The following is a 62,758-nucleotide window of genomic DNA, read 5'->3' as shown; positions in this document are numbered from 1 at the left end:
GTTGAAGCGAACAACATTGAAGCCTTGCAATGATTGGATGGAGCTTCGCAATGATATAGCCGAGAAAACTTGGAACTCCGGAAAAAAGTAAGATGCAACAATTGAAATCGAGAATTTTTATGAACCTCCGGAATAAGGAATAGAATTTACTCGATGAAACAAGAATAAGAATTAAATTATGCTTATCCTTCATCAATTAAATTGATGACCCACAATGGATTTGGCATACCACTCATTCTCATTGAAAAGGATTAAGGAGAGATACAACGCAACTTGGTAAGGTCTTCAACTAACCACCGGTAGGACTTGAAAAGAAATAAATGAATTGATACTAACACAAGGGAAGAGAAATCTTGAACGAACCACCATAAGAATTGAAAATTAATGTAACAAAGGCACAATTCACTTGGAAGAATTAGAAAACGAATAAAGATATTTGATAGAATTTAGATACGTGAGAATGAAGAGATCACGAGATAACTAGAGAATACTTGAACGATGCACCAGAACAATTGGGGAATGAGAGCTGAACATTGAGAACGAATAAATCTGAAACGATGGCCTTCGTCGGAATAAAATGGAAAGAACTCATGAAATGCTTCGGATGGGTATGAAAAGAATTCTCACGATTGGAAATGATTTGAGAGGATGGCATGAAGCTAGAACCACGAATCCTGAAGAGAACGGACAAGGATTTAAGAGAAACTCTCCTTCAGTCTTCAACATTGAGAATCACGACAAGAAACACCACCAAAATTATTGAGACACTCCGGAACAATGAAAAATATTAATGTTGAACCAAAGATGAAAAGACTTTGAAAGCGATCTCGGAGAAGGCATTTGACTCATGAAGATTCATTCTTATGTCAAACTATGAAAAGAATTTGAGAATAGCTCCGGGAAAAAAATTAGAAGAGTCAGGTAAGATCCTAGGAAAGACCTGTGGGTTAGGGCCCACTCAAAGACACACCGTTGAACGATTTTTAATGAGAGGCTGCACCGGTTGAATTAAATAGCCTGAATGAGATAACAACCATGAAATGGAACAAGCGGATCACGTATCTTCTGAGATGTCTTAAGCACTCCAGTTACAAGTATCACGCGGCTGTAGTCGGTCTTTGAGTGTATTTGCATGATGTATGAATTCTTTATGTATTGTGTGAAGTGGCGATTCTAAGCCAACTCTTTATCCCTTCCTTATTCAGTACATGGGATTGTGTGAAGATTACCCCTCTTACGACAAAACTACCATGCGGCTATGCCTCTAACTCGTGCCCCGGCATGTGGGTGTTGCAAGTTGGTATCAGAGCCATCCCCAACTTAGGAGCCCCCTGCTTGATCGAATCGCTGACGTTGTTGACTCTAGAACAAAATGTTTTGAGTCTTAGGATTATATATATCGGAGAGTAGGACTCTTTTTACTCCTCAGTCCCTTCCTTGCTCTGGTGAGGCCTCCTGACGTAGAAGTTTTGACTTCCCTCTCCTCAAATTTCACAATTTTTTTAGGATCACGCGGGTATCTTGGAATCGTTCCGATAGTTTTGTGATGAGAAAATTGTTCTTGGTGCCTCCTAACATTTAGGGGTTGTGGCAGTGTCCCGGGGAGTTAAGCTCCGAGGTGTTGTCATCGCAATTTTATCACTGCAGTTCTGGAATACCTGAGTTCGCCGACATCGAAAATCTCTTTTATGCAGTTGTTGGTGAGATAACCTCGACGCCACCCAGTACTGGGGTGGGAGTTCGGGAGTATTGCCATAACTCGTATAACGGATGCTTTTCGAAGGTTGAGGTACATGGTTTCCGAAGGTTTCTTGGTTATGTGTTGAAGGATGGATACAACTGGATGTAGGAATTGTTAGTTTGGGTGAGATATTAAGCTTCCCCTGTATCCCCAACACCTGATTGCATAAGCAGAAAGTTTCGGGAGTTTTATAGGTGGGAATTCAAGTAGCTCTAGTATTTCTTCCCGTATATATTTGGTTTGTGATTGGGTAATCCTTACCACTTATTTTTTCATATCCGTACCTTGTTGCTTTATTCATCTACCTTTATCTAAGTAGCTTCTCAACTTAATGGACGTGTGATGATTTACTTTGGAATCCATTCGTTCATCCTTGTTCGAATGTTTATTGTGAAGACTGTATGTTGCAATTCCTATCCATTGATTCAGCTTGAATATCTGTCTTTCAAAAATTCTAACGGATATGACCCAATTCAGGATGGCTCCTCCAACGCGTTAGAATCTGGACCGCAATGATGGGGACCAGTCGAACCCTTCGCCACCACCTCCACCTTCGGAGGCATGGCAAGCTGTCAACGCCAACACTCAGATGCTTTTGAAACTCTTGCAAGAGCGCAACCAAGGTCAAGGCAACCAAGGAAATCAAGGCCAAGGCAACAATCAATCTCAGTTTGCTACCCTCAACCAGTTCCTAACAAACCAGCCGAAGTCTTTCAGCAAATGTGTCGAGGCCACAGACGCCGACAATTGGCTCATGGACATTTGCAAGCATTTTGAATGTAGCAATGTCAGACCTGAGGACTTTGTCAAGTTTGCTTCGTTTCAACTCAAGGACCAAGCTGCTGAGTGGTTTCAACAATACAGATATTCCAAAGGAGGTCGTGTGATTACTTGGGATGATTTCCGCCGACACTTCAAATATCATCACATCCCACCAAGTGTTGCTGAGAGCAAGCGTGAGGAGTTCCGTAATCTCAAGCAAGGCAGCATGTCCATGTATCAATACAATATCCAGTTTTAGAAACTTGCTCGCTTTGCTAAACAAGACGTTTCTGATGAGAAGATTATGATCTATCAATTCAGAGGTGGCCTCAGAGAAGACCTGCAGTTACCTCTCGTTCTTCTTGAGCCGACTAAGTTCGATCAATTCTATAACATGGCACTAAAGCAAGAAGTTGCTCCGCTCAAGTGTGAGGCTTCTAAGAAGAGAGTCGGGGACGCAGTTCAGTCTTCTTCTTGCTCACAAGTGGAAGCTAAGAAACAGAAGTTCAGTCTTCTGCTTGATACGTCTCCAACGTATATATAATTTTTGATTGTTCCATGGTATTATATTATCTGTTTTGGATGTCAATGGGCTTTATTTTACACTTTTATATTATTTTTGGGACAAACCTATTAACCCAAGGCCCCGTGCAAATTGCTGTTTTTTGCCTATTTCAGTGTTCCGCAGAAAAGGAATATCAAACGGAGTCCAAACGGAATGAAACCTTCGGGAGCGTGATTTTTGGAACAAAATGATCCAGAGGACTTGGAGTGGACGTCAAGAAACGAACAAGGTGTCCACGAGGCAGGGGGCGCGCCTACCCCCTGGGTGCGCCCTCCCCCCTCGTGGGCCCCTCGTGGCTCAACTGACCTACTTATTCCTCCTATATATGTTCACATACCCCGAAAACATCCAGGAGCACCACGAAACCCTATTTCCACCGCTGCAACATTCTGTACCCAAGAGATCCCATCTTGGGGCCTTTTCCAGAGATCCACCGAAGGGGGTATCGATCACGGTGGGCCTCTACATCAAATCCATGGCCCCGCCGATGATGTGTGAGTAGTTTACTTCAGACCTTTGGGTCCATAGTTATTAGCTAGATGGCTTCTTCTCTCTCTTTAAATCTCAATACAAAGTTCCCCTCGATCTTCTTGGAGATCTATTCGATGTAACTCTTTTTGCGGTGTGTTTGTCGAGATCCGATGAATTGTGGGTGTATGATCATGTCTATCTATGGAAGGTTAATTAGAGAAATATTCAACAGAACTCACCACAAAAACCCAAAATGTCAATGTCCACCACCGTGTTGCATAGCTATTGTTCTTTTGGGATCATCATTGCATACTTTTAGAGCACCGTTGAAGAGGACATGACTACCTTTGGTACGACCAAAAATATTGCATACATGTATATTTGTGAGGTGATTTCTAATGCAAACTATGCAATAATTTATTTATGTCATCCAGGACAAAAATACTTCACAGACTTTTGTGCCATGTCTAATTACAGGTGTATGGGACATTTATGCATCCACATATGAAGATAAGACAAAAAGAGAAGTTTATGTGTTGTTCAAAAGGTCCTCTCACGTCACATTTGAGCCAAGAGAAGATAGAGTCCAAGTCTCTCACGTTCTGGATTCAGATTCGTACTACACAGACATACCTAACTTCAAACGTCAATAACTCTTTCATACGGACTTCGAATTGGGTGATTCTTTTTTTTGTTGGAAAGTAGATTTCGTGCACTTTCCAACACAATTGGATTCACCTTCAAATTCGTCCGAAGTATTGAGTTATGGACAAAACAATCTGACATTGCAGCAGAATCCAAGTCAAACTACAAGTCCAAAGGTCACCTTCACTTGGGCCCATGAGACTTGTACGACCTAGAGTTGATTTTAGGATGCCTTGGGACGTCCTCCCACATCCTTGGCCATCACCCCTTGCTCCTATATAAGTAGATCCATCTAGTAGCTTTTTCCTAGGGTTTTGTTTAGATTAAAAGTTCGGCATAGCTGCAACTTCGCGTACTTCGTTTGTGTTCAACGACCGAACAAAGGCGTCACAGTACCTCACCTTCATTAATAAAGCTTTCCTCTTTTGTTCGCAATACCCAAATTGCAATCTCAGTTTCTTGCTTGTTCTTCGTTTGCTCGCAAGAAACAGACCCTCGTGGTCAGGTTGATCATGCTCCGGCGTGGTCAATAACCCCTCGAAAGTTGATTTAGCGATTGCTAAGGCGCGACGTCTCGCACGTTCATAGTCGGATCATCAAGGTCGACTCCCACAGAAAACGATAGCCACCATCTCATCGAAACATCGACTGCCTCGCACCGCCCACATAAGTCACCATTGCCAATTGCAGATGGCGTTCCAGGTCTTCCATCCCCGCCGAACGCGGCAGAATGCAAACATCCGCCCGCGCCAACGAGGGCAGACCGGTGGACACCATGGGAGGGAAGCCGGGTGCAACTGGCAAGGACAGCGCCGGAGGCGTGTCCTGCCTAGGCTCCATCAGCCTCCTCCCCATGGCCGGCGCCGGTGGCGGTGCCGGCAAGGTCCGGCGGGTCTTGGACACCCTGTCGATCACAACCCAAGGCAACTCCTCCACCAAGATCGAATTGCGTGGCACCGTGCACTAGGAGGACACATGTCCCAAGAAACCACAACGGATGCAGAGCGACTCGTTCATGCAATCACGACGCCAGTACCCTTCCTAAAAGCACCTAAAGCAGAGGTCGTACAAATCCGGCAAAATCAGACGCCTTTCCAAGGAGGAAGACGACACGCGGCTCCTCTACCTCCTGCTGGCGCTGCCAGAGCACAACGGCGCCTCCAACAGGCCTTGCGGGTCGGACCTAGCCTACGCCACCCTGCCGCCTGCGCCAGGGCCTCCATCTCGGCCTAGACTGCACCAGCCGACAACGAGTAAGCCGACCCGGGCGAGCCGGACAGCCCGAGCCCCGAGACCACCAGCCTCTCATGCTGGAAGGCGAACGACACCGAAGGGGTGGACGCCGGAGCCAGAGTGGCTGACAGCGGTGGGAGCTGAACACCGGCGCCAGAGTGGCGGAGGGCTCTAGGCGAGGGCTCTCCTTAGGAAAATAATAATCAGCTTGTGGAGGTGGAGTCAGAGTGCAGGCCAACACCAACCCGATTACAAATAACATACCCTCTAAGAAGAAATGGGGGCTTTATATCCCTTAAACACAGAGTGGTTGAAAAGCAAAACAAACTTAGTCAAAAGTATCAGACAAATAGCAGTGACCCGGGAACGAAGGCCGTTCCATGGATGATGGATGACGAAGAGAGTTCCCCTACAAGCGAAACGTTATCTTCAACCGTGTGCTTTTAGATGGACAATGTGCCTTTAGATGGACTATCGACGTCTCAGAGCGCATCCAAAACACGAGAACAGGGGAAACACAGCCAACTGTAGTTATCTTCAGTATAAAGAGCCTGAGGGGGCTATGAACATGATGCCATGTTTTTTTAGTCAAATCATTACCTTAAATGTTATCTCACGTTATATCAAAACTTTTCTGGACATATGTGATAAGTACAGGTCAAGGGGCAGACTGAACAGAAGTGAATTAATCTACAGAACAGGCCTACAAAACTGGAAGTCAAATGTTTTCGAATAAGCAATTTTTTTCCAACGGATAGGAGCAGCCTGCTCTGGAGTTAAAAATGAACCTGCAGTAATATGTGACCTATCTTGCCTTCATGTCATCCCTTTTCATGGTTGATCTATTGTCCGACCTCAAAATTCAGGCCCAAGGTGGATGGTCCTCTTCCCTATTCTGTGGGGGGTGTGGCTTCCAACCTGGTTTATCATCCCAGTACATGTCATAGTATATGTGCCCAATTTCACGGAACTCGACACAACACCATATGCCTGTATACCTCTTCACACGATTCCGAAACTGCGTCTCCACAGCCTGGTTTTTCGGAATTAGAGAAAAATTAAGAGTGCAAGCTTCCATCCAGAAATTTAATCAAAACTGAGGTAAATGATCAGCAGCTTACCGCATCAGCAAAACCTCTGAAGGCATCAACCATAGACGAGAAATGTATGATCTTGATATTCTTATACGATGAAAAGACATCCAAAAGCTGCAAAAAAAGAGGGAGGGAGGGGGGGGGGGGTCCTTCAGCATAAAGCTCTTAATCAAACCCTGTAATAGATTTTGTTCATTATATATCTTAGGACTCCCAGTTTGTATCTACAGGAATGTTGTTAGGTGTATCAATCTCTGTACACCTTTATATTTACTTCTTTCCAAAAATATGTATGCCACTTTCCTCACTGATGGACTGATAGTGAAACAGAAAACCCATATCGGCACACCTTCAAATTATAGCAGTAATCGCGAGTTAGCAGGAAATGCATTAATTTATTTGCTTCAATTTTATATTAGTTTTTTCCTTGTTTTCATATATTTGATGACTGATCTATGCATATGCATACGAATGCATAACTCTCCTAGAAAGGAAAATAACAATTCGTAAAGGAGTTGATTGGGAGCAACTAATCAAACAAGATTAAAAGAAACATACAGGACATTTTACAATGTGACAAGTGTGACCAAGTGAATGATGTGTTGCGCTGAACTGAAAGCAGACACAACAGTAGGTTCCTCATAATTTACCATTTGTTCGGTGCTATTCCTTGGCAATAGAAGGGCTCTGTGTTTATTGGATCCATTGGCTGTGGAGCATCTGGTGCTATGCTCATTGCAGAGCCGCACCTCAAGAAACGACTCTTTCACCTGAATCAATACTCCAAACAGAAACTATTAGGGGACAAGCCATCTTGTTTCCGGGATAAAGGTGAAATGCCTGCAAACAGCATAGTGTTACCTGTTTAGGCAATGATGGATTCTCAAGAAATGTATATTCTCTGAAATCAATACGTGGCCCAAATTCCTCCTCAGGCAAGTCCTTCAGCATAACATGTACCTATACATGTAAATCACTGAGCTGAAGTAGGAAAATGTTGCTTCATGGTTGATGTACAAAAATAAGTTAGATACCCCCTCCATTCCAAATTAATATAAGTTCTAGGTTTATCCAAACTTAAACTTACTGAAGTTTGACCAAGTCTATATTAACATCTACAACACCAAATTAGTTTCATTAGATTCTTTATAAAATAAAGATTTGTATTATAAATATTTAATGTTGTAGTTCTTAGCAGATTTTTCATAGATTTGGTCAAACTTTAAAAGTTTGACTTTGGACAATCTTAGAATTTTAATTAATTTGGAACAGAGGGAGTACCATATAGAAGCAACTCTAGCAAATTTCCTAAACTCCCCCACCCTTAAAAAACTGCCAATATGAAGGTTAGAGGGCAAAAAAAAAACTGTAGTCGATCAGTTCGGACTTTTGGTTGCGTTGGCTAGTGCATGAAGCTTAACATGGTATCAGAGCTACGGTCTTGAGTTCAAGTCCTGGTTTGCGCAATTTATTTAAAAATTGCTGATAGCCCCCCTTTGTATCCACGTAGAGGCCTCTTGAGTCATATGTGAGTTTTTCACGCCGTCGCTCTCTTCCGGTTGCACGTGTTGACTTGTCTTCCCCGTCACACGTGAGAGGGGGTGTTACAGTATATGTGGATTGTACTAGCCCTTACCATCAGTTCGGGCTTTTGGTTGCGTTGGCTAGTGCATGAAGCTTAACAGCAGGTTCCGCTTAGTCACGGCCAGCATGACCACACCGTGTGGTGATGCCCAACGTCCGTGTGTATGCCGACACCTCGGTCCCACACATCCCCGACCCGACTCCAGACCTCTCCCACCAATTCTCACCCCCCCCCCCCCCCCCCCCCCCCCCCCCCCCCCCCCCCCCCCCCCCGCGCGAAACTATCACGATCTCTGAGACATCTCGACACTCTCGAAGACGTCCCAGATGTCGTGGCGCCATCTGCGGAGACGTCCCAGATCTCGCTGCACTCTCGAAGACGATGCAGCATGGAGGTGCTTGAGAGCTCGCACATCCACCTCGTGTGTGCTTGCGAGTCACGCGGATAGCTTGGATCGAGCCACGCGGATGGCCTAGATCTTGCCATCCCGAAGCCTGCAAAGGCCGTTAGGGGGGAAGCTGAGGGGCACGTACTTGCCGCGGAGTCTGTAGGCGGAGCAGTCATAGGCCTGGGCGGCCATCTCCGGCAACAGGGAGTTCAGGCCTGGGATGCCACCCTGAACTCTGGCGGTCAGATGCCGAGCCACACGCACACCCAGTTCTAGGGAGCCGAATCTCTGCAACCCACTTGCCCCACTGCCGCTATCACACAATGTGGTACATCTTCGGCGCCCCCCCCTCCCCCCACCGTGCCCCGCCGCGCCGGGAGGAAGAGACAGACCTGATGAGGAACCAACGGTGTGGTGGTGGCTCTGCAAGCTTCATGGCGGTGAAGCTGCTAGGGACGTTGCTTTGGCGGTAGTACACGCTGGAACCGAGTGGCGGGATGGTGACAAGGGGCACCAGATGGGAGTACACAGTATTGAGCGCATTGGCGTTACCGGGGGAGCGCAGTTGGGACAACACCGTTGAGCGCACCTCCCGGGGAAGCTGACCGGAGACGGTGTGCAGAGGCTGGCGTAGATGGATGCCAGAGTTTAGGGTGGGCTGTTCTGGGTTTTCACGGGCGGGGTAGGAAGCTCATCATCGAAGGACATCGTATCACCCTTGCTCAGCATTCTCAAGGAAGGACATGACATCATGGTGTGCACGCTTGGGCTGCAACGCTGAGAGTGTCGAGGAGCTCATGCAGGCCGGGATTTGCTCAGCCTTCACCACCGCGCTCAAGGAGCTGCTCACCCAGAGGGGATGCCTGCAGGCCCGTGTGCAGGAGTTTACGATGTGCAGATTCAATGGCGGAGCGGAGGTTACAAAGGGGGAAATGCCAGCCCCAGTGACAAATGGGTCCAGCATGGCAGAAGCAATATAAAGGCTATTTTCTTAGGGTGTCTGAGTTTGCGTGATTGCACGGCAGCCTTAATAAAAATTTAAAGGGTGCTTGGTTTTAAAGGCTCTAAATTTAGGGAATCTGATAGAGTTGCTCTAATTCAACTCACAAGCAAGGCTAGTGTATGAGTATATTTCTTCTCCAAAGTTCAAACTGAAGAGACATGTCCCCAGATATATCAACTGTTACAAACCACTTTATAGACATCCTGTAGTGCTCACTGCACTTGTCTGCCCTATCTATCATGTGAAGTACGACCAACTTTATTTCACTCTATTGTCAACTGGTTTGGTTGAAAGCACTATGTTCTATCAACAGTTTCTCTGTTCAACAATATTTAGCATGCCTCCAAAGAATATGTTGCACTTCCACATTTGTAGGCATAATAATCAAAGGCTTTTTACAATGATAGACCCTCGATGATAACTGATCGAAAGATTAAAATAGTATCTTCGGATTGGGTTCAACAAAAAATGGTGCGAAATTCTGTAGTGTGAAGACACAAACTTATGTACTCCCTCCATAAAGAAATATAAGAGCGTTTAGATCACTACTTTAGTGATCTACACGCTCTTATATTTCTTTACAGAGGGAGTATTTGTAAAATGAGAAGTAGAAACCAATTGAGCAGCTACCGTGAAAGCTGTTATATTCTTGCCTGATAGTCATACAATTTTGTTTGCGGCAAAGTGTGAAGGATAATCCAGGTCATTTGACCGCCAGAGGCAGCCATATATGAGTAGTTTACCAGATCACAAAAGAAGGCATTCCTAAAATCAAGTTCTCCAAATCCAGAAGACAGGATTGTAGAACTATCCTTTTGCTTTTGGGCAAATACTTTTGAGCGATCTTCTACATCATCTATACCGAACTGTCATGTCATCACATGATACAACTTCACTTAAAGCTATATTTTTTTACTCTTTTAATTACTCAGTTGAGTTGACCAACAGATGAACCTATTTGTGACAAGCTGTCTGAAACTGTAACTCTTACAGCAACTAGTTACATAAGGGTAGTTAAATATAGCATACAAAATGATAAAGGGCAATAGGTACCTTCCTGACAGCATACATACTAGTATAAATAAAATCATGAGAAACGATTTTTGCTCCTCGAGTAATTACCTCAAATACATGATCCATTGGACAGAGAAAAGGTTGTCTAGTCATTGTGCCTTCCATAACTCCAGGATGCCCAAACCACATCCTATCAAGCCTGCACCATAATGGAGGCATTACCTAGAAGTACCAAAAGTGGTCAGAAAAGGATGATTCACATGCTTGCACAAAGCTCAACAAACAAGATAATGTTATAAAAGGTTCACACTATAACCCCTGAACTATTCGGTTTTGTTCAATCAAACCTGAGTAGCATCAAAAGGAAACTTCACTGACCAGGGTCCGCTTTAACAAGGAAGCCATAGCCAATGCCGTTCTTATTTGCTTCATCTGAAGAGTTTCAAGCAAGTGACTCCTCAGATAGTAAACACACAACTTTTAACAATAGAAGTGCACCCATAGAATTGGTGAAATATAGATATGGCAGAAGATACCTGGTAATTGACCAACGCAAAATGAGATTCAATGGTATGGGCACCATCTAACAGCATTCGTTTGGGAATATTAGGCCTAAATGATAGGAAACCTCCTGCAACATGAGACCACATAATACATGGGCATGATAAAATTGGAATGAGGTAAAAAAATATTATCTATGCAGTGGGAAATGCACCATCCACTGAAGCCTAACAATAATAATAAAAGCGAAAGTGATGTTTGAGGACTGAATCGTGATCTATGAATGATAATTGTCAGGGAAATAGCAACTTGTATTTCCATGAGGCCATAGGATGATATATATATACCCGTACAGGTGTGGTAAATATGCAAATAAAGACCTTGTATGCCGGTTGTAGAAAGCCACGGTGCATATCACCATGGTGCAGCATCGCCCGAACCGGAGGCCAACTAGTCAGCGTCAACAATGAAGTCACGGCTGAAGTCTGGCATGTGCAAAATTATGTTGTACACAACGTCATCTTGAGGGCTTAAAAGGCAGTGTCGGCCTTCATGGACCAGCAGTAACCCTCCTTGAGGAGCTTTCTGAGGGGTGTCGCGGTGGTGCCCAAGTTTTGGATGAATATCCTGTGGTACCCCGAGAAGCCAAGGAAGCCAAGAAGTGCCCGCACCGGCTTGGGTATTGGCCAGTCCACCACCGCTTGCCCTTGCTACAGTCCATCGCAACATTGGCGGCTGACATGACGTGGCACAGGTATGCAACAGATGTTGCACCGTATGTGCACTTGGACTATTTGAGCAAGAGCTCGTGCTGCTGTAGAAGTTGCAACACTGAGCGAACATGTCGAAAATGATCAGCCCAAGATGAACTAAATATCAAAATATCATTGACAAAGACAAGCACAAAGTGGCGTAAGAAGGCCACAGCACTTCGTTTATGAGAGCTTGGAATGTCAACGATGCGTTCATCAAGCCAAAAGCATGACAAGGAACTCAAACAAGCGTTCATGTGTGTGAAATTGGGGACATCATCCAGATGCATGCGGACTTGGTGGTAGCCTGAGCAAAGGTCAAGCTTGGTGAAGAACTTGGCGCCACGGAGCTCGTCCATCACCAGAATTGGGAATTTAATTTTTTGCGGTATGTTCGTTGAGGGCACAGTAGTCCACGCAGAAACGGTACAACTTGTCGGGCTTCCATACCAAGAGCATGGACGAGAACTCAGAGTGGCTATGGCAGATCAGTCAAGGGCTCAAACATCTCCGCGCACTGGCACTCAATCTCATACTTTTGGATGATGGGGTAGCGATATGGACGGACAATGACCAAGCCAGGGCCAGGTTGCAAGTGGATGGGGTGATCACTGTTAGGAAAGCAACTTATCTTTATTGAAGGCCCAAGAGGCATATATATATTACACATGACTTGAGGTGCAAGGAAACTAAACATAGACTAATAAGGACTCCTAGACCAATACTAATACTCCTTAACACCCCCCCCCCTCAAATGCAAAGCGTATGCAATAGCATTGCATTTGAAGAAGTGTAATACTAAAAAAAAAATGATAATCCAAATCCGTGTCTTGAGAGTGTCGTCGTAGCATGAAGAGTCTTCAAAATCTGTCGAGTCGCCAAAGGGGATAATGAAGAGATGGCACATCAGAGGAAGACACCGCACCGATAGAAGATACAAAAGAAGTATCAAGAGAAGATGGGTTGTCGAAAGAAGATGGTCCATCGAGAGAATAAAGCATTGCTTAAAGAATCATGGCCCATGAAAACCAACGGCGAAAGAAGCTCGGCGGCAAGGGAATGGGCTTAGATCAACAATGCAAAGAGAGGCCACAGAAATCCTATAGAGAGGACAATGACCAGAAAAAGGCTGACAGACATAGGTATGGTGGACTCACATGACATGAGAAAACACAAAATATCAACGAATTTGGTGGACGCAGCGAAAAATATAGAAAAAGCACATGCCAGACTAATGCAATGACTAAAAGATCAGCAGCGGCAGCTAGCAAATAGGCTAGCAGGAACGCATCAACTAGCAAGTAGGCTAGCAGAACGCATCAGCTGAGTAGAGCAGCAAAGGGCAGCGGAACAACAGCAGCACGCAGATGGACGTGCGGGAGCAGAGCAGCAGCCAGCCAGCAGGGGCACACGCGGTCGACAGGAAGCAGCAGCGTTGGCCAAGATGAGATCCAGCTGCAGGCAAACGTGTGCGGACAGAAGCCTGCAGCTGCAGGAGAGCAACACGCAGGCTGCTGGAGCTGTACGGGCGGGCCTGCACGTGGAGCGGAGCCTTCCTGGAGCCTGGAGGTGCTTCCAGCCGAGCGCCCCAGCCGAGCGCACAGGAGGCGATGGTCCCGATCTGAGGCAGCCGCCATCGATCCAGGGGCAGGTAGCGGCCCACGAGGTGCCCACGCCGAAGCAGCTGGGCGAGCAGTCAAGGCGCCAGGCGGATCGCGGGGCTGGTGGTGCCATGGAAGACGAGATCGATCCAGAGAAAAACAGATCGATCGAGAAAAAAAATAGTGGATCGCAAGGACGAGTTGCGGCGTCCAGAGACCTAAACCTAGGCTCTAATACCATGTTAGGAAAGCAACTTATCTTTATTGAAGGCCCAAGAGGCATATATATATATTACACATGACTTGAGGTGCAAGGAAACTAAACATAGACTAATAAGGACTCCTAGACCAATACTAATACTCCTTAACAATCACATGGTCAAGCTGGAGGTAGACCATGTGGTTCCGCGTGCAGCATGCTCTACTAGTAGTGCCGCCAAGAGGTTGGAGCTAGCGCGCACAGCAAGTTGGGTTTGGCGTTTTGAGGCATTGGACACCAAGAACAATGTTGAACCCACCAAAGGCGAGTGGTTCGGAGCACCCCATGGACATCACCATGGATCTTACACCAACACCTGCACCTCCAAGTGGACCTTTGACAAGGGCTTGTGCACATGCCATTGAAAGCAAGGTGAACTCACTCCTCTTCGAGCTCCATATACATTTAGATGAGACTTGGCTACTACTCCCTCCGTCCCACAATATAAGACCGTTTTTTGTTAGCTTGAAAACGATCTTATATTATGGGACAGAGGGAGTACCTCACAAAGAGACCCTATGTGGCATTAGGTAAATTGATGAACATCACGAAGAAGCGAGGAAGGAACACCAAGTCCATGAAGAGAGCAAGAAGAACGCACGGAAGACAGTGCCCAGCAGCTGGAGGAGAAGATCAGCTCTCTGGACATCCCGTGCACATGGGGTCGAGGCCCCAGACCCCATGTGCACGGGGCATCCAAAAACTCTCTGGACACCCGTTACCACAGGGTCTTGGACATCGTGCGCACGGAACACCGCTACAGCTCCTGGACACCCCGAACGTTTTTTTGGGAGTCGCACGGGGCTTGTATCGTGCACAAAACCCCCGTGCGCACGGCCCCCTTACACCGTGTGCACGGGCCTTTGCCTGCATGCAAAGATAGGAAATGCCCCTTGTACCCCCTAGCTCATCGCTTACCTCCAGCCACCTATACATTTCATACCTCTCTCATTTGTTAGGGTTAGCAAAGTATAATAGACCAAAGTAGAGAGGGCTTTACTCATCTATCACTCCTCTGAAGTCCAAGGCCTCCTTTGGAAAAGATCCTCTTGGATTCATAACCTCATCTTCCTCTTGTGGATTTGGAGAAGACTACCCTATCAAGACCTCATCTCCCTAGTGGATTTGGGAAAAACTTACCCTAGCTACTTGTTCCTCTAGTTGTTTATGGATCTTATGTGTCTTGTGTGGATTTGTGGAGAGAGCACATGCGTGATTAGATCTTGTCTTTGGGTGTTTGTTCTTGTGGTTCCGTTTGTTCCTCTTGATCCATCTCCAAGTTGTGAAAGATTTGGCAACCTAGGGCTTGGCCCTACATCACCCTGGTATCATGAGCTTTGGTTGTCACAATTTGGGGCCCTCCCTTTCACCTTTCTAGCCTAATTTTGTTTGTTCTTACCTAAATTCGAAAATTCCCCACAAAGAATAGCCATACCAATTTCTTGCAATTTGTGGTTCCTTGTGAGTTTTTGTTGATTTCAATGCATGGATTTGGTGTTTCGCAAGTGGATCTTGCCTCCTTTGTGTTGCTTTGGCCGAACCATCTTGAATTTGTACAGCCGCCGAGCCCCTATGCCGACGGCCTTGTACCGTGCGCACTACCCCCCCCCCCCCTCCCTCCCATGCACACAAGCCCTAGAGACCCCGTGCGCACGGCCCCCTAAAGAGTCGGCGCCTTCACCTTCTGTGTGGCATATTTGCAGCGGCATCTTCGCCAACGTACTGGAAACCGTGTACCACTACATCGACCATTTCCATCCTTTTAACACCAACACCGGAAGCAAGGCCAGTTACCCTTCAACCTTGACGAAGGTATACATTCTGTTAACCACTATCTTCCCATGCCATTGAACTTGATAGCCCACTATTCTAGTGATAACTACCTATTTGAGACTAGCTATTTCAGAATTGTCGGGCCTCATACTTGTGCACCATAGTGATAGTACATCATCTTCTATGTTCTAAGTTACTCCGTGCATATTTTAAATATTTGTCGAGCATATTTGCTCGAGCATCAAGGGAAGTGGTAAACAACGAAATATCAAAGAGAGAGAGAGAGCTTTTAACCCATTAGCACGGAGAAATGGTATAGAAAAATGTTGCATTGTTCTTGTAGGTCGGTGCACAAGTGCAAATCTAGACCACGAGAGCAATCAAGCTAGCGTCTCTCCTTGTGTTTGTGCAGCAAGAGCTAGTCTTCGCTAGGCCCAATTTTATATGCCCATTTCTTGTTGCACAAGCCCCATTATCCCGCCATGTGCATTCCTATTGATCATCTCCTATACATTTATGATCTATTGCTTGGCATTTTGAGTCCTTTGAATTGATTTCAACTTTTACAATATCTTGGACCTCAATTTGCATGATTTTGTGCCACTAATCCTCACCAAAGTACTCTACAAGCCTTGTTGTGTAGGTGTAAGATTGACAAGATTCGGTACCAATTGCACTCTCTTCGCATTCCATAGTGAGAGATCACTTAATCCATTCTCAACTTTTGGAAGAGGTAACTTTAGTATTGTTCTTTTCAATCCCTACTTACTCCGGTCTTTGATGACCACGAAGACGCCAATCAACTCGTCACCAAGTCACACCACTTCGGACTCAACGAGCAATGAATAACGCCAATGCAATCTTGCATGAGCGCATTCATAGTCTTCGATGCCAAGGTGTGGAAACTCACGGAAATGTTCACCAACTACAAGTCTTCCTCATCTTCATCGTCAAAAAGGCGTTCAAGTCAACATTCATCCGAGCTACAATCCAGCACAAGTACACCACGACACCGTCATCATCTACGTGACTACTGTGAAGACCCTCAAGCTCCAAATCCTTTCCATGGCAATGGGTTACAAGGGCACATTCTTGAGCGTGACCGACGTTGTTGCGAAGAGCAAGAGAATCAAGATGCCTTCAATCGCCAATCGCGTGAAGATGATGAAAGACGTCGACAAGAAGAAACCCGCTTTCGTAAAGATTTAGAATGTCAGGCACACCGGCAAGAACGCCGTGTGGAGCAAGCTAATCTAGCACGCCAAGCTCTCCGTGACGCTACCTACAACCTCCAAGAGCGCAACCGGAGAGCACGAGAAGAGCACCAAGATGAAGAGGTTCGCATCGAGGAACGCCATGAAATGAGGTGTATGGCGAACGCACCTCATTTCCCACATCAAGCACATCATGAGGAGAGTGAAGACTCCTCCCCCGTGTCAAGAGCAACGCCAACTGCACAACAATCAAGAAGGGTGGAGAACAATTTGGCAAGTTCAAGTTCAATATGCGAAGTTCCCTGAAGGCAGAGACCAAGTACCTCTCATGGGCAGTTGAAGTGGACAAAATCTTTCGCCTCCACAACTTTGACGAAACGAAGAAGATAGCAATGGCTTCGCTCGAGTTTGATGAGTATGTCCTCATTTGGTGGGAGCAAGTCACTAAACGATGACAAGAACAAGGCGAACCTCCTATCACCACTTGGGATGCCATGAAGCAAGTTATTGAGAGCGAGATTTGTGCCTACACATTACACGCGGGATGTCTACAAGAAGTTGCAAGATCTCAAGCAATGCACAAAGTCCATAGAAGAATACTACAAGGAAATGGAGATTGCAATGATACGAGCCAATGTGAAGGAAGACGAGGAGCAAACTATGGCAAGATTCCTCAATGGTCGCAACTATCCAATAAAGAAGATTGTGGACTTCTAACCATACTCCAACCTTCTCGAGCTCGTATATCAAGCATCAAAAGCAAAACAACAAGTGCAAGATGATATCAAGTACTCCAAGTTCTCCGCCTATCCTTGAAGAAACTTTGGTACCAACAATACTCAAGCTTTTCCAAGTGCGGCACCATACACTCGAGCTACACCCACTAGTGGTGTGACGCCAAATTCAAGGCCACTGGCGACTAATTCAAGTCGTCCACCTACTACAGCAAGCTCCTTCAAGGCCCGCGCTTCATCAACTACAATTACTCCAACGGACTCCACCGACAAAACAAGTTGCATATAATGCTTCACATGCGAGGCTCTTACTCGAAGTCGCCACAAAACATTCAAGTGCCCTACAAGAAGAACAATGATCCTCAACACGAATGGCGGATACGACTATAAGCGAAGATGAATTAGAAGAAGATGAATTAGAAGCACTGGATCATGTGGCTATGCACCACCAAGTAAATGATGCGGAAGATGGTCAAGTCCTTTGTGACAATGATTCGAGCCCGGCTCTTGTTGTCTCAAAGACTTTGACACTTCAAGAAAACTAAGATGACCAACGATGCCATATCTTCCATACCAAAGCGAGCATACAAGGAAGATCAATCAAAGTCATAATCGATAGAGGAAGTTGCCTTAGTTTGGCTAGTGAAGAGCTTTGTTCCAAATTGCATCTTATCAAGAAGAAGCACCCGCGCCCTATACAAGGTTCAATGGTTGAGCGACTTCGACACCATACAAGTGGAGCACACCGTGGAAGTATCTTTCAAGATCGGCGCCTATGAAGACACATTGGAATGTGACGTAGTTCCCATGTCTGTATTTCATCTTCTTTTCGGACATCCATGGCAATATGACCACTGAGCAAGTCATAATGGACGCACAAACCATCATAGTTTCAAGTGGAAGGGCAAAGAGTGTGCTTCGACCTATGACCCCAAGTCTAGTCGCAACGGACAGACACCAATCTTCAAACCATCATAAAGAAGATTAGGAACCACCATAAAGTGAGCAAGTGTCACAAGCGGAAAATGGGTACCTCCATGATGAGTGGTCAAAAAGATGTAGTTCTCTTTGCCACCAAGATTTGAGGGAAGTGAGTGAGCGCCCATCACATGTTATTCACTTTGTACTCCTGTACAAAGATGAGGTCATTATGACTAACAACTCACAACATCTTCCTAGTGCTTTCTCAAATGTTTTGCAGGAATTCGAGGATGTGTTTCCCTTTGAGCACCACCGAGACTACCTCCTCTACAAGGGATCGAACACCGCATTGACCTCATCCCCGATGCACCCTACCAAACCCCGAGGAGACCAAAGAAATACAATGGCAAGTTCAACACCTCAAGAACGGAGACATCTTGCATACACATGGAGTGCCAAAGACAAATCGTCTCCGACAGCGACGTCAAGTTCTGGAGTTACTTTTGGAAGACCCTTTGCGCCAAGTTAGGAATCAAGCTCTTGTTCTCTTCGGCGTATCATCCTCAAACCGATGGCCAAATGGCAGTGGTCAACCGCACGCTATCTACCCTACTTTGTGTATTCATCAAGGAGTGGGAAGAGTGTTTGCCCATCACCGAGTTCGCCTACAGCCACGCAAGACACTCGACGATGATGAAGTCCCCTTTGAGGTTGCTTATGGCTTAAATCCTTTGTCGCCATTGGACATCCGCTTCCACTACAAGAGCGCACCAATATGGACGCAAGTGCTCGGGCAAACTTCATGAAGAAGATGCATGAAGACACAAGGCTCACCATCGAGCATCAAGTGCAAAAGCATACATCCAAGATCAACACCAACAAGAAGCCCATGGTGTTCAACCCCGGAAATACTTCGAAAGGACCATTTCCCGGAACAACGCAAGTCCAAGCTTCTACCCTGAGCCAATGGTTGTCACGCCTGCAGATCAATCTACAGCGGACTGAATGAACTTGCAACAACGACCTGGTCAGCAGGACCGGGCTAGGCCCACTGTCAGGGGGATGCGTGTGTGTGCCAGTTGTGGCTTGGCTTACTTGTATGCGTGTGTGTGGACGCTGAGGGCATCGAGAATTGAATGAACCCATTTCCTTCCTGTCGTCTATCTCTCTCTCGCTCGCTCTCACCTACCGTCGTCCTTCCTCCTAATAGATCCCCTCTCCCCCTCCTGATCTAGCGATCGGATCATGACAATCTGGTATTCATAGCCCTAAATTTTTTCCTCATCGCTGCCGTCTGCTCACGATCGGTCGGTAACATCCACCGGGTTAGGTGTGAACCGCTCCGGTGAGCTCGCCCGAAATCCTGCCCGAGCTTTGATCCAATCCAACACGAGACCATGGCATCATCATCCAAGCCCTCGGCACAGACTCGTCGCATGCTCGACACCATGTCGGAGACCACGGACAAGCTGCAGAGCTTGCTCGAGACCGTCATCCGCCGCCTCAACGCGAATCAAAAAACCACCGACGAGCGCCACCAAGCATAGATCTCCTACACCGATCAGGTCTCCACCGAGCTCAAGCTGCTCTCCAAGCAGATCGACCTCACACAAGCATATGTGGACGAGGCTCGCAAGTCTGCCCCGACGGTCGATCCCGCGGCGACCACTCCTGGCGTCACATCCCCATCGGGCGTCACGGCAACCGCGGACTCCTCCGTGCACCAACCACCGCCCCCGCATCCACCCCCGCGGATCCGTCCTCCGTCGCTGTCGCTCTACACGGATGGCGCGGCACAGCTGTCGTTCGCCCGACTCGCCAACCACGGACCACCGCTGCTCACCGTGCGGTAACCCACGCCCACGGAGATCGATCACCACGGCGACCACTACATCAACCCGCCCAAGCATGATTTCCCAAGGTTTGACGGCGACGCCCCGCGCATCTGGTTGGATCGCTGCACCACTTATTTTGATTTGTATCGAGTGCCACGGCATAGCTAGGACCACCACGGCGCTATACATGGATGGTCTGGCTGTGATGTGGCTCCACGCCTATCGACAGACACACCCAGGGGTCACTTGGCAAACATTCAGAGCAGCAGTGCAAGAGGAGTTTGGTCCTGAAGAGTTCGAAGTTCAGATGCATCACTTTGTTCAGTTGCGACAGACAGACAGTGTCCAATAATATCGACAGCAATTCAAGACAGCAATGTACCACTTGCTTGCCCTTGACCCAACTCTGAGCTCCAAATTCTTCATATCCCAGTTCCTGATCAGCTCAAGGACGAATTGAGATTGGGGGTTCGACTGCAGGCACCAACCAGCATCACTCGCGCCGCCGTGTTCCCCTTGTCCAGGAGGAAGAGATTGAGAAGCAGCGCACCGCGCGTCCGCGCATCGCACCAGTGGGGAGGCCACCACCACCTGTACCACCAGCGTCCACCGTACCAACTAGCGCAACAGCAGCGCCGCGGCAAGGGGGCGATGACTATGCACGAGAGCTGGGGATCGACTGGCTATCAGCTCACAGCCCCATGAATTGCCACTGGCAGCAGAAAACCATTTCATTTGAAATCAAGGGCAAACAAGTGCATCTGCAAGGGGTTCGTACCTCTGATCTACCCCCCCCCCCCCCCCCCCCGCCCCCCCCCGCAGAGTTGGATGCGTATGAGTTGCACCGGATGGAAATAGCTAATGACATCTGGACCGCGGCTTTGGTTACGGTGGAGCGAGCTGACAAGCCTGAACCTGCACCTCCCAATATTTAGACTTTTGTCCGAATATGAAGATGTGTTCTTGCCACCAAAACGGCAGTATGATCACGCAATCAACCTGGAGCCGGGCACAGCACCTATCAACACCAGGCCCTACCACTACTCACCAGCCCAAAAGGACGAAATCAAAAAGCAAGTGCAGGACATGCTGCAATCTGGGGTCATCGCGCACAGCCTGAGCCTGTACGCCGCGCCGGTCCTGTTGGTCAAGAAGAAGGACGACACTTGGCGCTTTTGTGTCGATTTCCGGCGTCTTAACACAGCCACGGTCAAAAACAAATTTCCATTGCCGGTGGTGGACGAACTGCTCGACGAGCTCAGCGGAGCAGCATATTTCTCCAAGATGGACCTAACCGGCTATCATCAGATCCGCATGCGCGAGGAGGACGAAGAGAAGACGGCCTTCAAAACACACCATGGCCATTACCACTTCAGGGTGATGCCGTTCGGCCTCTGCAATGCGCCGGCCACATTCCAGTGTCTAATGAACTCGGTGTTCGGTCGCCACGTCCACAAATTCATCATCTTCCTCGATGACATTCTGGTCTTCAATGTTGATTTACAGGAACATGAAGAACACCTGCGCACTGTCCTCAACCTCCTGCGGGCGCACCAGCTGTACGCCAAGGCCTCCAAATGCTCGTTCGCCTAGCAGAAGATCGAATAATTGGGACATGTCATCTCCAAGGACGGCTTCGCCACCGACTCGAGCAAGACCAACGCCATAAGTGCCTGGCCCGTGCCCACGACGCCCACGGAACTCCGCGGCTTCCTCAGCCTTACGGGCTATTACCGCAAGTTTGTGCCACACTATGGCATTATCGCAAAGCCCCTGACGCACCTGCTCACGAAGAAAGGATTCCTCTGGCACGACAAGGCCCAGACCATGTTCGAGATGCTCAAGAAGGCGATGGTGAGCACGCCCGTGCTAGCGCTCCCGGACTTCAAGCGCCCGTTTGCCATCGAGACCGACGCGTGCGACACTGGCGTGGGCGCGGTGCTAGTTCAGGACGGCCACCCCGTCGCGTACCTAAGCAAGGCATTGGGCGTGTGGAACCAAAAGCTCTCTGCGTACGAGGAGTTTCTCGCCATGATGATGGCGATCAACAAGTGGCGTCCCTACCTCCAGCGCGCACCGTTCGAGATCGTCACCGACCACAAGAGCTTGTGTTCCTTGGGCGACCAGCAGCTCGTCACAGATCTTCAGCGCAAGGCCATGTCCAAGATGGTGGGCCTGCAGTTCACGTTCCGCTACAAGAAGGGTGCGGACAACGGCGCAGCCAACGCGCTCTCCAGGGTGGGGCACCTACTGTCGCTGGACGCGCTCTCTATGTGCCAGCCCCAATGGCTGCAGGAGGTTGCCAATTCGTACGAGACGGATGCGGACGCGCAGGAGCTCCTCGCCAAGCTAGCTCTCTGCGACACTGACGACCAAGGCTGCACGCTGCAGCAAGGGGTGATCCGACAACGGGGGCGATTGTGGATCGGCGCCAACACAGCGCTCCAAACCAAGTTGATCGCCGCGCTGCACCACAGCGCGGTGGGAGGACACTCGGGCGCCATCGCCACCTACTAGCGCGTGTGCAAGCTCTTCGGCTGGCTGGGCTCGAAGCACGCCGTCAAGGATTTCGTCAAGCAGTGCAGCATTTGCCAGCACGCGAAGCACGAGCAAACACACCCCGCGGGCAAGCTCCAACCGCTTTCGATTCCTCAAGAACCGTGGCAGGACATCACCATGGATTTTGTAGAAGGGCTACCCAAGTCGGACGGCCATGTCGCGATCATGGTTGTCGTCGATCGCCTCACCAAGTAAGCTCATTTCGTACCTCTCCGACACCCTTTCAATGCCGCTCAAGTTGCACGTGCCTTCTAGGACAACATCATCAGACTCCACGGCGTACCGCACTCCATCGTCTCCGACCGCGACAAGGTGTTCACCAGTGTGATGTGGTGGGAAATTCTTGTCGCCGCAGGCACCAAGTTGCCATACTCCACGGCGTACCACCCCCAAACCGACGGCCAGACGAAGCGTGTGAATCAATGCTTGGAGATGTACCTCCGGAGCGACGTCCACGACACACCCAATCAATGGCGCCGGTGGCTCTCCGCGGCAGAGTTCTGGTACAACTCCTCACACCACGCCTCGCTCAATGGCTCCCCATTCAAGGCTCTGTACGGCCGAGAACCCAACTTGGGTGGTCTTCCCGCGGTCAGCACCACCATTCCTGCGGACGCGCCCCTCGACGAGATCGACTAGGCGACCCACACCAAGCTGCTTCGCGCCCAGGCACGTTTCAAGAAGCAGGCCGATCGTCAACGTGTCGAGCGCGCCTTCGACGTGGGCGAGCAGGTCCTCAAGCTTCAACCCTACGCGCAATCCTCCGTCGCCAACCACCCGTGCCGCAAGCTGGCATACAAGTTCTTCGGCCTGTTCACTGTGGCGAAGCGCGTTGGCAACCTGGCGTGCCACCTGCACCTACCTCCAAACAACCGCATCCATCTAGTCTTCCACGTCTCCCAGCTCAAGTCGTTCCTCCCCGACTACACACCCGTCTTCACGGAGCTGCCCAAGATACCGGACCTCACCTCCACCGAGCGTGTTCCGGTGGCCATCCTGGACCGCCGCATGATGAAGAAGGGGAACACTCCAGTGGTGCAAATACAAGTGCAATGGAGCTCCATGCCACCATCAACTACTACCTGGGAAGACTACACCGTCCTTCGACAACGCTACCCCGACGCGCAGCTCTGGGAAGACGAAGAAGCTGCTGCTCAAGAGGGGGCAAGTGTCACACCTGCAAATCAATCTACAACGGACTGAAGAAATGCAAGTTCATAGTTCTGAATTGCAACAACGACCTGGTCAGCGGGACCAGGCTAGGCCCACTGTCAGGGGGATGCGTGTGTGTGCCAGCTGTGGCTTGGCTTGTATGCGTGTGTGTGGACGCTGAGGGCATCGAGAATTGAATGAACCCGTTTCCTTCCTGTCGTCTATCTCTCTCTCGCTCGCTCTCACCTACCCTCGTCTTTCCTCCTCTTCGATCCCCTCTCCCCCTCCTGATCCAACGATCAGGTTGTGACAATGGCCCCTTCAAGGTGCTAGAAAGGATAAACAACAACGCCCATAAGATCGACAAGTACTCCTTGAGTGACATGTTCAACGTCACCGACTTAGCCCCTTACCATGGTGATGTCATTTTTTATCCGAGAGCAGGTCTTCCACAAGAGGAGGGAGGGAGATGGTGCGAAGCACCCCATGGACATCACCATGGATCCTACACCAACACCTGCACCGTCAAGTGGACCTTTGGCAAGAGCTCATGCACGTGCCATTAAAAGCAAGGTGAACTCGCTCCTCTTCGAGCTCCATATGCATTTAGATGAGACTTGTCTACTGCCTCATAAAGAGACCCTATGTGTCATTAGGTACATTGATGAACATCACGAAGGAGTGAGGAAGGAACACCACGTCCATGAAGAGGAGCAAGAAGAACGCACGGAAGACAGTGCTCGGCAATTGGAGGAGAAGATCAGCTCTATGGGCACCCCGTGCCCACGGGCCTTGCCTGCATGCAGCTCTTCCCTTACCTCCAGCCACCTATATATTGCATACCTCTCTCAGTCCATGGCATCCTCCAAGGTGGCCGGGAATTTTAGCCAAACGTCCATGCGTAGGGCCTTCTTCTGGGCTCTCTCGTTCATGATAAGTGTGCGCTCAGTCCATGGCATCATCCAAGGTGGCCGGGTATTTCAGCAAGATGGCAAAGGCTGCAAAGCGAGCTGTGAGTGAACCAAGGGGTCGGGCGTATGAGGACCTCTACCAGCGATTAGACGCGAAGGCGAAAGGGACATCTATAAGATGGCCAAGATCCGAGAGAGGAAGACAAGGGATGTAGACCAAGTCAAATGCATCAAGGACGAAGCAAACCAACTCCTGGTGAAGGAATAAGAGATTAAGCATAGATGGCGGGAGTACTTCGACAAGTTGTTCAATGGGGAGAATGAGAGCTCTGCCATTGAACTGTACGACTCCTTTGATGATACTAGCAGGCATTTTGTGCGGCGAATCCAGGAGTCGGGGGTCAAGGAGGCTTTAAAAAGGATGAAAGGAGGCAAGGCGATGGGCCTTGATTGTATCCCCATTGAGGTGTGGAGAGGCCTCAGAGACATAGCTATAGTATGGCTAACTAAGCTTTTCAACCTCATTTTTCAGGCAAACAAGATGCCAGAAGAATGGAGACGGAGTATATTAGTACCAATCTTCAAGAACAAGGGGGATGTTCAGAGTCATACTAATTACCGTGGAATTAAGCTGATGAGCCATATAATGAAGCAATGGGAGAGAGTCATTGAGCACCGCTTAAGAAGTATGACATGCGTGACCAAAAATCAGTTTGGTTTCATGCCTGGGAGGTCAACAATGGAAGCCATTTTCTTGATACGACAACTCATGGAGAGATACAGGGAGGAAAAGGACATGCATATGGTATTCATTGACTTAGAGAAGGCCTACGATAAGATACCGCGAAATGTCATGTGGTGGTCCTTGGAGAAACACAAAGTTCCAGCAAAGTACATTACCCTCATCAAGGACATGTACGATAATGTTGTGACAAGTGTTCGGACAACTGATGGCGACACTAATGACTTCCCGATTAAAATAGGACTGCACCAAGGGTCAACTTTGAGCCCTTATCTTTTCGCTCTAGTGATGAATGAGGTCATAAGGGATATACAGGGAGATACCCCATGGTGTATGCTCTTTGCTGATGATGTGGTGCTAGTCGATGATAGTCGAACGGGGGTCAATAGGAAGTTAAGAGTTACGAATGTTTTAGACTTGTACAACTAAAACCGAGTACATGAGGTGCGGTTTCAGTACTAGGCATGAGGAGGAGGTTAGCCTTGATGGGCAGGTGGTGCCTCAGAAGGACACCTTGAGATAATTGGGGTCTATGCTGCAGAAGGATGAGGATATCGATGAAGATGTGAATCATCAAATCAAAGTCGAATGGATGAAATGGTGCCAAGCTTCCAGCATTCATTGTGACAAGAGAGTGCCACAAAAGCTAAAAGGTAAGTTCTATAGGACGGCAGTTCGATCTGCAATGTTGTATGGCACTGAGTGTTGGCAGACTAAACAGCGACATGTTCAACAGTTAGGTGTGGCGGAGATGCGCATGTTGAGATGGATGTGTGGCCACACAAGGAAGGACCGAGTCTGGAATGATGATATACGAGATAGAGTTGGGGTAGCGCCGATTGAAGAGAAGCTTGTCCAACGTCGTCTGAGATGGTTTGGGCATATTCAGCGCAGGCCCCCAAAAGCGCCAGTGCATAGCGGATAACTAAAGCGTGCCGATAATGTCAAGAGAGGTCGGGGTAGACCGAACTTGACATGGGAGGAGTCCATAAAGAGGGATCTGAAGGACCGGAGTACCACCAGAGAACTAGCCATGGACAGGGGTGCGTGGAAGCTTGCTATCCATGTGCCAGAACCATGAGTTGGTTGCGAGATCTTATGGGTTTCACCTCTAGCCTACCCCAACTTGTTTGGGACTAAAGGCTTTGTGTTGTGCGTGTGTGTGTGTTGTGTATCCGTCCGGAGGGGATTGTGGAGGCCAGCCACGAACAACTCCACCTTGTGCTGCTCAACGAGTCCTTCGCACTACACATGAGGGTGAGAAATTTTTCTTCATACTCATCTGCCGTATCGGTCTGCTGCAGGTTCTTGATTGTGCCAAGTTGCGTGTTTCGGATTTTAGGTTCAAAACGGTGAGTGATGCGTTCAGCGAACACAGACCAGGACGGGGCGTTGTGGGAGATTTTGCAGTTGTGGTACCACAGCACCGTGTGACCAGCCAACTGATATGAGGCCAGCCACACCTTACCCTGCTCAGGTGTGCCCTGCCCTTCGAAAAATTGGTCCACACGGGTTAGCCATGGGAACACATTTTCCGAACCATCGAAGGTCAAAATTTTCAGCTTCTGGAACTTGGGAGCACCTTGCCAAGCATCATCACCAATGTTGTACCGCTTGCTGTCACTAGTCAGCAGCTCGCTCGCCTTCATCGCGCTCGGCCCACCTTGTGTTTGGAACAATTTGGTCACGTCTGCCATCAGCTTGCGGAGATCGGTCTTGAGCTCAAGAGTGTCGGTAGACAAGGCAGTAACTTGGTCAACAAGGCCGGCAAACTTGCTTTTGACAATGCCCTCCACATCATCCCGGACAGCGGACAGCAGTGATCCCACCTTCCTGCACACGCGTGGCCTAGTAACTAGGAACGAGAGCATATCCGTGCAGATCCTTGTGCGGTGTAGGCGCGGGGATGTTAGGGTTTGGGGATAACTAGAGGCAAGCCTCATCTTTTCTTCTTTATTGATTCTCTGATGCCCACGTACTAGGCCTAGGTCCCTTCATATATAAGGCCGGGCCGGCTGATACAAATTCAACTTAATTTTCCAATTAAACCAATCATTATCTATGGAAATAATTAACTAACTTGGCATACAATCAAATTAAAGATAATGCCTCTCGCTAAGCAGATTTGAGACCCTCCTTGTTCATGCACTGGAAGTGCTGGTCCCACATGACACATATACAGAAGAAGCATACAAACACTAGGACACACGACCAAGAACTGCTAGCCTGAACTTTATTTCCGAAGGTCGACTATTGTAATATTTATGATGGGAGTGAACAAACCTGGTGAGTCATAATAAGATGGTTGATCAAAGAAATGCATTGCCTCCCGTAATCTGTGGCGCTTTCCTTCAGTACCTGCATACTGGAAAGTAGTGTGCACGGCATATGGTTCTAGCCGAAGCTGCTGATGCATGCCCTGTCAATTAAACAAGAGTATACAGAGCAGTTAGATATCAATAGCACTATGAGTTCTAAGTACAAAATGGTGGAACAAAAGAGTAATACCCAAGAATGGAATAACATAAATGGTAACAAAAAATGATTCTTAGTCACCAACCTCAAACAAAAAATGCTCCTACCTGCACAAAGTAGGTATGGCCGCTGCAGAATATACTTGCTGGTAGGACTCCAAGCTTCAATTTTCCATCATATGAGTAGACAAGTTCATCTTCTCCTTGAACAGGTTGTCCAAAAACTTTGTGTACGAGATCATTAAAAGCATTCTGGTCCCATATCTTATCATCAGATATGACAAGGTCTTTCCAATCTTTTGCCAGCCTTTTAGCAGGTTCAGTGGGTCGCCAATGGAAAATACCAATATTATATGCCCCAGTTACTGTGGATAAGGACACGAACAAATAGCAATGAATTGTATCCTTAAGTTACAAGTGTCAAACTTTTTATAACTAGGAAACATCAAGATACCTCATGTCAAACTGAAACAAATTGCTGGTAACTGATGCTAAACAAAAAAAGAAGGTACTGTAATCTTATTAAGGTGAATCGCAGTAGATTTCCGTAATGATATGAGAAACCCTGTAATGAAAGTACTATTGTAATTTGTGTCCTTGTTCTCTGAGGATTTGATGATATATGTTGGCAGGCACGAATATCTTCAGCAATGGTATTACACGAACTAGACCAATATAGTGTAAAAAGGTATTCGCTGACATTTTCCAATAAGCTGGCTAAGTGAGTTCCTCCTTTCTTTCACCGACAAAATCTTGTTTAATCAAATGTTTGGGTTACAAACACTGAAATATTAGTTTCGTGGTTGAACTAAATTCATTTGAATTTCAAGGGCGAGGGGTAACAAGAGATGATAGATCCCACATATTTGGCAACGAGTATAGTTTTACAGCATTTAATTTAATAGTCTGAAAAGCGCAAGGAGACACTTCTCAGTAATGCTCAGTTTTGATAGTACTAGCGGGTGGTATACAACACCTTTGACAGATTGCTATCAGCTTATCATCGGATGAAAATCAAAAACCAATGTCTCTTCACGACATTCATTCTTAAATGTAATTGCAACATGTTTTTTAGAATAACAGAGAGAGCTCCCCGGCTCCGTTTTCATAGAAAAGAAGCCTGATAAAACAGGTTCACATCACCATTATTACAGCAGCCCTAAGTCTGGGACACAAAACAGTTTTAGCTAGGAAAGAGTTAGAAGCTCAAATATAATTGCAACATGTCAGCGTGCGGGTAGATTACCTTCCCTCCAGTTCTCCAGGCTGTCGTCGGTGACTGTGGGTATGACCTGGTCGCTGGAGGTGAGGAGATCCGCACTGGGGTAGCGGGCGAGATATGGCAACGGGTTCTTGAGCCACACCATGTCCGTGTCGCACATGAGCAGTTCGTACCCGAAGGGCAGGAGCTCGTTGATGAGCAGCACCTTCTCCCTGCCCATCTTGTGGAAGGTGGGGGACCCCCAGCCAACATCCTCCGTGACCATCCTGCTGCCCATGTCGAAGACGGGCACGCCCGTGAGGTAGAGTTGCCGGAGTAACTTGGTGTCCATGGCGCCGACAAGGAGATTGTCTACCCCGAGGCCTGTGAGGTGGCGCACCCAGGTGAGGATAAAGTCCATGAAGGCGTAGTTGCCAAAGGTGACGACGATGACCCCATCGCGGGCGCGGGCGCGCACCATGTCGCGGGTGAGGCGGAACGCGCGCGGCGAAGGCATCCGCGACCCCCGAGCCGGGGGTTTCCAGATAGGGCGGTTGTACATGGTCTCCGGCTGGGCGGTGGTGGAGAGAGCAGAGAGGTTGGTGGTGGTGGTGACGACGACCGGGAAGGGGAGCGCGGGGGCGGTGATAGAGGAGAAAGAAAGGAGGAAGAAAACGGCAGAGACGGCGAATCCGCCGACGATGGCGCCGAAGATCCCGATGAAGGCCGGCTTGGTAGATTCGGCAGGGCAACACGACGGCATTTCGCCGCCCGGGGGAGGAGGGCGGGGGATCGGGGTCGCCGGAGCAGAGGGGGTCAACTGGCGGTGGGGACGGGTGCTCCAGTCATATCGCGTGGGGCAGCCGCGGAGGGGCGTCCGTTGGACCCATTGGACTGTGGGTTTTCCTTCAACGCCAATATCCGGGGAACGTTCGCTCGGACCGTTTTTTCAGCGAACAGTTAAATTGTCACGCGGTTTCAACCAAAGTAGCGCAAAATATGTCAGCGATTTAAGAAAAATGTCATGTGCGTGATCTTCCAAGAAACGTTCATTTAACTTTGACGGCTACTACAAGTCAGCCCGATGATTTTTCTAGAAAATCATCCGGCTAACTAGCCGTCCGATCTGACACTGGTGACCGTTTGATCTCACCAATACAACTTGCACGATGTAGGGTAGAAATCCTAGGGACGATCTTTCATGATTTGGAGGTGATCCTACGACAAACACGAAGAACACAAGGGAAAACACTTAAATCAACGGAAACGTTCACACATGTGCTAGATCCTCAAACATAAAGAGTGATACAAGATCCACGATCAACAAAGGACGATACAAGTAGCAAGTTCTTCTTCGTGAGAAGGTCTTGAGGGGTCTTCCCGTGAGGGGTCTTGAATCCACTTAATTTCCAAAAAAAAAATTAACAATGGTCATTTTTATCTCGGATATACCTTTTTTCATATATTTCTGATTCTTAAAAACACAAAATGAATCAAAAAAGGTTAAGTTTCATATTTAAAATTATTAGCAATGACCTCTTTTTTACGTTACTAGAAAAAAAGTCCATGCGTTGCAACGGGATAAAAAGTATTCCTACATCATCCTGTTAAAAAGAAGAGCCTCAGTCATGGTTAATGATAATATCTTCTCCGTAGAGGTTGTGAACTCCGATGAAGAAGTAATCAAGTGGATGAGCAAAGCTCTATCTCTCAAATGAGCTATCACTTTGCTAACCTTAGAAAGAGGGGGGAGGAGGAGTATATATATCCTATGTGGGTGAAGGGGTACATGGGCTTCGGCCCAACACGCGTGCACTCACAGGTGTCAGACGTCCGACAGTTACCAGTCGTCCGGTGTCTCGCGGAGGAGCGGACGTCCGGTAAGTGTCGGACTTCCGGCGTTTTGGCTTTGTTGGGGTCCTGTCGGACGTTCGGTCGTGGTCGGCCCCGGTGGGTCTCGGACTTCTGATGTTTTGTCTCTGTTCCGGAGGTGGAGGATTTCCGGAGGGTGTCGGTCATCCGGTGGCTGGGGGACGTCGGTCGTCCGGTACTTGTCGGTCGTCCGGTCGCTGGAGTCTTTGCTGGCTGGTGTTTGGGCTGACCGGTAGACGCTCCAGGCATCGGATGTCTGACGAGGACCGGTCGTCCGGTGGCTGTCAACTTTAGGGAGTTTCTTCTCTTGGTCCTTGTACTTGGTGTCCTCGTCGTCTTGTCCGTTGGGTGTAGCTGATCCGTGGCCTTCCTCCAAACACATGATCACACATAGGGTTTCCGTTTGATGTAGTAACCATGTCTCATATGTAGGAGGTGGTAGTTCGGAGAGGAGCGAGTTCACCTTATCTTTGATAGCCTTTGCTCGAGCCCTTGTCATTGGTCCAAGTGGTGTCGTGGGAGCTGTAGGTAGGTCCATGGGGATGACCTTGGGATGCTCCGCATCAACCCCCCCCCCTTGGGAAAGATCCGACATCGGATCAAAAGCCTCATCACCATGGTTGGTAGAAAGATCTTTGACGTTGAAGATGTCGCTAACGGAGTACTTGTCGCAGAATGTCGATCTTGTAGGCCTTGTTGTTGTAGCATTCAAGCACCTTGAAGGGTCCGTCGGCTCGAGGTAGAAGTTTGGATTTGCGTTCGTTGGGGAAGCGGTCCTTGCGAAGGTGTAGCCACACAAGATCTCCAATGTTGAATATCATGGGTTGCTTGTTGATGTTGAGCTTGGTCGCAAGTCGTTGTACTTCGCGCTGGATGGTGTGCCTTGTATCTTCATGCATCTTCTTGAGATAGTTCACTCGTGCACTTGCGTCCATATTGCTGCTCTCCTGTAGTGGTAGAGGGAGAATGTCCAATGGGACAACGGGCTGAAGCCGTAGACGACCTCGAAGGGGGACTTGCCGGTAGTCAAGTGTCTTGCGCGGTTGTAGGCGTACTCGGCGATAGATAGGCACTCCTCCCACTCCTTGATGTTCTTCTTGATCAACACGCGTAGTGGAGTCGAGAGTGTCCGGTTCGTGACCTCCGTTTGGCCGTCGGTTTGAGGATGGTTTGCCGAAGAGAACAAAAGCTTGATTCCAAGCTTGGTGCATAAGGTCTTCCAAAAGTAGCTTAGAAACTTGACGTCACGGTCCGAGACAGTCGTCTTTGGCACTCCGTATAGGCGCAAGATTTCCCTACAAAAAAGATTTGCAACATGTGAAGCATCGTCTATCTTGTTGCATGGGATGAAATGAGCCATTTTAGATAATCGGTCCACAACAACAAACACGGAATCTTTGTCATTTCTAGTTCTAGGCAAACCAAGCACAAAATACATACTAATATCTTCCCATGGGTGATATGGAATAGGAAGTGGCATATAGAGACCATGGAATTGAGCTTTAGACTTAGCTTTGCGGCATGTAGAGCATCGGTTGGTGAAGTGTGAGACGTCGCGGAACATCTTGGGCCAAAAGTAGTTCTTGGAGAGCGTAGCGAATGTCTTGTCACGTTCAAAGTGTCCCCTTAGTCCTCCTCCATGAGCTTCTTGCAAAAGTAATAAACAAACAGAAGACTCAGGGATACATAGTTTGTTAGCTCCCATAAGATAATCATCCTTGATGTAATATTGTTACCAAGACGTATGCGTCAAACGTTTGGCATAAGGGATAGCAAAAGTAGGATCATGCGCATATAAGTCTTTTATGTGCTCAAAGCCAATGACATTCAATTTAAGTTGGGTAACAAGCATGCATCTATCGGAAAGTGCATCCGCCACAACATTTTCCTTACCTTTGATGTATTTGATGACATAGGGAAGTGACTCAATGAATTCATTCCACTTAGCATGACGCTTATTCAACTTAGTTTGACTCTTGAGGTACTTAAGTGTTTCATGATTCGTGTGAAGAATGAACTCATGAGGTGTCGGGGAAAATATACAGGGGTATGCATTTTCCCCTGACTCGTGCACGGACAAGCCAAGACCATGCCAGAGCACAAGGAGTCAAAAGATTCGGAGGACCAGCATGCAGCTCAGAGAGACCAAGGCCAAGCCTAAGAAGCGAGATATCGCCAAGAGAAGGCCCTCCCTTGCCGGACAGGCGAGCCCGGCAAGGGGCAAGGCCACCCCCCAGAAGCAGACGACCAAGGCACCCCGGCAGGGCCCTGCCGGGGGCTCGCGGAGGCAAAACCACCTCACCAACCACTCCAGCACGACCCACTTCGTCCATCAGTGCGGTGTCAAGCCGCAAGATGATTAAGTGGCATCCATTCGCCACATGACAACCATTTCCTACAGAAGAAACCCACAGGTGACACCCATCCTGCTGTCAATAGAACAGGTGCGGGGCTGGCAAGATAGCCCGACAAGCATTGTCGGGCGACCAGTGATGTGACACTAAGCAATGCATTTAATGCGCCTTGTCAGCCCGCAGAGTTAGGTATGATGGCACTGTTTGCTATCATATCAATGCATAATGACTACTTTGCCATTGTGGTGACCGCTTAATCTATAAAAGGAGGCCCGTGGCAACCATAGAAAGGGTTGAAAAGTTGATGAACCCACACCCCCATACGCGCGTAGTTGCTACTGCCCTTAGGCAACCCCTGCCGGGCAAGTGTACTGCGCTTCACCACCTCCATTCCACCATAAATTGTAACACCCACGATGCGGCTATATCTCCCACGTGTCGGAGCACGACTTAGAGGCATAGCCGCATAGTAGGCACGTCGCAAGAGGGGTAATCTTTACACATCCCATGTACTGAATAAGAAAGAGATAAAGAGTTGGCTTACAATCGCCACTTCACACAAGACATAAATATAGCATTACATCATCCAGAATACAGTCAAGGTCCGACTACGGAACCAAAATAAAGACAACCCCAAATGCATAGGCCCCCGATCGCCCCGACTGGGCTCCACTACTGATCAACTGGAAATGAAACAACACAATCGAACACGATCTTCATAGAGCTCCCTCTTGAGCTCAGTTGCGTCATCTGCACGTGCATCATCGGCACCTGCAACTATTTTGGAAGTATCTATGAGTCACGGGGACTCAGCAATCTCACACCCTCGCGATCAAGACTATTTAAGCTTAAGGTAGGAAAAGGTAGTGAGGTGGAGCTGCAGCAAGAACTAGCATATATGATGGCTAACTTACGCAAATGAGAGCGAGAAGAGAAGCAAAGCACGGTCGAGAAGCTATAAAGATCAAGAAGTGATCCTGAAACTACTTACATTCAAGCATAACACGAAACCGTGTTCTCTTCCCGGACTCCGCCGAAAAGAGACCATCATGGCTACACACGCGGTTGATTCATTTTAATTAAGTTAAGTGTCAGGTTTTCTACAACCGGATATTAACAAATTCCCATCTGCCCATAACCGCGGGCACAGCTTTCGAAAGTTCAAAACCCTGCAGGGATGTCCCAACTTAGCCCATCACAAGCTCTCATGGTCAACGAAGGATATTCCTTCTCCCAGGACGGCCCGATCAGACTCGGAATCCCAGTTACAAGACATCTCGACAATGGTAAAACAAGACCAGCAAAGCCACCCGAATGTGCCAACAAATCCCAATAGGATCTGCACATATCTCGTTCTCAGGGCACACCGGATTGTCCAAGATTCCGGTAGGCCAACCCAGAGTTGCCCCTGGTGGCCACCGGCTCCTGACAGGTTGGACCAACACTCAGAGGAGCACTGGCCCGGGGGTTTAAAATAAAGATGACCCTTGAGTCCGCGAAACCCAAGGGAAAAAGGCTTAGGTGGCAAATGGTAAAACCACAGTTGGGCCTTGCTGGAGGAGTTTTATTCAAGGCGAACTGTCAAGGTGTTCCCATTATAACCCAACGCGTAAGGAACGTAAAATCAAGGAACATAACACCGGTATGACAGAAACTAGGGCGGCAAGAGTGGAACAAAACACCAGGCATAAGGCCGAGCCTTCCCCCCTTTACCAAGTATATAGGTGCGTTAATTAAATAAGAGATATTGTGATATCCCAACAATAATCATGTTCCAACAAGGAACAAACTCCATCTTCACCTGCAACTAACAACACTATAAGAGGGGCTGAGCAAAGCGGTAACATAGTCAAACAACGGTTTGCTAGGACAAGGTGGGTTAGAGGCTTGACATGGCAATAATGGGAGGCATGATATAGCAAGTGGTAGGTATCGCAGCATGGCAAAAGAGCGAACAACTAGCAACCAAAGATAGAAGTGATTTCGAGGGTATGGTCATCTTGCCTGCAAAGTTCTCCGAGTTGACGAAAGCTTGATCCTCGTAAGCGTACTCAACGGGTTCCTTGATCATGTACTCGTCTCCTGGCTCTACCCAAGGCAAGAACACAAGCAAAGGAGACAACAATCAACCATGGTGCAATGCGCAAGCAACATGATGCAAAACATGGCATGATATGCGGGATGTGATATGCAATGCATATGCATGCTCCAGAAGGAAAGATTGAATCAGGCCTCAACTTGGCAAACCAAGAGTGCCGCTGGAAAGATGAGTTGATTTTGATCGAAATCAATATAAAGATCACCGGAATCGGATGCACGGTTTGCAAATGGCAAGCAAAACAAGAATGGCACAATTCTGCAGTTAACAGCATGATGCCATCTAGAATGCAACAAGAAACTAAGCTACTGCACTCCAACATAACAACAAAGCACATGGCAGTGATCTACTCAAGATTCTTGACAAAATATGAACACTGAGCTACGGCTAAATCACACAAGATCAGTTTCAAACAATCATGGCAAAAGTGCAAAAGATATCAGCTTCTCAGACTTAGAGAAAATAACATGTCAGGAATTAACATCAGGAAGCAAAGTTCAGAGCAAGATAACAACATTCTACAGGATCAGAACATAGCAAACAAATGCATGACATGAATCTACTCAAAGCATATAACAAAAGTCCCTTACTGACCATAAGCCAAAAAGGAACATAAAATATGATGGCACCCACGTAAACATAGCAAGTTTCGTTAACAGATTCAGCCTTAGCAGAAAACTGGACATGGCATAAACAGAATTATGAAGGCATGTTTGCGAGCTTGATGCACTCACCACAAGGCATTGCATGACAAGCTAAGCATACTACCAGCAAGAAGACATGTTCATGAAGCTAACCATGGCAAAAACAATCTCATAGCATGCATGGTTCAACTACAACAATCTTGGTAAAATTGATTAACACGTAAACAATCTGCCAGGAACATTTTATAGCAAAAGTAGAGCAAGATTGAGTCATGCTAGGGCACTCCATAAATGCAAACAGGGGCATGGAGGGATAGAGCACAACCATATTCCCAAATCATCCTTACTGAACATACTCAAAAGAGGCATGGATCTCTTTGTAGCAACATGAATACATGGCATAAAAATAACAGCAAAGCAAAGACTTAGTGAAATTCTAAGTCCCTGAAATCAGCAACATCACGAGAGCTACTTTGCATGCTTGTGCTAGTCACCGCATTGATCACAAAAATACATGGCATACACCCCTGTAAAGATGGCATGGCATATCCCAAAACACATGTAGAGATCATGCTCATATGCATCACACATTAATCATGGCAAAAATGACAAATGCTCATAATCTGATAAGAATTAGGAACTAACATTTTATAACACTCTTGCAACAACAATTTGGGCATCAAGATGGACTCAAACAAGCATGGTGCAATGGAACAAAATGAAGAGGACATCATGATGAACATTTTGATATATGGCACGCTCAAACGGAGCTACGGGTGCAGAGTTATGGCATGATGAAAAATGCTACAGGATGCAAAAATAAAAGACTTAGTGGAAAAAAGGAAGTCAACCCTAGGGTTTTGTAACACCCCGGATGTAACTTTCCCAATTTGTACTCCAACTCTTGCCGTTTCAGGCGTTAAGTTATTTTATTTTCTCGGGTTCGGGTTTTTGTCTCCGTGTGTTGTTATCATTGTCATGCATCTCATATCATGTCATCATGTGCATTGCATTTGCATACGTGTTCATCTCATGCATTCGAGCATTTTCCCCGTTGTCCGTTTTGCATTCCGGCGCTTCGTTCTCCTCCGGTGGTCATTTCTATCTTTCTTTCGTGTGTGGGGATTAAACATTTCCGGATTGGACCGAGACTTGCCAAGCGGCCTTGGTTTACTACCGGTAGACCGCCTGTTAAGTTTCGTATCATTTGGACTTCGTTTGATACTCCAACGGTTAACCGAGGGACCAAAAAGGCCTCATGTGTGTTGCAGCCCAACACCCCTCCAATTTGGCCCAAAACCCACCTAAACCTGCTCCATCATCTAGAGCGTTCGATCACGATCGTGTGGCCGAAAACCGCACCTCATTTGGACTCTCCTAGCTCCCTCTATGCCTATAAATAGGTCCTCCTCGAAAATCTCGGATCCCCCTCTCTCGAAACCCTAGATCTCGCCCTCCACGCGCCGGACATTGTCCGAACCGCGCCGGACATCGTCACCGCCGCCAACCGCCGCCTGCCATGTCACCGCCGCCAACCCGCCATCGCCCGAGGCCCGCGAAGCCCACGTCGGGCCCCCGCAAGCCCGAGGCCGCCGCCGCCCGCGCCCTTCGTCCCGCCGCCGCCTTCAACCGCTCTGGCCACCGCACTCCCCCGCGCCGCCGCCTTCCACCGGAGCCGGCCGCGCCCGGCGCCACCGGAGCTCGCCGGCGCCTGCTGCCCGCGCCCGCCGCGAGGCCCGCCGCCGCACCTCCGCCGTCCCCGACCTCGTCTCTGGCCGCGGGAGAGCCGGATCCGCCGCCGCCGGCCCCGACCGCCGCCGTCCTCGTCTTCCCTGGCGAGCAGCGCCGCCGCCTCGGTTCGCGCGCCGTGAACAGTAAACCCTAGATCCGGAGGTGTTTTTTTCTACTAAGTCCCAAAGATTCCAGATCCAAGTGCTCCTGTTCATAGCCTCATAACTTTGCGCCCGTAGCTCCGATTCATGCATATAGCATATCAAAATGTTCATCTCAGAGAGTACATCATTTCATTCCATTGCATAATTTTCATTTGAGTTCATCTTGATGCCCGAAATGCTGTTGGAAGAGGGCTACTTGAGTTAATCGTCAGATCTGCTACTCCATTTAGACTTTTGTCATTTTTGCCATGATTATTGTGTGCATGATATGCCCTGATGCTCTACATATGTTTTGTTAAGGGGTTTGTCATCTTTCCAGAGGTGCAACCCATGTATTTTTGTGATGTGTGTGGTGACTAGTGCAATCTTGCAAAGTGAGTCACTTGGTAATTCTGTTTTCAGGGACTTAGCATTTCCACTAAGTCCTTGACCTGTTTAGCTCATGTTGTCATATGTTCATGTTGTTTCCGAGTGATCCGTGCCTCTTTTGAGGATGATCAGTAAGGATGTTTTATTAATATTGTTGTTCTCTATCCATCCATGTCTTTGTTTGCAATTATGGAGCATGCTATCTTGAGTCAATCGAGCTCTACTTTTGCTACTTTGCGAATCTGGGCAAATTGTCAACTTGTTTGCAATTTTGCCGATGATGTTGTAGTTGATCCGTGCATGCTATGCTATTGTTATTGCCATGTCTAGTTTGAATTTTGTGTGTTCTTGATAGATGTGTGCTTAGCTTATCATGGCTTGCACCGTAGTGAGTGCATCGAGCTCGTAAACATGCCTACTTGAGTTTTATTTCAGCATGTGCCAGTTTTCACTAAGTCTGAAAACTGATTATGTTTTTTGCTATGTTCACGTGCTTGTTAGTATATTTTCTGATCCCTTTTGGCTCAAGGTCACTAAGGGAATTTTGTTAAGCTATTTGAGTAGCTCCATGCCATGTTCTTCTTTGTAATGTTCAGGTCCTGTGGCATGTAGTTTTGTTGCTCCGAAGAGTGCTATCTGATCTGAGATTCCAGACAAGTGTTAATTTCACTAAGTCTGAGATCTGTTTACCATATGCATTTTTGCCATGCTTGTTTGAACCTGTTAATGGATGAATTAGCCGTAGCTCAGTGCTAGACTTTTGTTAAGCATCTTGTATGCATCCCTGCCATGTATTTTGTTGTCATGTTTGGGTGCTGTAGCATGTTCATCTCATTGCATTTAGATGGCTACTTGCTGTAAATCGCAGACCTGTGTCATATTTGAATCGCTTGCCATTTCCAAACCGTAACTCCGATTCCGGCGTTCCTTATATCGTTTTCAAGCGATTTCATCTAATCTTTCCAGTGGCACACTTGGATTTCCAAGTTGAGGCCAGGTTCATGCATTCCCTGTCATATCTTGCATATGCATCCCGCATCGCATCCCGCATAGCATATCATCTTTGCGTCATGTTGTTTGATCCTTGCACGTGGTTGATTGTGTTCCGTTTGCTTGTTTGTCTTGTTTGGGTAGAGCCGGGAGACGAGTTCGCTAACGAGGAGCCCGTTGAGTTTGCTTTCAAGGATCCAGTCAACTCTGACAGCTTTGCAGGCAAGATGATCATACCCTCGAAATCACTACTATCTTTGCTATGCTAGTTTGCTCGCTCTTTTGCTATGCCAATGATACGATGCCTACCATTTGCTTTCAAGCCTCCCAAATTGCCATGTCAAACCTCTAACCCACCATGTCCTAGAAAACCGTTGACTGGCTATGTTACCGCTTTGCTCAGCCCCTCTTATAACGTGGCTAGTTGCAGGTGAAGATTGGAGACTGTTCCTTGTTGGAACATTTATTTACTTGTTGGGATATCATTATACTGCCATGTTTTATTAATGCATCTATATACTTGGTAAAGGGTGGAAGGCTCGGCCTCTCGCCTAGTGATTTGTTCCACTCTTGCCGCCCTAGTTTCCGTCATATCGGTGTTATGTTCCCGGATTTTGCGTTCCTTACGCGGTTGGGTTATAATGAGAACCCCTTGATAGTTCGCCTTGATTAAAGCTTTTCCAGCAATGCCCAACATTGGTTTACCATTTGCCACCTAGCCTCTTTTTTTCCTTGGGTTTCCGGAGCCCGAGGGTCATCTTATATTAGCCCCCCCGGGCCAGTGCTCCTCTGAGTGTTGGTCCAACCGAGCGATGTCCGGGGCTACCAGGGGCAACTCTGGGCTGGCCTACCCGACGTCTGGCTCATTTGAGTGTGCCCTGAGAACGAGATATGTGCAGCTCCTATCGGGATTTGTCGGCACATTTGGGCGGTGTTGCTGGTCTAGTTTTAACCTGTCGAAATGTCTTGAAGAACCGAGATACCGAGTCTGATCGGAACGTCTTGGGAGGAGGTCTATTCCTTCGTTGACCGTGAGAGCTTGTCATGGGCTAAGTTGGGACTCCCCTGCAGGGTTTTGAACTTTCAAAATCCGTGCCCGCGGTTATGGGCAGATGGGAATTTGTTAATGTCCGGTTGTAGATAACTTGAACCTTAATTTAATTAAAATGAATCAACCGTGTGTGTTACCGTGATGGCCTCTTCTCGGCGGAGTCCGGGAAGTGGACACGGTGTTGGAGTAATGGTTGCGCAGGTTGCTCTCTAGTTTCTCGCTCGCGCTTTGCCTCCTCTTCTCGCTCTCTTTTGCGAATAAGTTAGCCACCATATATGCTAGTCGCTTGCTGCAGCTCCACACATATTTACCTTGCCTTACCTATAAGCTTAAATAGTCTTGATCACGAGGGTGCGAGATTGCTGAGTCCCTGTGGCTCACAGATTACTATTACACCAGATGCAGGGCCTGATGATTCCGCTCCAGGTGACGCGCTCGAGCTCAAGTGGGAGTTCGACGAGGACTCTCAACATTACTATGTTTCCTTTCCTGATGATCAGTAGTGGTGCCCAGTTGGGGGTGATTGGGACCGTGTCGCATGTTGGGTTTATCTTCTATTTTGGCGTCGTAGTCGGGCCATGAGTGTTTGGATGATGTAATGTTATTTAAGTACCTTGTTTGACATGGCGAGTGTAAGCCAACTATGTTATCCCTTTTATTATTCATATTACATGGGATATTATCGAGGGTGTTACAGGTTTGCACAGATCCAGATCCAGCGCGCGGACTTAGAGGTTTGTCGGGGGTGGTGTTCGCCGGAGTTCTCGCGGAAGACGTGGACGGCGGCCAGCGTCGGAGCTTGTCGGAGAAGGCCGGAGAGGTGGATCCGCGGTCGGCGGCGAGGTGGCAGAGGACGGCGCGGTGGCTCATGCGACACGGTGGCGGAGTTGGCTCCGGCCGGTGAGGTGGCGGACGCCGGCGGGCGGCGGAGGCAGGCGGCGCGAGGCGCGGGTGCGGGCGGCAGGCGGCGGAGGAAGGAGTGGGCCGCGGGGACGGCGCAGGGACACATCGCAGCCCCTGGTAGGCTGCAGGCGGCGGCACGAGATATGTCTGGCCGGACTGGACGTGTCCGGCGGCGCGGGGTGGAAGAGGGCTAGGGTTTGATTTGAGATTTCGGAGGGGAAGGTGTTTTTATAGGTAGAGGGAGCTAGGAGAGTCCAAAGAAGGTGCGGTTTTCAGCCACGCGATCGTGATCGAACGACTGAGAGGATGGAGGGGGCTTGGATGAGTTTTGGGCCACTTTGGAGGGGTGTTGGGCTGCAACACACACGAGGCCTTTACGGTTCCTCGGTTAACCGTTGGAGTATCAAACGGACTCCAAATGGCACGAAACTTGACAGGCGGTCTACCGGTGGTGTACCAAGGCCGCTTGACAAATCTTGGTCCATTCCGAGAATGTTGAACACCCTCTCACGGAAAGCAAAAGGGGGTGCCGGAGGACATAGGAGTGCCGGATCGCAAAACGGACAACGGGGAAAATGCTCGGATGCATGAGACGAACACGTATGCAAATGCGATGCACATGATGACATGATACGAAAATGCATGACATGGACAAAATGCAAAACAAAGACAAAACCCAACCACGAAAGGAAACTCATATCGCATCTCCGGAAAAAGGCAAGAGTTGGAGTACAAATATGGAAAGTTGTATTCGGGGCGTTACATAAATCCACCAAAGAAGGAGTAGGGTTTTACGCCTCACAGCGGCTCGAACCTGGGTAAATTGCTTGTGTGCTCTCTGTCGTGCTGTCATGCGCTGGTCTGCTCTTTGTGCAACGCGACGTCCCCCCGCCGAACCAGCAAGGGGCCTCTTGGTCCCATAGGTGGTCGTGGATATCCCACGACATCTTTGGCGTGCCAAGTAGGGGGCTTTCCTGCGCGAACCTGAAAGCGTGCGCAGCGCGTCAACTTCCTCATCATCTTCATCTTCAACGGCGCCTTCGATCGTGGCGCCTGCGAAGACGCAGAAGGGAAGCGGGGGCCACTCCCGCGCCATTTTATCGCTCTCTAAGCCTCGTCGTGATAACGACTATGAAAAAAATTGCTGTTGATGGAGATACGCCTGTCGCGGCGGCCCGTACGGCGTACCCATCGTTCGGGAACCGTTCGGAGAAGGGGCGCAAGACGTGCGAGCGTGGGCTCCCTCCTCATCATTTTCCTTCATCAGGAGTAGAACTGCTTTAGCCTTGGCGTCGTCAATGTTGACGATTACCGCGCAATGCTCGGTCCAGTATTTCCCCTACTAGGGTAATCCTGGGCGAAGCGCTGGTATGAGTCCATCGGTAGATACCCCGGCAAGCATATTTCGGCAAGGCTGCCTGCGTTGGTGTGGTCCATGCAATGGCATCCGCTGGACTGACTTAAAAGGAAAGGGGAGAAAGGGGAAGAGGACCAGAGAAGCCCGGCACTACGCTCCGACGCTCGCCAGCCACAAGGAATACGTGTCAGTCCCTGCCGGGAACGAAGAGATCACCTGATTAGCTTATGCTCCTCCAAGCACCGTGGGCACGCCTGGGAGCGTGACCCAGTAGAATAAAAAGGGGGCTCGAAACAAAAGCTAAGTTTACGTTATCACCTCTTATTGACGCATTTCTAGTCTTTGCAGTCGTTTATCCCTTAAACCCTAGTGAGCGTTCATATAGTGAAACCCCTCATGCAAAGGAACTTTGGTCAGTCTCTTTGATCACACCATCATCCTGTCCAGAGCCATGCTCGCACGTCGAGAGGTTGCATCGAGAGCTACCTAGGAAAAACCTGTCGAGACGAATCCATGCCAAGATGATTGTTAAGGGTCGGACCCTTACGACAATCGCGACAATATGATATCGGCAGGCATCCAGAGCATACACAGGAATCGATCATACGAACGCAAGCATATAGGGTTCAAGGGGATAAAACACACATTTAAAGATCCAATTGAGAATATCCGTTCTGTGCGAACACTAGGGATAGAATAGCTAAACACAAAATATTTATCATGTTCCATTACAGGGCCTAGTGGAAACAATAGTGGCCCAATGCTTGGTCTGGTAGCCAGAAGGAACAGCTTAAATGTGAAGGACCCTGTCGGCACGGGGAGCGGCTTTCTTCTCGGCGGTTGCGACGTCAGCACCCGCTGGCGGCTTCTTGAATCCGTCGTCAAGATCGAGCTCTGGATAGCGGCAAGCGATATTGCTCAAGACCATGAAGAGGGCATTGGGAGCGAGCTTCCGGGACTCGGTCGCGAAGCGCTCGGCCCTCCCCTCTCCATGCACCTTCAGCTTCTCGATCGACTCGTCAAAGAAGATCCCCGGCTTGATGCTCGGGACCTCTTGCTTACTGGCTGAGAAGACTGGACCGTCCATGCCCGCCACCGCAGCCTGGGCACCAAGGCATTCTGCGATATCAATCATGCTCTTGATCCAGAGGTTGCTCATGTCAACCTGCTTCTTCAACTTGTCCTCTGCATCCTTCCGAAGACGTTTGGCGGTGTCCAGATCTTTGGATAATAGCTGCTGGCGGGACTCGATGGACTTTGACGCACTCTCCAAGGTGTCGATCCCGGCCTTCAGGTCTATGATGGTGCCGTTGGCTGCATCCAGGCTCTGGGTCTTGGAGGAGAGCTGTGACTGCACATCAACCAAGAGGGTCTCCGCCTGTCGTGCTTCTTCCTTGAGCTTCTCCGCCTCTTTGACACTCCTGGCAAGGTCCTCGTTCAGCTTGGCCACCTGGCGGTCGAGGTCAGTCTTGGCGGCAGATGCGGCGTCCAGATTTTCAATAAGTTTCTTCAGCTCGGCGGCATGGTCAGTAGTAAGGGTGTCTAGGGCAGCTCCATGCTTATCCTCCAATTCCTTGGTGCGTTGCCGCACCAGAGCCTCCAAGCTTTCGTCCTTGGCCCGGAGGGCGGCTTCGAGCTTATCCTCCCAGAGGGAGATCTCTCGCTCTCTGGCGTCCATAGATGCCTTGTGGTCCGCCAAGCGTGCCTCCCGAGCCATGACGTCCTCCCTTGTCATTAGGAGCGTCTCTTAATGCCTCAGGAGCACTTTAAATTGCTTGTCGTGCCACTCACGCAGCTCCAAGCACTTGTCCTTCAGCTTCTGGTCCACCTTGCCGGCAGCCTCACACCGTTCCTTGAGCTCCTGCCACTTCTGACTGTGCCGGGCCTACATTTCCTTCATGCCCACTGCCATGGACTTCATGAAGGACAAATCCATCATGATAATAGTCGAGTCATCAGCCTACCCGACTCCTAGGTACACCGGTGCCAGTAGACACTGAAGCTCTTCATTGAGCTCTGCGTTCGCCGTTGAGGACGGGCCGGGGGCTCCGATATCAGGCAACGACACACACCATTGCCAGCGTGCTCGAGGGGGTGGGATCTTCATCTCAATGGCCACTTCCCCTACCGGGGCGTCCTTAAAAGGGTGCTCCATCACCGCCAAGGAGCCCTGAACATCCCTAGCAGCGAGATCCTGCCCCTCGGCCGCAGCGAGCTCCACGGCTTCATCTGCAGCAACCCTTCCTATGTCAGCCACCACCTCTAGCAAATCTGGTTCTTCGGCTTGAGGGGCTGCATATGAAAGGGCCAGAGAACAATGAAGAAATGGAAGTCTTGAAGCAAATGAAGAAACCAGTAGGGGCAGTCAGAGCACGAATGAAACGAAGGATTATTAAGTAAGATACCTGGAGAGGTCTGCCGGGCAGGAGTCTCTGTTTCGCCGGCAATAGCTGTTGTCGGGTCGTGAACCTTGTCCTCTGCCAGGGTAGGCTTGGCGGTCTTCTGCGCAGTCTCAGCCGCAGAAGGTTCGGTGACGGTTCCTTTGGCTTGAGCGACAGGGGAAGCACACCCTTCAAGGAGGGGCTCGCCCTGCGTCGTCTTGCCTCCTCCTCCGCTTGGGGGGACAGAGATGTGGTATCCGTCATCTCCAGCGGGCGGGGCCAAGTCTCCGCTCCCAGGCTGAGGGCCCGACTGGGGGCTCGACATGGGGTCTTCTGCATCCGTCCCCGCCAAGGCCGAGCTCTCCACGCCCTCCAATGACCCTAGGCGCCGGAGCCTCTTCCGAGAACGATGGACGAGGGTCTCTGTGTCCTCCTCCACCTCCCTAATCGGCAACAACAAACAAAGACAAGAGGTCAGTTAGCAAAAGCGTTCAAGTCTGCCTAAAAGGTATCTAGCACAGAAAGGAAATCTTCCTCACTCTTCCGCGATGAGCATGGAGTTCAAGTTGAACTCCGTGAGAGGGGGAGACTCCCTTCCTCTCTTTAGAGGTGGAAGGGTGGAACCCCCGGCAGCCTCGGTGCCTGCCGTGACATCAGAAGCTCCGGGAAAGACGAGCTTTGCAAGGAGCTCGAGCCGGAGCGGGGGCTGGACTCCGCCTACGTGGCCGCGGGCCATGTGGCGGAAGAAGCCTTGGCCTGAGCAAGGCGAGGGGATTGGCGACACGCCACATCGGCCTTGGTAGACTTGGTGGAGGTCTTCTTCACCCTCTTGGTGGCTAGCGCAGGGTTGGAGGTCGTCGCTCCTTGGGCCGCGCCGCGCCTGCGGGTGCGCTGGTCTGGGTCCGGTGCAGGGGCTTGCGGTCCAGCCGCGAGCCACTCATCTTCAGGGGCCGCTGCCGCGTCCTCCTCCCTCTCCTCATCCTCTCCCTCCTGGAGCTCCGTTGCTGCCATAGCTAGGGTATCCAGCCCGGCAAAATCACCCCCGGCAAGCTCTTCCCCGGCAGATCCTTCCGCGGCTCACGCTTCGCTCCCTCCCTAGGACGAGCTTCCATTCCCAACTTTCCCTTTGCCCTTCCTGGCCTTCACGGCCTTCTCCATCTCCGCGAGGTGGGCAGCCTTGTCCTCCTCAAACCTCTTCAGAATATACGCCACCTCCATAGTAGAGGTGCGCTTATACATCACACCCTCAGTCCTGGTGGCTCTCTCCACCAGGGCGCTCGACCACTGGAGCTCTTCATCAAGAGTAGGGAGCTTCCACGAGCCTGAAACCCCTTCAACATTGCAATCCGGCATCCACTTCAGTATCTGGTCCCGGGCAGAGTTGATATTCAGGGGGATGATGGTTGCTGGAAGCTTGAACAACTCAAAGTGGCCAAACAGCTGGTCACACAACCAGCCATGGCCATAAACAGACAAGTTGTTGGCCAGCCCCGGCAACAACCTCTTCCTGTCTGCCGCATCTCCATACAGCCACGCAGGCCTGTCCCTTTCCTGCAGCGGTGAGATACGACGGAGAAGAAAATCTGCCCCCACATGCTCGATGGTTAACCCGGCAGCCGCCAGATGGGTGATCCTATTGATTGTCAGGTGCAACCTGTCCTCGGTAAGGCCCTTGGCGCTCCAATCCTTACCGCTCTCGACGCACTCCTACCGCGCTTCGCAAAACTTGGGGGCTTCTTTGTCCTGGACCCAACACCAGTCCCCTCTCCATTTGTCCCACCTCTCGCGCTGGTATCCAGGGAGGTAGTCCTAGATCTTCCTTGCTACGCGCGGCATCCAACTGATGATTCCAAAGCGGTTAACTCTGCTCTCCACCCGCGGGATGAAGTAATATAATTCTGGAATAGATCCACATTGGGCTTCACTCCGACGAAATTATCACAAAAATGCGCGAAGATGGCCATGGTCGCCATTGCATTTGGCGTGAAATCGAGGAGGTGGAATCCATAGATGTTCATGATTGCCTCAAAGAACTCAGAAAAGGGAGGGCACGGACCACAGATGAAGTAAGCAGCAAAGAATCGATAAGAGTCATGGGGATCCACCTCACCCACCATGTAAACTATGGGTGCCCCGTGATCTTTCTCGATGGGCTGCCCCCATAGATACCCGCACTTCATCTGAAGAACGAGGCCGCTCAAGGAGGATGGAACGAAGACGACATCCTCGCTCCGCTTCTTGTTCAGCTCCGCCAACCTCTTGCTCCCCTCGGTGATGACCTCCTTTGCCGCGGTCGACGGCTCTGCGGGTTTCTTCCCCATTCCTGCGACGACGCGGAGGGGGAGGGATTGCTGGGGAACGTATTAATTTCAAAAAAATTCCTACGCACACGCAAGATCATGGTGATGCATAGCAATGAGAGGGAAGAGTATCGTCCACGTATCCTCATAGACCGTAAGTGGAAGCGTTATGAGAACGCAGTTGATGTAGTCGAACGTCTTCACAATCCGACCGATCCAAGTACCGAACGCACGGCACCTCCGAGTTCAGCACACGCTCAGCTCGATGACGTCCCACAAACACCGATCCAGCAGAGCTTCACGGGAGAGTTCCGTCAGCACGACGGCGTGTTGACGGTGATGATGTTGCTACCGACGCTGGGCTTCACCTAAGCACCGCTACGATATGATCGAGGTGGATTATGGTGGAGAGGGGCACCGCACATGGCAAAGGGGTTAATGATCAACTTATGTGTCTAGAGGTGCCCCCATCCCCCATATATAAAGGAGCAAGGGGGAGGCCGGCCGGCCCACTATGGCTCGCCAGGAGGAGGAGTCCTCCTCCTAGTAGGAGTAGGACTCCCCTCTTTCCTACTCCTACTAGGAGGGGGAAAGGATAGGGGGGCGCCGCCCCCCTCTCCTAGTCCAATTCGGACCAGAGGGGGAGGGGCGCGCGGCCTGCCCTAGGCCAGCCCTCTCTCTCCACCAAGGCCCATAAGGCCCATTATTTCTCCGGGGGGGGTCCGATAACCCTCCGGCACTCCGGTTTTCTCCGAAATCACCCGGAACACTTCCGGTGTCCGAATATAGTCGTCCAATATATCGATCTTTACGTCTCGACCATTTCGAGACTCCTCGTCATGTCCGTGATCATATCCGGGACTCTAAACTACCTTCGGTACATCAAAACACAAAAACTCATAATACCGATCGTCACTGAACTTTAAGCGTGCGGACCCTACGGGTTCGAGAACTATGTAGACATGACCGAGACACGTCTCCGGTCAATAACCAATAGAGGAACCTGGATGTTCATATTGGCTCCCACATATTCTACGAAGATCTTTATTGGTCAAACCACATAACAGCATACGTTGTTCCCTTTGTCATCGGTATGTTACTTGTCTGAGATTTGATCGTCGGTATCTCAATACTAGTTCAATCTCGTTATCGGCAAGTCTCTTTACTCGTTCTGTAATGCATCATCCCGCAACTAACTCATTAGTTACAATGCTTGCAAGGATTATGGTGATGTGTATTACCGAGTGGGCCCAGAGATACCTCTCCGACAATCGGAGTGACAAATCCTAATCTTGATCTATGTCAACTCAACAAGTACCATCGGAGACACCTGTAGAGCACCTTTATAATCACCTAGTTACGTTGTGACGTTTGGTAGCACACAAAGTGTTCCTCCGATAATAGGGAGTTACAAAATCTCATAGTCATAGGAACATGTATAAGTCATGAAGAAAGCAATAGCAGTAAACTAAAACGATCAAGTGTTAAGCTGATGAAATGGGTCAAGTCAATCACATCATTCTCCTAATGATGTGATCCCGTTTATCAAATGACAACTCATGTCTATGGTTAGGAAACATAACCATCTTTGATCAACGAGCTAGTCAAGTAGATGCATACTAGTGACAATCTGTTTGCCTATGTATTCACACATGTATCATGCTTCCGGTTAATACAATTCTAGCATGAACAATAAACATTTATCATGATATAAGGAAATAAATAATAACTTTATTATTGCCTCTAGGGCATATTTCCTTCAGTCTCCCACTTGCACCAGAGTCAATAATCTAGATTACATAGTGATGATTCTAACACCCATGGAGTCTTGGTGCTGATCATGTTTTGCTCGTGAGAGAGGCTTAGTCAATGGGTCTGCAACATTCAGGTCCGCATGTATCTTGCAGATCTCTATGTCTCCCACCTGGACTTGATCACGGATGGAATTGAAGCGTCTCTTGATGTGCTTGGTTCTCTTGTGAAATCTGGATTCCTTTGCCAAGGCAATTGCACAAATTTTCATTGGACCCGATGCACTAGGTATGACACCTAGATCGGATATAAACTCCTTCATCCAGACTCCTTCATTTGCTGCTTCCGAAGCATCAATGTACTCTGCTTCACACGTAGATCCTACCACGACGCTTTGTTTAGAACTGCTCCAACTGACAGCTCCACCATTCAATATAAACACGTATCCAGTTTGCGGTTTAGAATCGTCCGAGCTTGCATCAATGTAACCATTTACGATGAGCTCTTTGTCACCTCCATAAACGAGAAACATATCCTTAGTCCTTTTCAGGTATTTTAGGATGTTCTTGACCGCAGTCCGGTGATCCACTCCTGGATTACTTTGGTACCTCCCTGATAAACTGATAGCAAGGCACACATCAGGTCTGGTACACAGCATTGCATACATGATAGAGCCTATGGCTGAAGCATCGGGAACATCTTTCATTTTCTCTCTATCTTCTGCAGTGGTCGGGCATTGAGTCTTACTCAACTTCACACCTTGTAACACATGCAAGAATCCTTTCTTTGCCTGATCCATTTTGAACTTCTTCAAAACTTTGTCAAGGTATGTGCTTTGTGAAAGTCCAATTAAGCGTCTTGATCTATCTCTATAGATCTTGATGCCCAATATGTAAGCAGCTTCACCGAGGTCTTTCATTGAAAAACTCTTATTCAAGTATCCTTTTATGCTATCCAGAAATTCTATATCATTTCCAATTAACAATATGTCATCCACATATAGTATTAGAAATGCTACAGAGCTCCCACTCACTTTCTTGTAAATACAGGCTTATCCAAAATTCTGTATAAGACCATATGCTTTGATCACACTATCAAAATGTTTATTCCAACTTCGAGAGGCTTGCACCAGTCCATAAATGGATCGCTGGAGCTTGCACACTTTGTTAGCACCCTTTGGATCAATAAAACCTTCAGGTTGCATCATATACAACTCTTCTTCCAGAAATCCATTCAAGAATGCAGTCTTTACATCCATTTGCCAAATTTCATAATCATAAAATGCGGTAATAGCTAACATGATTCGGACGGACTTAAGTATCGCTACGAGTGAGAAGGTCTCATCATAGTAAACTCCTTGAACTTGTCAAAAACCTTTCGCAACAAGTCGAGCTTTGTAGATAGTAACATTACCATCAGTGTCTATCTTCTTCTTGAAAATCCATTTATTCTCGATGGCTTGCCGATCATCGCGCAAGTCAACCAAAGTCCACACCTTGTTCTCATACATGGATCCCATCTCAGATTTCATGGCCTCAAGCCATTTTGCGGAATCTGGGCTCATCATCGCTTCCTCATAGTTTGTAGGTTCGTCATGGTCTAGTAACATGACTTCCAGAACAGGATTACCGTACCACTCTAGTGCGGATCTTACTCTGGTTGACCTACGAGATTCGGTAGTAACTTGATCTGAAGTTTCATGATCATCATCATTAGCTTCCTCACTAATTGGTGTAGGTGTCACAGAAATCGGTTTCTGTGATGAACTACTTTCCAATAAGGGAGCAGGTATAGTTACCTCATCAAGTTCTACTTTCCACCAACTCACTTCTTTCGAGAGAAACTCCTTGTCTAGAAAGGATCCATTCTTAGCAACAAAAGTCTTGCCTTCGGATCTGTGATAGAAGGTGTACCCAACTGTCTCTTTTGGGTATCCTATGAAGACACATTTCTCCGATTTGGGTTTGAGCTTATCAGGTTGAAGCTTTTTCACATAAGCATCGCAACCCCAAACTTTAAGAAACGACAACTTTGGTTTCTTGCCAAACCATAGTTCATAAGGAGTCGTCTCAACGGATTTAGATGGTGCCCTATTTAACGTGAATGGAAGCGTCTTTAAAGCATAACCCCAAAATGATAGCGGTAAATCAGTAAGAGACATCATAGATCGCACCATATCTAGTAAAGTACGATTATGACGTTCAGACACACCATTACGCTGTGGTGTTCTGGGTGGCGTGAGTTGCGAAACTATTCCGCATTGTTTCAAATGGAGACCAAACTCGTAACTCAAATATTCTCCTCCATGATCAGATCGTAGAAACTTTATTTTCTTGTTACGATGATTTTCCACTTCACTCTGAAATTCTTTGAACTTTTCAAATGTTTCAGACTTATGTTTCATCAAGTAGATATACCCATATCCGCTCAAATCATCTGTGAAGGTGAGAAAATAACGATACCCGCCGCGAGCCTCAATATTCATCAGACCACATACATCAGTATGATTTCCAACAAATCTGTTGCTCGCTCCATAGTTCCGGAGAATGGCGTTTTAGTCATCTTGCCCATGAGGCACGGTTCGCAAGTACCAAGTGATTCATAATCAAGTGATTCCAAAAGTCCATCAGAATGGAGTTTCTTCATGCGCTTTATACCAATATAACCTAAACGACAATGCCACAAATAAGTTGCACTATCATTATCAACTCTGCATCTTTTAGCTTCAATACTATGAATATGTGTATCTCCACTATCGAGATTCAAAAAGAATAGACCACTCTTTAAGGGTTCATGACCATAAAAGATATTACTCATATAAATAGAACAACCATTATTCTATGATTTAAATGAATAACCGTCTTGCATCAACAAGATCCAGATATAATGTTCATGCTTAATGCTGGCACCAAATAACAATTATTCAGGTCTAGTACTAATCCTGAAGGTAGATGTAGAGGTAGCATGCCGACTGCGATCACATCGACTTTGGAACCATTTCCCACGCGCATCGTCACCTCGTCCTTTGCCAATCTTTGCTTAATCCATAGTCCCTGTTTCGAGTTGCAAATATTAGCAACAAAACCAGTATCAAATACCCAAGCACTACTGCGAGAATTAGTAAGGTACACACCAATAACATGTATATCACATATATCTTTGTTCACCTTGCCATCCTTCTTATCCGCCAAATACTTGGGGTAGTTCCGCTTCCAGTGACCAGTCTGTTTGCAGTAGAAGCACTCAGTCTCAGGCTTAGGTCCAGACTTGGGTTTCTTCTCTTGAGCAGCAACTTGTTTGCCGTTATTCTTGAAGTTCCATTTCTTCTTCCCTTTACCTTTTTCTTGAAACTGGTGGTCTTGTTAACCATCAACACTTGATGCTCCTTCTTGATTTCTACCTCCGCAACCTTTAGCATTGTGAAGAGCTCGGGAATTGTTTTATTCATCCCTTTCATGTTATAGTTCATCACGAAGCTCTTGTAGCTTGGTGGCAGTGATTGAAGAACTCTGTCAATGACACTATCAACAGGAAGATTAACTCCCAGTTGAGTCAAGTGGTTATGGTACCCAGACATTCTGAGTATATGTTCACTGACATAACTATTCTCCTCCATCTTGCAGTTGTAGAACTTATTGGAGACTTCATATCTCTCAATCCGGGCATTTGCTTGAAATATTAACTTCAACTCCTGGAACATCTCATATGCTTCATGACGTTCAAAACGTCGTTGAAGTCCCGGTTCTAAGCCGTAAAGCATGACACACTGAACTATCAAGTAGTCATCAGCTTTGCTCTGCCAGACATTCATAACATCTGGTGTTGCTCCTGCAGCAGGTTTGGCACTTAGCGATGCTTCCAGGACGTAATTCTTCTGTGCAGCACTGAGGATAATCCTCAAGTTACGGACCCAGTCCGTGTAATTGCTACCATCATCTTTCAACTTTGCTTTCTCAAGGAACGCATCAAAATTCAACGGAACAACAACACATGCCATCTATCTGCAACAACATAGACATGCAAAATACTATCAAGTACTAAGTTCATGATAAATTAAGGTTCAGTTAATCAAATTATTAAAGAACTCCCACTTAGATAGGCATCCATCTAATCATCTAAGTGATCACATGATCCATATCAACTAAACCATGTCCGATCATCACGTGAGATGGAGTAGTTTTCAACGGTGAACATCAATATGTTGATCATATCTTCTATATGATTCACGCTCGACCTTTCGGTCTCCAGTGCTCCGAGGCCATATCTGCATATGCTAGGCTCATCAAGTTTAACCCAAGTATTCTGCATGTGCAAAACTGGCTTGCACCCGTTGTATGTGAATGTAGAGCTTATCACACCTGATCATCACATGGTGTCTCGGCACGACGAACTTTCGCAACGGTGCATACTCAGGGAGAACACTCGTACCTTGAAACTTAGTGAGAGATCATCTTATAATTCTACCGTCGATCTAAGAAAAATAAGATGCATAAAAGATAAACATCACATGCAATCAATATAAGTTATATGATATGGCCATCATCATCTTGTGCTTGTGATCTCCATCTCCGAAGCACCGTCATGATCACCATTGTCACTGGCGCGGCACCTTGATCTCCATCGTAGCATCGTTGTCGTCTCGCCAACTATCGCTTCTACGACTATCGCTACTGCTTAGTGATAAAGTAAAGCAATTACAGGGCGGTTGCATTGCATACAATAAAGCGACAACCATATGGCTCCTGCCAGTTGCCGATAACTCGGTTACAAAACATGATCATCTCATACAACAAAATATAACATCATGTCTTGACCATATCACATCACAACATGCCCTGCAAAAACAAGTTAGACGTCCTCTACTTTGTTGTTGCAAGTTTTACGTGGCTGCTACGGGCTGAGCAAGAACCGTTCTTACCTACGCATCAAAACCACAATGATAGTTTGTCAAGTTAGTGCTGTTTTAACCTTCTCAAGGACCGGGCGTAGCCACACTAGATTCAACTAAAGTTGGAGAAACTGACACCCGCCAGCCACCTATGTGCAAAGCACGTTGGTATAACCAGTCTCACGTAAGCATACACGTAATGTCGGTCCGGGCAGCTTCATCCAACAATACCGCCGAACTAAAGTGTGACATGCTGGTAAGCAGTGACTTGTATCGTTCACAACTCACTTGTGTTCTACTCGTGCATATAACATCTACGCATAAACCAGGCTCGGATGCCACTGTTGGGGAACGTAGTAATTTCAAAAAAATTCCTACGCACACGCAAGATCATGGTGATGCATAGCAACGAGAGGGAAGAGTATCGTCCACGTACCCTCGTAGACCGTAAGAGGAAGCGTTATGAGAACACGATTGATGTAGTCGAACGTCTTCACGATCCGACCGATCCAAGTACCGAACGCACGACACCTCCGAGTTCAGCACACGTTCAGCTCGATGACGTCCCACGAACTCCGATCTAGCAGAGCTTCACGGGAGAGTTTCGTAAGCACGACGGCGTGTTGATGGTGATGATGTTGCTACCGACGCAGGGCTTCGCCTAAGCACCGCTACGATATGATCAAGGTGGATTATGGTGGAGGGGGCACCGCACACGGCTAAGGTATCAATGATCAACTTGTGTGTCTAGAGGTGCCCCCTGCCCCCATATATAAAGGAGCAAGGGGTGGAGGCCGGCCGGCCCTCTATGGCGCGCCAGGAGGAGGAGTCCTCCTCCTAGTAGGAGTAGGACTCCCCTCTTTCCTACTCCTACTAGGAGGGGGAAAGGAAGGGGGAGAGGGAGAAGGAAAGGGGGGCGCCGCCTCTCCTCTCCTAGTCCAATTCGGACCAGAGGGGGAGGGGCGCGCGGCCTGCCCTAGGCCAGCCCTCTCTCTCTCTCTCTCCACTAAGGCCCTTTATTTCTCCGGGGGGGTTCCGGTAACCCTCCGGCACTCCGGTTTTCTCCGAAATCACCTGAAACACTTGTGGTGTCCGAATATAGTCGTCCAATATATCGATCTTTACGTCTCGACCATTTCAAGACTCCTCGTCATGTCTGTGATCATATCCTGGACTCCGAACTACCTTCGGTACATCAAAACACAAAAACTCATAATACCGATCGTCACCAAACTTTAAGCGTGCGGACCCTACGGGTGCGAGAACTATGTAGACATGACCGAGACACGTCTCTACGAAGATCTTTATCGGTCAAAACGCATAACAGCATACGTTGTTCCCTTTCTCATCGGTATGTTACTTGTCCGAGATTCGATCGTCGGTATCTCAATACCTAGTTCAATCTCGTTACTGGCAAGTCTCTTTACTCGTTCTATAATTCATCATCCCGCAACTAACTCAATAGTTACAATGCTCTCAAGGCTTATAGTGATGTGTATTACCGAGTGGGCCTAGAGATACCTCTCCGACAATCGGAGTGACAAATCCTAATCTTGATCTATGTCAACTCAACAAGTACCATCGGAGACACCTGTAGAGCACCTTTATAATCAGCCAGTTACGTTGTGACGTTTGGTAGCACACAAAGTGTTCCTCCACTAATCGGGAGTTCCATAATCTCATAGTCATAGCAACATGTATAAGTCATGAAGAAAGCAATAGCAGTAAACTAAAACGATCAAGTGCTAAGCTGACGAAATGGGTCAAGTAAATCACATCATTCTCCTAATAATGTGACCCCGTTTATCAAATGACAACTCATGTCTATGGTTAGGAAACATAACCATCTTTGATCAACGAGCTAGTCAAGTAGAGGCATACTAGTGACAATCTGTTTGTCTATGTATTCACACATGTATCATGTTTCCAGTTAATACAATTCTAGCATGAATAATAAACATTTATCATGATATAAGGAAATAAATAATAACTTTATTATTGCCTCTAGGGCATGTTTCCTTCAGGGATTCGATGGAGAGGGCGGCGACAGAAGGAGGAGCGAGGAAAAGAACTGTTGCTTGGCTTGCGGAGGAAGAAGATGGAGGAGCGGGGCGAGAGACAGGTGAATCATGCCGCTCTGATTTTTCCTACTCTTAAGGGGGAAAAGCAGGGCAGAGGTGCGACAATTCAGAAAGTTGCCATTTTACCATAACTACAACAGCACCACGACCCCACGACGCGCGGTAATTGCACAAGGTGGACATTGGATTGACTGGTCACCATGGCGAAACGGCACGCACAGCCTCCTCCTACCACATGCCCGTGCACTGTTTGTGGCCTAACCCAATGTGCCATGCGACACGTATGGATCAGGCCCGGGGACTTATGTAACACCTCGGACGTAATTTACCTTATATGTACTCCAACTCTTGCCGTTTCCGGCGCTAAGTTATTTTATTTTCTCGGGTACGGGTTTTTGTCTCCATGTGTTGTTGTCGTTGTCATGCATCTCATATCATGCCATCATGTGCATTGCATTTGCATATGTGTTCGTCTCATGCATCCGAGCATTTTCCCCGTTGTCCGTTTTGCATTCCGGCGCTCCTATCTCCCCCGGTGGTCCTTTCTACCTTCCTTTCATGTGTGGGGGTTAAACATTTCCGGATTGGACCGAGACTTGCCAAGCGGCCTTGGTTTACTACTGGTAGACCGCCTGTCAAGTTTCGTACCATTTGGACTTCGTTTGATACTCCAACGGTTAACTGAGGGACCGAGAAGGCCTCGTGTGTGTTGCAGCCCAACACCCTTCCAATTTGGCCCAAAACCCACCAAAACCCTCTCCATCATCTAGAGCGTTCGATCACGATCGCGTGGCCAAAAACCGCACCTCATTTGGACTCTCCTAGCTCCCCCTATGCCTATATAAAGACCTCCTTCCCCAAAAAATCTGGGCGAAACCCTAACATACCTTCCCCTCTCCACGCCGGACGTGTCCGTCCGCCGCCGGACACGCCGCGCCGCCGCCCGCGCCCAACCACAGGGTGCCACGTGGCACCGCCAGCCTCCTCCCGCCGTCGGCCCGCTCGGCCCGTGCGGGGCCCCCGCGGCCCGCACCGCGTCCGCCTGTACCGCGTGCGCCGCCGCCTCCCTCCGCGGCTCCTCCGCGCCGCCCGCCGCCCAGCGCCGCCCCTTCCGCTACTCCGGCGCCGGCCGCCGCCGTCGCCCGATCTCCGCCGGCCCGCGCCGTTGCCGGTCTCCACCGCGCCCGCGCGCGCCTCCCCGCCGCCCATCGCCGCCCCGACGAGCTCTCCTCCGACGCCGGTGAGCTCCGGCCACCACCACCAAGTCCGGCGACGTCCGAGCTACTCCGGCGACTCCGAGCTCTGTTCCGGCGATCCTCGATTCCCGTGCACGATCTGGATCCAGATCTGGATCTGAGGTTGACCTAATCTTGCCCGAAAACCTAATATTTTGCGTTTTCATCATGCTACAACTCCGCATCCGTAGCTCCGTTTTGAGTGTGTGGCATATCAAAATGTTCATCTCAGAGAGTACATCATTTCATCTCATTGCCTCATTTTCATTTGAGCTCATCTTGATGCCCGAAATGCTGTTGGAAAAGAGCTATTTGAGTTATTTGTCAGATCTGCTGCACCAAATAGCTATTTGTCATTTTTGCCATGATTAATGTGTGCATGATATGCTCCTGAGCTCTACATGTGTTTTGTTATATGCCATGCCATCTTTACAGAGGTTCTATCCATGTATTTGTGTGATTTGTGTGGTGACTAGCACAAGCTTGCAAAGTAGTGCATTCGTTAATGCTGATTTCAGGGACTTAGAATTTCTCTAAGTCCTTGATCTGTTTTTATCAATATGCCATATGTTCATGTTGTTTCCTAGCGATCCGTGTCTCTTTTGAGGATGATCAGTAAGGATTATTTGTTAATCTTGTGGTGCTCTATCCATCCATGTCTTTGTTTGCAATTATGGAGCACCCTAGCTTGAGTCAATCGAGCTCTACTTTTGCTATTTCATAATTCCTGGCAGATTGTCTACTTGTTAGCGATTTTGCCAAGGATGTTGTTGTTGATCCGTGCATGCTATGTTGTTTTTCTTGCCATGTATAGCTTATATAATATGTATTCTTGATGGGTGAATTCTTAGAATGTCATGCCTTGCTCTGTAGTGAGTGCATCGAGCTCGTAAATATGCCTAATCGTTAACAGATTTGCATGCTCCAGTTTTTCTCTAAGTCCGTAACCTGATTGTGCTTTTGCCATGTTCACATGCTTGCAATTGTATTTTCTGATCCCTTTTGGCTCAAGGTCACTAAGGGACTTTTGTTAATCTCTTTGAGTAGCTCCATGTCATCCCTTGATTTGCCATGTTAAGTTCCTGTAGCATATAGTTTTCTTGCTCCAAAGTGTGCTACCTGATCTGAAATTCCAGGCTTGTGTTAATTTCACTTTTTCCATGCTTGTTTGAACCTGTTAATGGATGAATTGGCCATAGCTCAGTGTTCATCTTTTTTCAAGAATTATGAGTGGATCCCTGCCATGTATTTTGTTGTCATGTTTGAGTGCTGTAGCATAATTATCTTGTTGCATTTAGATGACTACTTGTTGTTTATCGCAGACCGGTGCCATATTTGTTTTGCTTGCCATTTCCAAACCGTGCATCCGATTCCGGTGTTCTTTATATCGATTTCAACCGAAATCACCTAAACTTTCCAGTGGCACTCTTATATTTCCAAGTTGAATCCAGGTTCAATCATTCCTTGTCAAATCTTGCATATGCATCACATATCGCATGCCGCATAGCATACGATGTTTGCATCATGTTGTTTGAGCTTTGCACGTGGTTGATTGTGTTCCTTTTGCTTGTTTTCCTTGTTTGGGTAGAGCCGAGAGACGAGTTCGCTAATGAGGAGCCCATTGAGTTTGCTTTCGGGGATCCAGTCAACTCTGACAACTTTGCAGGCAAGATGATCATACCCTCGAAATCACTTCTATCTTTGCTGGCTAGATGCTCGCTCTTTTGCTATGCCTATGCTACGATGCTTACCACTTGCTTATCATGCCTCCCAAATTGCCATGTCAAACCTCTAACCCACCATGTCCTAGCAAACCGTTGATTGGCTATGTTACCGCTTTGCTCAGCCCCTCTTATAGCGTTGCTAGTTGCAGGTGAAGTTTGGAGACCGTTCCTTGTTGGAACATTGTTTATTGTTGGGATATCATTATATTATCTTGTTATCTTAATGCATCTATATACTTGGTAAAGGGTGGAAGGCTCGGCCTTTTTGCCTAGTGTTTTGTTCCACTCTTGCCGCCCTAGTTTCCGTCATATCGGTGTTATGTTCCCGGATTTTGCGTTCCTTACGCGGTTGTGTAATAATGGGAACCCCTTGACAGTTCGCCTTGAATAAAACTCCTCCAGCAATGCCCAACCTTGGTTTTACCATTTTCCACCTAGCCTATTATTCCCTTGGGTTTCCGGAGCCCAAGGGTCATCTTATTTAAACCCCCCCGGGCCAGTGCTCCTCTGAGTGTTGGTCCACCTTGTCAGCCGCCGGTGGCCACCAGGGGTAACTCTGGGCTGGCCTACCGGAAGTTTAGACAATCTGAGTGTGCCCTGAGAATGAGATATGTGCAGCTCCTATCGGGATTTGTCGGCACATTCGGGCAGTGTTGCTGGATTTGTTTTAACTTGTCGAAGTTGTCTTGTAGAACCGGGATGCCGAGTCTGATCGAAATGTCTCGGGAGAAGGTATATCCTTCGTTGACCATGAGAGCTTGTCATGGGCTAAGTTGGGACTCCCCTGCAGGGATTTGAACTTTCAAAAGCCGTGCCCGCGGTTATGGGCAGATGGGAATTTGTTAATGTCCGGTTGTAGATAACTTGAAACTTAACTTAATTAAAATGAATCAACTACGTGTGTTACCTTGATGGTCTCTTCTCGGCGGAGTCCGGGAAGTGAACACGGTGCTGGAGTAATGTTTGCCGTAGGTTGTTCTATAGTTCTTTGTTCGTGCTTTGCCTTCTCTTCTCACTCTCTTTTGCGAACAGGTTAGCCACCATATATGCTAGTCGCTTCCTGCAGCTCCACATATTACCTTACCTTTCCTATAAGCTTAAATAGTCTTGATCGCGAGGGTGCGAGATTGCTGAGTCCCCGTGGCTCACAGATTACTTCCAAACCAGATGCAGGGCCCGATGACTCCGTTCCAGATGGTGCGCTTGAGCTCAAGTGGGAGTTCTACGAAGACTCACGCCGTTACTATGTGTCTTTCCCTGATGATTAGTAGTGGTGCCCAGTTGGGGCGATCGGGACCATGTCGCATGTTGGGGTTGATCTTTTATTTTGGTACCGTAGTCGAACCATGAGTGTATTGGATGATGTAATGATATTTATGTACTTTGTGTGACATGGCGAGTGTAAGCCAACTATGTGCATTTCCCCTTATTATCTATTTACATGGGTTGTTGTGAAGATTACCTTACTTGCGATATTGCTTTCAATGCGGTTATGCCTCCAAGTCGTGCTTCGACACGTAGGAGATATAGCCGCATCAAGGGCGTTACAGCTTATGTCGGGGAAAATATACAGGGGTATGCATTTTCCCCTGACTCGTGCATGGACAAGCCAAGACCATGCCAGAGCACAAGGAGTCAAAAGATTCGAAGGACCAACATGCAGCTCAGAGAGACCAAGGCCAAGCCTAAGAAGCAAGATGTTGCCAATAGAAGGGCCTCCACTGCCGGACAGGTGAGGCCCGCAAGGGGCAAGGCCACCCCCAGAAGCAGAGAACCAAGGCACCCCGACAGGGCCCTGCCGGGGGCTCGCGGAGGCAAAACCACCTCACCAACCACTCCAGTATGACCCACGTCGTCCATCGGTGCGGTGTCAAGCGCAAGATGATTAAGTGGTAGCCATTCGCCACATGGCAGCCATTTCCTACATAAGAAACCCACAGGTGACACCCGTCCCGTGACGTGTCAAGAGAATAGGTGTGGGGCTGGCAAGATAGCCCGGCAATGCAGCGGTGCATTTAATGCGCCCTATCAGCCCGTAGAGTTAGGTATGATAGCACTGTTTGCTATCATATCAATGCATAATGACTACTTTGCCATTGTGGTGACCCCTTAATCTATAAAAGGAGGCCCGTGGCAACCGTAGAAAGGGTTGAGAAGTTGATGAACCCACACCCCCATACGTGCGTATTTCCTACTACCCTTAGGCAACCCCTGTTGGGCAAGTGTACTGCACTTCACCACCTCCATTCCACCATCAATCCACCAAAGCAGGAGTAGGGTTTTATGCCTCACGGCGGCCTGAACCTGTGCAAGTTGCTTGTGTGCTCTCTGCCATGCTGCCGTGCGCTGGTCTACTCTTTGTGCAACGCGACGCCCCCTACCGTACCAGCAAGGGGCCTCTTGGTCCCATAGGTGGCCGTGGATATCCCGTGACATGAGGGCGGAGATAATGCTCCCAAACATGCAAGACTCTAACTAAAGCATATAGTTCTTTATCATAGATGGGATAATTGAGTTGCGCTCCGAAAGTTTCTCACTAAAGTAAGCTATGGGGCGCTTCTCTTGCATCAACACACCTCCTATGCCATAACCTCCAGCATCGCAATGGACCTCGAAAGGTTTATCAAAGTTGGGTAAAGCAAGCAAAGGAGCATGTGTAAGCAAATTCTTAAGCTCATTGAATGCAGTATCTTGGGATGGTCCCCAAACAAATGGTGCATTTTCTTACTCAAAGCATGTAAATGTTAAGCAATGGTACTAAAATCCTTCACAAATCTACGATAGAAATCGGCTAAACTAAGAAAACTACGCACTTGTTGCAAGTTGGTTGGTTGGGGCCAAGTTGTAATAGCTTCAATCTTAGATTCATCTACATGAACACCCTTGGAAGACACAACAAAACCCAAGAAAACAAGCTTATCAACACCGAAAAGGCATTTATCCATATTGGCATAAAGGTGCTCTTTCCTAAGGGTTTGCAACACGGTTCTAAGATGGGTGACATGATCTTTAAGAGATTTGCTAAAGACAAGAATATTGTCAAAATAGACCACAACAAATACACCAATGTATGGCCTAAGAACAAAATGCATGACTCACATGAATGTGTCGGGTGCTTCGGATAAACCCATTGGCATGACGAACCATTCATACAAGCCAAACTTGGTTTTGAAAGCAGCTTTCCATTCATCACCTTCTTGGATGCGTATTTGGTTGTAGCCACTTTTATGGTCAATCTTAGAGAAAATTGTTGCTCCGCTAATCTCATCTAGTATGTCGTCTAAGCGTGGAATGGGGTAACGGTATCTAACGGTGATAGCATTGATAGGATGACAATCGGAACACATGTGATATGTACCATCTTTCTTGGGAAAAAGGATTACCGGGACGGCATGTGGGCTCAAGCTTTCTCGTACATGGCCGTTGTTGATGACTTGTTGTTTTTGCAGTTGGATGTCCTTGGTTTCCTTGGGGTTGACGCAGTAGGGAGCCTTGTTAGGAAGAGGTGCTTCAGGGATGAGGTCGATGCGGTGTTTGATGCCTCGAAGATGAGGTAGACCCGGAGGTAGCTCATCGGGGAATACATCTTGGAATTGCTGCAATAGTGAAGATAACACTAAAGGTAGATTGTGAGGGGTGTTAGTTTTTGTTGCCTCATCCTTGCACAAAAGGCATAGTGCATAACACTTGATGGGTTCTCACACACTTTTCTCATCTCACTTTTGGTGGCAAAT

The 62,758-nt window shown here is 48.2% G+C and overlaps 1 protein-coding gene across 1 annotated transcript; it reads right to left on the bottom strand.

Annotated features, from left to right (window-relative positions):
* Positions 1 to 5,926: 5,926 nt before the first annotated feature.
* Positions 5,927 to 29,997, bottom strand: LOC125551833 (arabinosyltransferase XEG113). The gene is made up of 10 exons (XM_048715204.1): positions 29,176 to 29,997; positions 28,038 to 28,294; positions 27,739 to 27,874; positions 11,038 to 11,132; positions 10,880 to 10,933; positions 10,610 to 10,723; positions 7,373 to 7,471; positions 7,162 to 7,281; positions 6,539 to 6,625; positions 5,927 to 6,450 (listed from the first exon to the last, which is right to left on the bottom strand). Exons 1-10 carry the CDS (start codon positions 29,891 to 29,893, stop codon positions 6,280 to 6,282), a joined length of 1,851 nt encoding a protein of 616 aa, XP_048571161.1. The 5' UTR covers positions 29,894 to 29,997; the 3' UTR covers positions 5,927 to 6,279.
* Positions 29,998 to 62,758: the final 32,761 nt, after the last annotated feature.

The sequence above is a fragment of the Triticum urartu genome, chromosome 4, assembly GCF_003073215.2.
Source record: "Triticum urartu cultivar G1812 chromosome 4, Tu2.1, whole genome shotgun sequence".
Taxonomy (NCBI): domain Eukaryota; kingdom Viridiplantae; phylum Streptophyta; class Magnoliopsida; order Poales; family Poaceae; genus Triticum; species Triticum urartu.
The sequence above is the reverse complement of the archived record's forward strand: the minus strand, read 5'-3'. Positions and strand labels throughout refer to the sequence as shown.

Excerpts from the sequence above, each read along its gene's own strand:
- LOC125551833 (XM_048715204.1), bottom strand. The coding sequence starts at position 29,893 with ATGCCGTCGTGTTGCCCTGCCGAATCTACCAAGCCGGCCTTCATCGGG. Across the intron at positions 7,472-10,609 it reads CAATGGATCATGTATTTGAG|GTACATGTTATGCTGAAGGA; the intron begins GTAATTACTCGA and ends TTACATGTATAG. Across the intron at positions 7,282-7,372 it reads ATCCATCATTGCCTAAACAG|GTGAAAGAGTCGTTTCTTGA; the intron begins GTAACACTATGC and ends GTATTGATTCAG.